The sequence below is a fragment of the Equus caballus genome, chromosome 9 (assembly GCF_041296265.1).
Source record: "Equus caballus isolate H_3958 breed thoroughbred chromosome 9, TB-T2T, whole genome shotgun sequence".
In the NCBI taxonomy this organism is placed as follows: Eukaryota; Metazoa; Chordata; class Mammalia; order Perissodactyla; family Equidae; genus Equus; species Equus caballus.
This window is the reverse complement of record NC_091692.1, coordinates 1479165-1551253: the sequence shown is the minus strand read 5'-3', so window position 1 is coordinate 1551253 and position 72089 is coordinate 1479165. Positions and strand designations below refer to the sequence as shown.

Below are 72089 nucleotides of genomic sequence, written 5' to 3'. Positions count from 1 at the left end.
ACATCCTTTGTCATGTCACACTATATTACCTATCTGGAAATATTTCTCTCTTGGTACTGGTACAACATATCATCTGTCCACTAGAAATTGTTGCTACATGGAAATGCATAAAAACATTTCTTGAGCACTAAATGTGTGTAAACAAACACAAGCCTGATTTTATCATTCTTCTGCTTTGGGTGCTACATCATTTTAAGAATGACAAAAAGCTACAAACTTCTGCACAATTTGACCCTTACCTCTCTTTCCAACATTAACTTTCATCACTATCCACTTCTCTCTGTTCCAAGGCCTTCTGTCAGTTGTCTAATCGTGCCATATTCTCTGCTCCCACAAGGCTTTTGCACATGCTACTCTCTGTTCTTCAAATTCCCCCTTGGCAAAAAAAACACTATTGGTGGCCATTTTTTGTCTTTCTAACATCAAGTTATTTCTTCAAGGAAACCTTTGATGACTGTAATTATATCAAATTTCTTTGCTATACATTCTTTTTAGATATTATGTGTTGCTCTTTCTAGCATTAATTGAAGTTGTAATATTTGTGTGACTATATCATTAATGAGTTTCTCCACCGCTAGCCTTTAAGCTCCATGACAGCATGGACCATCTGTACTTTTACTGACCATTTCATTCCTATCATTTAAGATTATTATACAATCAATATCTGCCAATGAATGAACGAATCAGTTCAAGGATAAACAATAAGTCTGCAAGATAGGAGAATTCTCATTTTACAGATGAGAAAACTACAGCTTAGAGAATTGCATTCTCTTCCCCAAGATCATATAGTTAGGAATGATACTTTTGACTCCAGGTGTACCTGATTCCAAATGTGCACCTTTCCACACAAAAAGACATAAGCAATGACGACAGTCATAGAAGTGAATGCAGGATAGAACATGCATGAACTTAGTCTTCCAGAATCCTTAGAAAAGATGTTGAATTCTTCTTTACACAAAAACACCATTTCTTAGAGGGCTGACACAACTAATCCACAAGTCAACAAAGAGAAAATTACCATCAAGACATTGTCAACTTTGCAATACCAAGAACAGGACAAATACAACAGTAAATTTTGCAAAATGGACTTTTAAACAATAAGTTCAATTCTTCCACATTGTTCCTAATTAAACTTTTAGGGAACTGTGAATTGACTGATCAATGGAAACCAGTTGTTCTCACTTACCAATGTGAATTCTTTGACAGATCACTTTAATTTAATTCTTTAGCAGCATAGTTTTGCTTCGTGCCTGGCAGTATTGGCAAGTCATCTTTTCTCCTGGGGAATTCTTTCAGCTCTCTATTATTATAATTTAAGTTAAACTACTTTTCATGTGCTTCAGTGCCTTCTGCATTTCTGATTCATTCTAATTTGCTATTTTTAAAAGGTTCCCAGAGTCTGTGTGCATAGGACATGAAAAATTATTCAGTCAAATTTGTTACTTGTCACCATTCAGGTAGAAAAAAAATAGAATCACTGAATACATTTTTTTCCACTGAATTTAGTGTGTTTGTGGTAGTGCGACCTGAGGCTCATCCTCTTCTTTGTTCATAGATCGCCCACTTTTATGTCACGCTCTTTCCTCAGTTGAACTTATTCTTCTTGGTGTCTATTCTTCAAAGCCTGAATACGGTGTTCCATATATCTAACAAATCTCTTTTCCCGCTGACACTGTGACTGACATTATTCACAGCCCTGCTAATAAAAATATCACTTCCATTACCAGATCTCCTATCAATTATTGGGTCAAAATATTTTCCACTACAGTACACCACCAATGATCAGATAAAGGATATCGTAGCACTTCTTCAAAATATATCAACGTATCTAGTACAGTATAACTCTTGATTAATCCTAGAAGGTTATTTTCTCAGTAAAACTTGATAAATTAAGGGCAGATTTATACTCTCTGTCTACACTCTGAAGCTACAAAGATCTTTGAAATATCAAACTAAGCAGAATATAATTAGAAAGACAGACTTCTCCTCTCCAAACACCCAAAAGATACTCCCGCTGCCAATATTTTAGGCATCTCTGACTGATTTCTCAACATCTACCTCTGTCGATCTTGATCTTCCCATTCCAGCTAGAGCGATCTTTTTGAAACATAAATCCAAACTTCTGACCCCTGAGCTCTTCCCATATTCCAAACATGTGAATAATTTTAATTGCTCTTAGGCGAAGCCCAATATACTTACTATGTCCCACCCAGCTCCTCTGTGTGCTCTGGGTCTGTCAGTGGGCCTTCCTCAGTTACTGAACACTCTTCACTCCCTGCCACAAGGCCTTTACATATGGTGTGTCCTCTTCCTGGAAAGCTTTCCTTCGCCACCACCACTTATGCAAGATCACCTTCTCTTCCTTCAGATCTAGTTCAACTTTCAGGATTATGTATGAAAATACAGCTAAATAGACTTATTTCCACATTACATGTTTTCACGTGCTCTCAAAGCATGTTGCAGTTCAGCAATTAATATCTGTTTCCCACCATGGGGACCATTGTCCACCATTAATTCTCTAGCCCCAAGAATAGTATATAACTAATAAATAAATTAATTAGGAACAAATGGCTAAATTTGGTTGTAATACCATTTCCATCATAGAATGAACTATTCATCAGTGAGAGTCACAAATAGATAACTGACAACTGATTAAGAAAAAGATAAAGCTAGAACCATAGAACCTCTATAATCTATTTTTATGCATCTCTGATATTTAGCTAACTCTTTTTGGTGACTAAGCTATGTTCTCAATAGCCAGAGCATGGCAAATGGAATCCATTTAATTCTAGCACTTGTGATCATGATTGAGAATATTACTTATATGCTTTAAATTTGTTTTCATCCCTGTGATATATAGAGAGAATTTAGCTTGTAGCCAGTATCTGATAAGGCATGGGAAGAAAAACTGCTTTATGCATAATAGGCTGTATAGTATAATATCAAGAATGTTACAATGAGAGGAGGGGCGATCTAAATTTACCTTTGACTTCTGGGTTGGATATATATGAAGTTCTAGCTGAGTGAGTGCGAAATGAGCCATGTTACCTGAGTTTGTTTCTATAAAATGAGGATAATATCTATCTGACAAATTATTGTAAGAAAATAATGAAGATATTAATTATTGAGACAACTATAGAGTTTCCATTCATTATATTCGCTGCTGTTTCCATCATTGGATGTTATGTTGAGGATGATGTTGATATGCTCTGGCTGCTGCTGCTGTTAGAGCTGGGTGAAACCAGATCATCTTATATACGGAATAAGAATATCGCAAATGTTTCTGTTACCCCAAATAAGCATTTAAGATATTATTACATTTGTAAACAACTGATTTTTTTAAATATATTTTCTACTTGGATTTATTTCTTTATAACTGATATGGTTAAGTATCATTGTAAATGAAGATCTCCTTTCCTTTTTTTCCACCAAATACATTTTCTCTGGATTATGCAGTCATTGCGATCTCTTTGCTTTTGACTATCCAGGAAAAACAAGTGATCAATACTGAGTAGCCTGAAGAGAACCAATCGAGGTCATTTAAATCAATATGCTTAACTTGCAATCATTTCTACTGCATGTTTGCAAAAATACAAAGCGAGGGTTCATTTGGAGTCAGCAAAAATTACATGCAAGAATTCTATAGTTGCGTTTCATTGTAAGTGCGTAAAATGGAAATTTAAATGATTTTTAAAAATATTTTCAATGAATAATCTGTTCTACTTTAAATTGTAAATGTGTTAAAATATTTCTTTGGACATGATTGCAAAATATTCATATATTTAATTAATTCTGAACTTGTGAATATGAGGATAGATGACAGTGTCCTTGAAGGTAATAGACCAATTGTGTATTCTTCATTTTCATTTTGTAACTTGGAAGTGGGTAAATATTATCATTCATATAAGGCTTAAGTGATTTTTTTCCTAAAAATCTGAGAAAACACTGTTTGATGAAAAAACTAGTAGTTACACTGCCAGGACAAATGTAACAATGCAGAAAACAACCAGTAAAAATAATCTTTACAGGTAGTTCAGCGACAATCCTCCTCAAGCAAAAAAAGGAAAACTGGCAACAGATGTTAGCTCAGGGCCAATCTCCCTAACCAAAAAAAAAAAAAAAAAAAAAAAAACCACCAAAAACTTTATAAAATTCATTTCAGGAAAGTATCCTAAATTCAAGGGAAGATTAAGTAACTTTTTGAAAACTTTCCCCAACTTAGCCTTGAGGCAAAAAAAAGAGGTCTATTACCCCTTTTATTACCTGCAAAACTCCCTTAGCTTTTACAATGCTTTAGAGACCCAGATGCATTTACAGACATTATCTAATTGGGTCTCTATAATAACCCTCTGAGGCTGCGAAAGGGCAATATTACCTCAGAGAGGTCAAGTAGGGTTTTCAAATGGGGCAACTGGTAAGTGTCAGAAAGCCTCTTTTCACTGCCAGTCGAGTGCTCTTCCCATCCCACTACAAATCATCTTCTAAAAAATTATTTTAAGCCAATGGGTAAAATAGATAAGCCCAATACTTTCAGGATTTTTATGTGGTGGTGGGGGAACTGTGAAAAATGACTTCAATTTATCATTAAGCAAATACAGTAAAATTCACTAAAAAGTAAGCAAACAGAATTTAAGCAGCTGGCCTCAAAACAAAGTTAAACTTATAATTTAAAATATTTAGCTTGATACTGCTAGTAAGATATTACAAAAGATGTCATTTTAGGAGACCAGCAGCCAATCATAAATATCGTAATTAATAATAGATTCCTTAAGTCGTGCAAGCTCCCCATTGTAGTGACAGTTAAGCAAGTAAAACAGTGTGCTGGACACAGATGGCCCGTCTCAGAGCCAGGACATTGATTTTCCTGCCGCTGCGAATGCGCTTCCTCCTCCCGTGGCCACCTCAGGCTCAGCCTCAGGGCCACCTCCTCAGGTAGGCCCTTTCTGACCAGGCCGACCACAGCACAGCAGGCTCTACGTTAGTGACAGTGGGACATTCGATTATTGTTCCCACTGCGTGTTTGAGTTGACTGGCATCAAGCAATCACCTGAGTTGATCAAATGAGTTCATGTGATACCATTTTGCTTATCTGCCTGTGCCCACTCTGGTCATGAGATAAATATGTGTGGAAACAACTGGACAGCCTCTTTACTTCTTATCTTTAGGAAGATAACAGGCCAGTTTGCTGAAAATGACTGAACGTGTCTTCCGTGGTGAGAACTGCATACATTTTGTGGGATATCAACATAAGGAAAACTATACACAACGCGATATAATTTTCAATGGTTCTAACTTCCAATTCCTTTTCTCTCAGTATTGGGAATAACCATTAACATGTATAATTAATGGAATTATTGCTGTCAATGTTTGCGATTAGGACTTTCTTTTCCTGGGTTGTTGTAGACCAGCGTTACTCTTCATTATGTCCCATTACCTAGGTTTCATGTCACTCTGCAAGGGGATGTCACTGCTTTCTTTCAGTGTCCTTTTTTTTCTTTGTCAATTATAACTTCCAAATGCTCAAAATTTGTCTTAAAAATGACCCCATTAAAAGTTTACTTCCTGAAACTCAGTTCTCAAAATGCTGCCAATCTGCTTTACCAGGTGATCTGGTGATGATTTGTGTGAGTCTACTTGGGCATGTGCATCCGTTTTTCTGTCCCTTAGCACATTACCCACTTATGCTATCTCTACTAGCTGCATCTTTTTTCTTACTTAGTTGTCATAACGGGAAGCTGGTAGAGTACATCCCCTTTATCAAGAAGATTCATTTTCTGACTGGAGTCCAAAAACATACGCCCCAGAGGCTGACCCCATGCCTGAGTGGTTAAGTTCACATGCTCCGCTTCGGCAGTGGCCTGGGGTTTGCTGGTTCAGATCCTGGGCATGGGCCTACACACTGCTCATCAAGCCATGCTGAGGTGGCGTCCCACATAGAAGAAACAGAAAGACCTACAACTAGGATATATAACTGGGTACTTGGGGAGAAAAGAAACAAAAAAAGAGGAAGATTGGCAACAGACGTTAGCTCTGGGCCAATCTTCCTCACATACACACACAAAAAGGCAGAAAGATGAGAGATAATGCTTTAAAAAAAAAGGGCCCCGATGCCCAGCTACATAACAGTGTAGTCTCTAGAAGGCGTATGTCAGTGGAGTTACTGTTTCCCACTTAACATCCGTTTTCACATGGGCTGCTGAGGACCAGTCTTATAGTGTTACTTGTGCTGCTATGCTGAGTCAAGAAGTATATTGTCAAGAGATATAAAATATTATTTTACTCTATTTGAAAGCAAGTAAGTCATCCTGCCACCAGGTTATGGGTGCTTACCAAAGACAGGGGACTCTTGGGCCAGAGACAAAGGATGATGACACATACTATTAGAAGTTGCAAGACTGTCGTTATCTTCTTAAGCCAAGTCCTCAGGCCACAGTTCCTACAAGGTCATGTAGAGGGCAAAGTGACACGTGTTACAAGAAAGGAAGGCTGAGTTTAGGGAAGCCAAGTATTTTATAACGGGCAGTGAACGTCCTGTTCTTTGGTGCAGAAGGAGACTATCTCTATCTTCCAAGGCTGTAAGAAAACCAGTTCTTTGCTCCAGAGGGAAGCACCATCTCTGTCTTCCAAAGCTGCTCCTATACAAACATCTCTGGAAGAACCTTCAGGAACAACAGCTGCCAGTGCCTTTGCTCACAACAGGAGCAGAAATGAGAAGCAATCATGCCTCCCAGCAAAAGCCAGCCCTCGTTTTAAACCATCTTTTATACTATCTTGGCTTCTGGTGAATTTCCCTCCTCCATCAGCCACTCTGATTAATATGACTGATAGATTAATATGATTCATTTGAGACCAATTTGTTCAACTTTTCTCATATAACAGATTTTAATTAAGGATTCTGGAAATAGGACTCCAAGTGACAGACTGAGACTGGCCCATAGTACTGACCCCAAGCGTGGCCCCAGGATGCTGTACTCAGCCAGCTGAACAAATCCCATAAACCATAGGGTCTTAACTCTTCAGGTGGCTTTCCTCTTAAGTTCCTAGACTGACCTTTTCATTTTCCCTAAGGTAATAGCCCAAGCACAGATGTATATACTAGTAATTACACTGGCTGGGCCTCGGCATGCAAGAATGCCCAGGGCAATTTTATCAGCCATAAAAAATCGCAGGACAGTGAGTTGATATGATATAAATGCCTTTCAGTGCCAAGGTGGCATCACTTCAGCTAAAGTCAGAGACAAATTCCTTAGCATCATTTCTAACAGGATGACTCCCATCATGGCTGCCTCTATAAAGATATCAAGTCAGTTATCCCTGAGTAATCAAGGGTAGCCTCACAAGGCAAGACTTCTATAGTCATCCGAAGGTTACCTAATCTACTGGTATTTCTTTAATAATCGAAAATCTCTTGTAATCTCTGCTAAGCTATAAATCACCATGACTAGAGGAAGAAAGCAAGTTCATGACGAGAAGCACAGGCTCAGGGGCGTACATGGCATCATTGGAACAAAGGGGCTTTTACAGTTATCGAGACCCCAAGTGGGACCCACATCAGCAGGGGGCCCAGGTTAATAGTGCTTTCCTTGTGGCCTCCAAGCCAGCTGGGAGATCTTAGAGTTCCCATTTCAGTTCAAATAATTATGACTCAACCTTGTTTTAGATGGAATTTTCTGAGGGTAACCGGTTTACCTTTTCTGTTCATGCCTCCAGGCACGAGGCGTTTGTCTCTCCAGGGAATGGATAAGCAACAGTTATGGAAATGGAGGTTGGGAAGACATCTGAAAGTATTGACAGCTGTTTTTGCATGGAAGGTACAAGAGCTGAGGCCATACTCTGCAGTTTCTGATAGATTTCTAGAAAATATCAGGGAGGGTAGTAATCAAATCATGGTCAGAGTAGTTGGCAGGACACGACAGCAGTCAACTAAATTTAAGGTGCTTGATGCAGCAGTTTGTGGAAGCCACATCAGAATGTTTTCCTTAATGAGGGATGTTCAGGGTGCTTCTGAAAGACAAAGATCATTAATGTTCCCCCATCATTATACTTCCTGCAGTCTGAGGTTTTCCCTCTTCAGGGACCATCATGATTGTTTTCTCCATCTACCCTCCCAAAATTTGTTGTGTCATTCAAGCAGCTATAAATTCATTTTTTTTTCCCAACTGTGTCTTACTTGAACCCAGATCTTTTGTCCAGTAGGGTCAGGTGCAAGAAGGACAAAGTTTATATAAAACTTACAGAGACACATTTTGTCCACTATTTTGGCCCATGTAGGACACTATTGCGAGAATTGGTATCCAGTATACTCAACCAACTGCCGTTATTCTCACAATCTAGGACCATATCAATTTAAAAAGAGAATCCAGATGGCTGAACAAGAATTATTTTGAATTCCTTAGACCCCCTTTGGCTGTACCCAGACTGGTCTGAAATTGTGGTTAGGGAAAAGAAAGAAGGCTTATGCCCAGGAATGGCCTGGACAGAATCTCAAATTTTAAACAATAAGTCTATATAACTCCCCACCCATTTTGTCATGAAAATTAGCCAGAAAGTAAACTAGAAGAGTTAATCCATTTCTGAGGACAGTTGCGTTCAATGAAAAAAATTGCCTTCCTAAAATGTGTAGACACGGAAGAGGTGAGGAAAGTAGATTTAGAAGTCTTTTTTTATCTTATTATTTTAGGGTAGGCTTTTTCAACACTAGGCAAAACCAGACGCCTGTGGATGATAGGAAGTATGGAAGGTTGATCAAATACCTTGACTGGCTTTTGCAAAAGAGGAAGAGGAAGAAGAAGCAGAAGAAGGAGGAGCGGGAGAAGGAGAAGAAAAAGGAAGAGGAGGATGAGGAGGAGGACAGAGAGAAGGAGAAGAAAAACGAAGAGGGGGAGGAGGAGCGCCTGTCTTTACTCTGCCAGTCTTTTGTTTCCTAAGTGGCAGACCAAAGTGCTAGACCACTGGCAAGATTTAAAAGGTCGTTAAAAATGTAACAAGGTTCAGCACGGAGAGCACTGGCCAGAGCCATAAGAACAGTTGAGTTCTACCTATGAATGGAATAATCTTATCCAATTTTGGTTCTGCACAGGTGACGCTAAGGTTGAAAATGTATACCAACCCAGATTACATCTTCAAGTTTTAGCACAGCCAAACCATCAGTGAACCAAACTTAAGCATTAGGGGAATCTCTGTGAATCAAGGGCTCCATTGAGCCAGAGGCTATCCTTCAGGAGGCCGAGTGGAGGACAAATTTTCCTCCAAAGGGATAGCGGTCATTTTTTCAGACGAAGTTAAGATGCCACTGGGGCCAGACCTGCTGTGTTATTAAGTATACACTTTCCATTTGACCAGGGAGCCTTGTTGGACCATTTCCACTTGTTAGTCATTGGTCTAAGTTGAACCCTTCAAAATGGGAATATAACACCAGAGGATCATGAAGCCTCCACGAAGCAGGCATTCAGTTTTGACCAGAGCCCAGTAGCAGGTTAATAGCTCCCTTTCAGAAGGTACCTACTCAATAGCCGTGTCACGGAGGCAACGAGTGTGGAATCCTAAGAGGTTTCTCTAGGTGGAGGCTTCCTTCCTCTGTCAAAGGCTCCAATCTATAAAGTCATCAGTCATAGAAAGCCACAGCTCTGAAGGTTCATTCTGGTTATGGGATCCCAAAGTGAGACATCATGCCAGGGCCTACTGGACATCTTCCAAAGTGGCCTATTTTTTTGAAACTCAGTCAACAGTTGTGGATTAATGAGTTAACCAATATAAAGAACCAAGTAGAATTCTCAAGTGAAGCACATACTATCTCCAGTATCCAACTTAATGAATAAGGTGCTGGCCTTCCTTTTTTGTGGTAGTGGTGTTGAGGAGATATCAGTCTTCCCCTGACTGTCAGAGATACTGAGTATTATGAGTCTGCACCTTGTCCCAGGAAGTGTGCCTGCCTCCCGCTCTAGAAAGAGACACCATCGCCATCTTCCAAGGCTGTGAGCAAACCTGCCCTTTGCTTTAGAAAGACATGCCCTCTGTATCTTCCAAGGTTATTTGCTATATAAACATTCTTGAAAGAGAGTCTGATATAAAGGAAGTCTATGCCTCTGCTGGCAAGACATGCAGAAACATAGGAGATCCGTGGAGAAATATCTCCCAATGGAAGAGCATCAGAGAACCTAAACGGTTGGTATGGTTTTAGTCAAGTTTACTGAAGTAACAGCCTAATACATCTGCCACCAACTAACTGTAGTGCAATTACGTTTCAGGATTTTTCTTTATTGTTTCATTCTTAAATTGCTGATCTGTAGCAAAAATTTGCTTATTGGTTTGCTCGCTCAAACCTGTATATTGTTCATGGATTACCAGTGAATAAAAAACAGAATTAAAACTGCAAGTACAAAATATGCTCTCTTGTCAGATTCTTATTCAACAACTTTAAAATCCTATCAAGCTTTCTCCTTCCTTTTTTTTTTAACTCTGAAAATGTCTAGATAAACATAAAATATAAAACCTGGTTTTAAATATAAAATGTTATACAAATTAAATATTGATGGCAGTCACGTTATTGATGGAGGAAGCTTAACGAATTAGAAAGGACTCAGACTTTCTAACAAAGTTTAAGTCAAATCTCCACAAATTGGAAAATAAGAAGTCTTAGGAATATTAGACAACTTAATTTCCTTACCTAAGAAAATGCTTACCACCTCCTTACCTGATGGCCATTGATAAAGATGTTGAAACAGTGTATGTAACTGATCTAGCAGAGGGCTAGAAGACAGTAAGAACTTAGCAATTTCTTCTCCTTTCTCTGTTCATGTCATGATAACAGAAATACCTCATCCATCTTCATAACACGGTAACATTCTGCTTCTTCTAAGTAATTCCTCTAGCAGCCTGTTTGTGTTCCTGGAGGTTCAATATCTCCTCAGGAGTTATTGGCCTCAAAATATCTCTAGAACAACAGTTAAAACACTAACAAAGTACTAAAGAACACTTATAAACTCTGCTATCATGGAAAGAAAGAGTCTTTCCTGGAGCTGAACCTGAGTTTGACTCCAAGAACCAATAATTACAACGCATTATTATATTTTTTACAAGTCCTTTGTATATATATATATGCTATAAAATATAATATAAATATATTTTATATTACATTTTTACAAGTCCCCACAAATCACTTCTTATGCTCTAGAGCTACAGAAATCCTTGGGGAGTATAATACGAGAAAGACTAGATTTGAAGGAGAAAATTTGTTTAGCTTCCTGAGAGGGGCCATTATTAAGTTTCACTAGATTTATTTTTCCTTGAAAATATATTCAATTTTCAAATTTGTGAAGAGGCAAATAACTAAACAACTCTGCGTGTCTCTGATAGTTTCTGAGTTGATTCATGTCTATTAGCTACAAAGAAATAAAATTCATTCAAACGATAGGAATGAGTACTAACTTTTGAATCATAGTCCTAGTTTTTGAAGTGGGTTTATTTTCTGGATCTATAAACTACATCAGTGTCTAGGTATCTGGACCAAAGAAGAAATAAAACATCCCCTTCTCTCGAGACAGGAGGCTGATTGAAAACTCAGTATTCTCAAATGACACGTCTCTGTAAGACAGCTTTCTGCGAAGGGGCAGGAAAAGACTCTTTTTGTTGGCTAATAGGAAGCAATAAAAAAAAATTGGTCTACAGGGACATGACGTACTTGAGAACTGAATTTAGGGATTAATTCAACATGTGATAGCCAAAGTAGTGTTTATATCTGTTTTAGATATAATTTTGTGTATATTTATTTTGATAATAGCTTCACAGAATACTTGCTCAATTTAGCCAGATTTTGGAATCGCTTTCTTGTTTAAATGGCCCAATGAGTCAATTCAATTTATTCCAACAACTAGTTTGAGGCTGTTTTATTTTCTCCTGAGTTGACTAGTTGATTTGTCTTCACGCAAATCTCAGTCCAAAAATATTCCTGCCGAGTCAGCATCGCCGCTTCCTGCAAGGAGCCATGAAGCTAATTTCAGCAGAGGGTTGAGATTAGGCAGGATAATGAAATGGACTGACAATCTGGCCCAGACTCTAATTGATAGTCTCATTTAAAATTAAGGCTGGCTTTGCCCTTGGCCCTGAGACCAGAGAAACACTGCATGCTAAAGTCATCATTAGGTCAACCAAAAGAATGCAGTTAAATTGCAACTATAATTGTCCTTGGAATTATCCGTTTTCTTTGCTTCTCCTGGTTGCTCCTGCCCAGGCTTATCCGTGGTTTATGGTCTCCCTGTTCATGTGTCCAGTCCACAATGGAGTGCCCCTCTCCGGACGGCTCTGCCCCAACACTGCCCCTGTCCTGGACCTTTCCTTCTCCTCCCACCTTTAAGTAAGATATATTTGTGCAAAGGAAATTGTCTCAAAGCACTTTGTTTAAAAAAAGTTTTTGCTTTTCAACTCACAGAAGTTTTCAAGAATCAGATGCTGAGACAGAATTTGGAGTGCAAGATGTAGGATTAGCATTTAAGAGAAGGCGGAGGGAGCAGGAGTAGGCAGGAAAAGAAGTTGAATTGAAGTGAAGGCTAGACAAAGACTAGGCCAACACAGCAGGAAGCTGTGGAACAAAGGCTCCCGTCAGAGTTGCTCCACTGGGCCTGAATGACCAGAGCCTCAACCCCCAGCTCTCTCAGTCATCATGTGCAGGCTCCCCAGGACCCATGAACTTGCTCATGGAGGCTCCCAGACCTGTCGACTGGAGGCAGTGAGTGGACTGCGTTCTCCACAGCTGGGCAGAAGTCTTCTTTGAAAGGGGGTCTGGAGAGAGCATCTCTACGTCACTCTGACTCATGATCACGTAATTCATACAGAAGTCCTGGGTGCTGATGGCTTAATTCAATGCTTTCTCAGATGCATTCCTTGAAATAGATATTAAGAGGTGTGGTGGAGAAAAAAATGTCTCGTGCTCAATAATTCTATGAAACGCTGTATCACACAAAACTAAAGAGGTTCTTTTGCTGCAAGATTTACCATCCTTATTAATAGTAATGTATTATCTACCATGGAATGAGACACCAATAGGAAAGTCATGGAGTGGATATTTCCCAAATATATTTGTATACAGACCTTTAATTTTCTTCAAATAACGTAATTAATATCTTTCAGAACACTAACGACCCAAACAGTTTAGGAAACTGTCTTATTATAGAACACATATTACAAAAAATATAAAATTTGCATTTTTCAGCAGACTTCTGAAAATGGAAAGTCTTAACACAAGAGATTAGCTCAAGTGCTGTGAATGTAAGTGTCGTGAAGACCAGTGTTAAAAGTGATCCTTGAGCACATAGTCTCTTTGCAGCCTTCAAAAGAAGGATTCTGTCTGCTCTGCTGTGTTTGCAGCAAAAAGAACAAGGAAGGAGTTCATTTCCCTCTTGCTTAAGGGAAATGAAGTAATGTGAACACATCAGGCAAATCTAATCAGTGCCCTTTGTGCTTTAGCGTTTTCCTTTAAGGAGACTGGTCAGTAGCCCGGAAAACTTACAGCAAACACTGTCAACAGAACGTTGGAATATCATGACAGATGTGGGTGTACTAAAACTACTATTTATTTTCATAAAAATTAAACTGCTGATGAATTAAGACTTTTCAGGCAGGATAAAGTTTTAAGAATAGGCAAAGCGTTGATTTCGGAAACCACAAACTTGTAAGCAAATCTGGATTCCTAAGAGAAAAATCTGAAATATCATATTAAAGAGCTGGTTTGTAAATATTTGGCAAACACAGCAATGAAATTTCCCCGCAAATTAATTGCACCAAAATAACCTGATTTTATTTTTAAATTATTTAATTGGAAAATTAATATAAGATCATAAATACTGCTAAATTTTTGTGAATATAAGCTACATGAGGCAATTTATGATATTCTGGTGAGCTATATCATAAAATATTGGCTGATATTAATAGTATTCTATGGGTTCCTCTCTGATTGAATAGTTTCCTAAAAAGTATTGATTAATCTGTTGCTGCTGAGTTGGAGAAAATATCATACTGACATGCCACTGAACTCTATCTTTCATCTTATTTTTATGAAACTTATCCTAACCTGCTTGGCATTTCTAGCAGCAATCTAGATGAAAACATTGATAGCAGGCTTATCAAATTCTCAAGCAAGCAATGCAAAATTAGATCTTAGGCACTGGCATTCAAAATCCAAATTAGAAATAAGTACTATCGCTAAAAGTGTAGCCTCAAACTGAGATCAATTTAACAGGAACACATAATAACCCGTATATTGGTCCAATAAATCCCGTGCTCAAATGTATGTTGGATATAACCAGAATTTGAAAAAGTTTATAGGAAAAAGATTTTGAAGTTGTAGTAGATTACAAACCTACGTTTTAACACTGTAATGAAACTGTTATAAAGGCTCATACGATTATTACATGGAAATAATAGAACTGCTCTGTTCAGAAGGTAAATTCAGACATATTTTACTTTGCCTTGGAGATTCCACATCTGGAATATGTTTAGTCTTGGCTGTGATATTTTAATAAGTGTCACTGACTAATTGACTCAAGGGTGGGTTTGGCAGCATTTCACTGTTGTTCCAAGTTGTTCTTTTTCCTTTTGTTATGTTGAGGAGATGCAATCACCAACCACCCTGAACCAGAGGAGCCTCACCACAAGAACTACACCAGGGTGACTTTTGCCTTATTTTTAGTGCTAAGATCTCTCCAGGAGGAGCTTAGGCCTTATTACCATCACCTGCACTGTGTGTGGGAGCATGTTTTCCAACTGAGCCTGTGCAAGAAAATACCCACCTCTCCCTTTTGAATATTCATTCCCCATCCCAAATAAATGTCTCTGGTTGCCTTTGTCGGGGACGGAGGCCATGACTCTGGAAATGAGCCCTCAGGGTCTCCTATTTGCCGCAAACACACTTTACTTTGTGAGACAACTACTTCTGGCGAAGAGTCTGATTTAACTCGCCAGTCGGAAACCCACTTTGGTTTCAGTAACATAAGGGGTTGACAAATTACAAGTCTTTGAGGTACACAAACCAGGATGCAATTGTGCTACACCAAAAATCTTTGAAGGAACTGTGGATTTTAGCTCAGAGAAAGCCAAACTACAAGATTAAGGTGGGCATGGGATATGCTGCCATTAGTGAAAGGAAATAAGCTTGTCATGTGAGGTTCCACAGTAAAAGGTAAGAAAGTGCTTGTTTGTATGTTTGTGCATTAATCTCTTAGGACTATTATAACAAATTTTTACAAACTTGGCATTTAAAAACAATAGAAGTGTATTCTCTCACAGTTCTGGAGGCTAGAAGTCCCAAACCCAGGTGTCAGTAGGGCTGTGCTCCCTCTGAAGGCTCTAAGGAGAACGCTTCCTTGGCTCTTCCTAGCGTTTGGTGCTCGCCAGCAGTCCTTGGCTTCCCTTGTCTTGCAGCTGTCTCACTCCCACCTCTGTCTCTGTCATCACATGGCATTCTCCTCTCTGTGTCTTCACATGGCCTTTGCAAAAGGGCACCAATCATAGGATGTAGGGCTAACTCTAATCCAGTATGACCTCATCTTAACTTAACTAATTACATCTGCAAAAGCTTTATTTCCAAATAAGGTCACATTCTGAGGTTTCAGGTGGACATAAATTGGGGGAGACACTATTCAATGCAGCATAGTCTGCCCTCTGCCCACCCCCAAATTCACATTTTTTCCATCTGCCAAATATATTCACTCTACTCCAACATCGCCAAAAGTCATAATCCATTTCATTAACTTGATTACCAAAATCTCATCTAAATATCATCAACTTAAAAAGTTCCAAACCTCATAATCTAAATCACCTAAATCAGGTATGGGTGAGACTCAGAGTAGGACCCATCCTGAAGCAAAATTTCTCTCCATCTGTGGAGCTTTGAAACTACAAAACAAGTTATCTGCTCCAAAATGCAATGGTGGGACAGGCATAGAAGAGATATTCCCAGTGGGAAAAGGGAGAATGGAGCTACACCATTCCAGTCTCTGCCTCTGGTTATCACATGGCCATCTGTCCTATGTGTTTTCATCTGACCTTAATTTAAGGATATTAGTCATTGGATTCAGGACCCACCCAAATCCAGTGTGACCTCATCTTAACTGTTATATCTGCAAAGACCTAACTTCCAAATAAGGTCATATTTTGAGCTTCCATGTGGACACAAATTTGGGGGAAATACCATTCAACCCAGTACAATTTGGTTTGTTTGTTCTTCAATAATGAAACAAATGTTTCAGCTCATTTAAAGATAGCTTTTTAAACCACTGTTGCTGTCTACAGTGGTCTTGGAGCACCTGGAGAAATAGTGAGCTTCCAATCGCTGGATGCGTTCAAACAGAAGCTGAAATCCATAAAGGATTCTCAAATGTAGAATTCTCAAATTCTCAAATGTAGAATTGAATTGCTGAACTTGACATTAGGGGAGTGGTGGCATTGAACCAGGTCAATTTTAGATTTCTCTCCACCTTCCATGAGTCTAGTCAAGTAGATTTTACCTTCTAAATGTTCGGCTGAGATTTCTATGATGTGTGAAGACGAAGAGGTCAGGCAAGTGCACAGTATAAACAGTCAAACCTCAGCTTTTTGGCTCTGGATTAGGAAACTGACTGCAGAAAACATGGGAACTTCTTGGGGAAACTGTGACAGAGAGACCCTAAGGTGGTCACTATGTTTCCCACCTGCTGGTGCTCATGCCCTGTATACTGCCCTCCTTGAGTGTGGGTGGGACTGTGACCCATATTTAACCAATAGAATATGGTAAGGATAAAGGGAGTTTGTGCATGTAATTAATATCCCATTTCAGTTAATTTGAAATTAATCCTGGGTGGGCCTGACTAAATCAGATGAATGCCTTAAAGAGGAACTGAGCCCTCAGTGTAGAGATCCTCTTTGCTGGCTTGATGAAGTAAGCACTTATGTTGAGGAAGCCCACAAGGAAAGGGACTTCTGGAGGTCTCTAGGACCTGAAGGCAGCGTCCGGCAGAAATCCAGAAAAAAAGTCAGTGCCCTCAGGAGAGGAAGAGGTGACTGACGTCTGAGGTGAGGATGGCAAAGAGATTGAAGTCATGTGGCCACAAGCCAAGGAAGCCAAAGAATGCTGACAGCCCCCAGAAACTGGAGGAAGCAAGGAAGGGTCCTCCCCTGGAGCCTTTAGAGGGAGCTCGATCTTGAGACACCTTGAATCCAGATCTCTAGCCTCCAGAACTGTGAGGGAATAAATGTGTGTTGCTTTAAGCCAGCCAGGTTGTGGTAACTTGTTACAGCAGCCACAGGAAACCAATACAAAAGCGCATTTTACCAGCAATCTGAAGGAGCTTGGAAGAGGAATCTCCCCAGTTGGGTCTCCAGAAGGGCATGCAGCCTGGCTGACACTGATGACAGCCCGTGAGACCCTGAGCAGAAGACCCAGTTATGCCGCACCCAGACTCTGACCTATGGAAACAGAAAACAAAGGTGTGTTGTTTTAAGCCTCTAAGCTTGTATGCCAGCAACTGAAAGCTAACACAAATGTGAGCGGTGGGTTTGAGACATATCTACGTTGATTTCCTTTGAATTCAGCAGCCAGTTCTCATTACTATGAATGGCACACACCTAAGCAACTAATTTAGGGCTAATAGTCCAATCACAATACACAGAGTGGAGACCTATCTGTGGCTCTGGGTCTAATAGTGCACACTCCACTAAGGTGCAGAATATAACTACATTACTACGGCTTTACTGTGTATTAAACAGAACAATGTGGATTCTTACATTTTGCTGTCATAATAGAAGGAGAAATGCTATAAAGTTGCCATAGGTGACTTTTAAATTTTTGAAATAAATCATAATTGAGCATACTTGTCTGCTACATCTCAGAAAAATTGAGGGATCTCAGAAGTTTCTTGGCAATTACTAAAGACTCATCAGTAAGAGACATTTTTTAGTACAGGATATTTTTTAAAGATAATTATCCAAGTCACTAAACAAAAGAGAAAGAATCATGGTAGAAGAAGAGATAGGAGTAGCTAAGTTTTACAACCATTTTCTCTTCTTCTTTTTTTTTTTTTTAAATTTAATATCGGCAGTTCCAGATTTGTAGATGGTGGCTACCGTCTTATTTTTCAGTATTATTCTACTGAGATATTGGTGAATTTTCCAAAACGAAATGGCAACCTGCTAGACTCTGACTTAGGGCCACTTATCCTTATCCGCATTTTCCTGAAACCATATATTCCTATCAAGATTAGCGGAAGAAGGTTGATGGCAGTGTTCATGCAGTCCCCCTGGGGCAGTCACTGTTCACTGAGGGACCAGTGAGAAGGCTGAGCTGTCATTATCATAATTTTACCACAGAGCCTTGGTGAAAAATTGATAATTCCAAAAATAAAGAGACGAAAAAATTAAATTTCCACAATACCTTTTTATAAATATTTTTAAATGCTGTGACTTCAGATCTTTCTTAAGAATCCTTGGTCAAATACGTTTCTGTATTTTCTGGCCATAAATGCACTTTGTAGTTCTCATTCCAAGGTGACTTTTACTCTGTGTGGGATGAGTATGTGCATGTCTGACATCTGAATTCTGCCCTTCGGAAGGGCATGGGTTGAGCTTGAGATGAGCAGTGATTTCAGAAGAGACTGAGGTCACTGACAGAAAAGTGTTCCCAACTCAATGAATGTTAAGGCTCTATTCCTCCAAGATTGTCTCCCTTTCATCAAGTGTCGAGACTACTCAATGTGTAGAAATGATGGTGCAAACTTGGACAGAGTGTATCGCTCTTGTTGGTTGATTATCCCCCCTTGGTTGTGTACGTACATGCAAATTTATTGGAAGGAGTCACCTGAGACTTAGAACAGACTTTTACCTAAAACAGTTGGATAGTTCTGGGGAAAATGCTTATGGGAAGAAGGATAAGAGGAGTAGGGACAAGCTATGAAAAACCTGCACTCAAGATTTATTTTTATAAAAACAAAAATTAAATAGACATGCCCTAGCTAGGGAGTGCTATGCAATCTAATAACCCACCAAATTTATCAGTCCTTAAAAGTTAGCGTATTTATATAAGAAAGCACCCAAAACCCAAACAGCTCATCTTGTTTATGGGTTATCTGCAATAAGCATATTCATATTCTATTGTACTTCGACATTAAGATATATCTCTTTTGTACCACTCTGAGGAATATTTAGCTTCCAGAAGAGTGTAAATGGTAAGGCTTTAAAACACATCCCACAAATATCGCTTTAACTAACAGAGACTGCTTTATTTAGAGAGAGGAAGACTAAAGATGCCCATAAAACCTATCACTTAACATCTGAATGATGCATAGAATGACAAGAACCTGAACATACTCGTTATGGCCTGAGTAGAAAGTGGAAGCTCCACTGGTTCCGGAATCTTTGCTTTTTTCTCTGATGTATCCTTAGTACCTAAATGGTGACAGACATATGAGAAACACTCAATAAATGTTTGTTTAATAAGTGAATAAAGTCATAAGGCAACAGTGAACTTAAATATGAAGATTTGTTTTAATAAGCATGTTTAAAGTTAGAAGTAAGCTGCCTGTTACTGGAAGATTTAAGTATCAGGATGGTCAGGCCTTTTGCTAATGAATATTTAAGTATTAGACCAGTAGTTCAACCAAATACACTTGAAGTAATTTCAAGCAACTGTGAAAATCTGTAATTAATTTCTAAATGCTATTCCCCAGAGTTGACTTAGATTATGTGACAGGTGTATTTTTGTGGTATAGGTAGAGATCATGACTAGCTGCTGACTTCTCTGGGTGGGAAACAGGTAAGGGAGAGAAATAGATAGTGACCTCTGAGAAAGACAGCACTGAGTCTAAAACTTCAGGTAGAAAGAATCAACAAGAAAGGAAGCGGGGGGGGGGGGGGGGGGGGGGAGGAAGGAAGGGAGGAAGAGGGGGAGGGAGGGAGAGAGGAAGGGAACATGATATAGGGAAAGTGTGTAGTTTTAATCCATACAGGTCTGAGTTAATTCTGACATTTCCGAGGTTTTCTGTAGCCCAGAGGGAGCTACAATTCTCCCGGTTTCCTTACGCATATTCTGGGTATAATAATTGTAACTAACTCAGCAAGTGACTGGATACATTAAACGAGATAATCTATGGAAAGAATTTAGCAGAATCCCAGTTATAGAAGTGTTCTGTAAATATTAGTGCTCAACATCAGCATTATAACGCGTTTCATTTTAGGAAAGTAATTGAATATGCACATTGTTTTCAGCTCTCGTCCCAAAACAGCAGAAGGCTGATGGCCTGAACGACAATCTTTGAAGACTCCTGTGCCGCTGGCTTTGGAAAATCCTTGTCTTCCTGGATAGATGGAATCAACATCTCTTAAATTTTACATGTTACTGATTTTAATACATTGGCCATAATTGCTGCTCAATGTTTCAATAACTTGCTTTGTTGAGTTGAAATAATGATGGGATTATAGAAAGTATAAATGACACAGGTTGGAGCTTTTGATCAGAGTCAGACTTTAGGTAGATAATTTCACGTTCTTTTTCCTCACTCCACCCATGTAATGGTTTCTTTCTCCTTGTGCTACAATGCACATTGAGAGACACGCAAACCTTTTTATGTTTTCTGTCATCCAAGCAAATCAGATTGTTTTCCCCCAAACATGTGGTCTTCTACAAAATACATATTGATGCTTCATAAGTACTTTTCTTTTAATTAAAAACCCAAGTGTATGCTATAGGAAATTTATTTCACGTGTGAATGATTTATTTGCGCTCAAATTGTCATTTGGTAAAGCTGTTTGATATTTAAAAATTTTCTATAGTTTTACAGTGACTTTAAAAAAAATAAGTTGTATTTTTTCCAGTCAGAAATTAATCTGAAGCCTCAAGGCTCAATTTCAGATTTGAATGTCAAGTCTCAAGGTCTGAGGTCAGCCTTGCAAACTTCCTTCCCAAAGTCTATCCACTTAAAACATTTCTACTACATGATAGCACAGCAGCTGCCATACAAAGCAAGAGTATGGTTCTCAAATTATCAAAAAATGTACTTTCAACACAGGCTGCCTAAGATTCTGGCATATTGTCTCATAACAGAAGCCATGGTATTCCTTTTTTTTTCTTTTTTTTACCATGACCCTCAGTCATAGACACATTTCACATTATGTCATACTCTCTCTCTCTCTCTCTCTCTCACACACACATACACACACTTACAAATAACCAAAACAAAATTAAAAGGAAAAAATACCTAAACTTACATAGGCAGGTGTGCCCTGATATTTTCTTTTCTGTTTGATTCTGTTCTATTTTATTCTACTCCATTCTATTCTATTTAAAATAAAATGTGTATTGATACCAAATTAGATTTACGCACTCCTCCAGGTACAGACAGGGAACAATTCTGGTTTACGCCTGCTGTCCCATAGTCCCATCCAGTTCAGTCTTTGTTCATGTTTTTTTTTAAGAAAGTGTCATAATTAATAGTTGCAATCGTATATTCTGAGATGGTGTGATAACATAAAGGATTGTATTTTCCAATAGGACTTACATAAATCCAACATTTTATTTAGCATAAAGATTTACCCACAATTCTGAGGATATAAGCAACTGCAAGGCACTGGCACAACAAGAAGGGTCTAGGTTCTCCATTGCAGCTCCCTGGTCCTTTCTTGCTGCAGCAGGATGCACTCTGGCACCAAGTATACAGTATCTTCCACGGAAGAAGCCATTTTGTTCAGGAAACATCTCCATTCCTCCTCATATAATTGCATATCTTCTGTGACATTTCTCAGGGAGCCGTACCCCATAAATCTGTAGATTCCAGGTTTGTTTACCATAAGCAATCCCAGATAGATGAGGTGCATTCAGTTAAAAGCATTCCAAAGATAAAGACTTTCCAGCAAAAACCATTATTTTGTTTGCCAGTAGGACTACATTACCATGTTTACAAGGCGATTTGACAGGGCCAACTTCTTTCTCTCTTGTGGATGTTTCCCCTACTTGAGAGAAAATACAGATTGCAGACCAGCATGTTAACCTTCTACTTTCCGGATATCCTTGAGGAGCCGCCATTTTGTGTATCCAGGCTCCCCCAAGATCTTGTCTAATAGCAGGTGAAATGTCTTTGCAGTAACAGTCCTCAGTTTACACAGCTAAATGGGAAAGCCTGGAAGAGGTAACGGGCTTTACTTTTCTTGATCTTATCTAGATTTAGCATCATAACTAACTCCTCCCTTTCAAGAATGGCTGATAAAATGCCCTTCAACATAACCAGTTAGGAAAAGCTAATATGGTGGGGCCTGCAGTGGAGGCTGGAAAAGTGCTCAGTGCCACTGTTTGCTATGCCAGCCAGTTGTGCTGTGGTCCACCGCCACCTGTGAGATGCACACCCCTTGTCTGTGGGGTCAGTGGGAAGTGTGTCGTGTGCATGAGCAATAAACGCTGAGCAGTCCCATCCTAGGTCTTGTAAACTATAGATGACATGTCTTGTGACAGAGGTTTTGTCATTTATTCCATGGCTAAAATCTAAAATTTATTCTATTTTGCATTAATGTTTTTATTTTGTAATAAACTTTTTATACAACTATGAGCCTAAAAAGTGCACACTGAATTTAAAAAATACAGAAATTGTATTTCCAAGTAAAGTTGGTAATGAACACGTAATTTGCCTAAACTCTTATGATTTAACACATTTAAAACACACGAAGAAGGGAGGGGAGAAGCATAGTGGCATTACAGAGCACCGGAAGACAAAATTTACTGAGGAACCATTAGCATCTTATTGTAAAGTTACTAAATATTTTAAGAAGATTATTTCTAAAGGTGAGAATTTAAGCACAGCTGTGGAATTCATATTTAATGATACTCTGTGAAATAGGATTTTCATTTAGATTAAATGACTGTTTTTTAAGTTAATTTTGCCCATTTACTTATGCATGTACAAAATTATGAAGCAGTTGCTATTAATATGATGGCTTCATTAGCAGAAAAGGAACATAAACATTTAGATGATGCAAATTTTATATCAGTGTTATTAGATGCTTCAAATAGAAAATCAATTTATTTAATACCAAAAATTGTTAGTTTTTTCCATCAAATTAATTAAATCAAAGACGTCTTTCGGAATTTCATTCTATTTAAGATAAATGTCTAATATTATTATAAATATGTGTCTGTAACAATTAGAAAGCTTTACAGTGGAGATAAAATTGTTCTCATTGATAATATAAACAAAAAATTCGGCGAATCCAGCTTCATAGTCTAAAGAATATTCTTAATAAATTGAATGTACATAAAACTCCTGATCATATGCCAAAAATCTGTAATAGTGTAACAATTGAAATAGAAACCACTACATGAAAAATTACACATATTTCACACGTTCTTACAGTATAAACTATAGAACCAAACTGCAAAATGAAGTTGATGCCCAAAACAAAAAACTCCAGAAAGAATGTTCTGCTATGATTTGTCTCTCTTTTCTCCTTTTCATCATTGAGAACATAGACATGCATGAACCTTCGAGAAGTTATTTTGTAAGTCAAAAATGTTCTATGAGGTATTAAATTTTTATGCCTTCTAAATTTTACTTGCATTTGTTCAAAATGAATTGAAAATTTGTACAGTAACCCACAAAGAGAGTGACAAAAATAAACAACTTCAGTTTTTGAAGCTTTTAGCAAATTCAATAAAGAAAAGATATTTGAAAATAGTAAAACATTCAGAAGCAGAGAACTGAACAGATTAAATGATGAGCTCTGAATCAGAATGCACATTTCATTTTGAAATTCTACGGTTGTGCTTCAGAATATACTGATTTTTGAGAAGAAAATCTGATGGAACGCCTATTTTTAAGTGTAAAAATTGATCATCATATTACTTTTGGCAGAGTTTGCTCTGAGTTTACAAGGCACCTATAAAGAAATTGTTTTCTTACTTAGAAATATTATCATTCATAGAAAAGAACCAAAGATTCAACAATTTCGAATATATTAATCATAAAATGTAATTATGAAATTTTTTTGAAATTTCATGAAAAATCTAAAAATAATGAAACCATATTAAAAATACATTTATGAAAAAGCCAATGATATTCAAGAAAAATACAGCTAAGAAACTGATCAAATATGACAATGTATGAAGAATAGTTGCTCCACTTTTTTTGTGTGTGTGTGAGGAAGATTGGCCCTGAGCTAACATCTCTTTCCAATCTTCCTCTTTTTGCTCGAGGAAGATTGTTGCTAAGCTAACGTCTGTGCAGGTCTTCCTCTATCTTATGTGGGACACCATCTCAGCATGGCCTGATGAGCAGCGTGTAGGTCTGTGCCCAGGATCCAAAACCGTAAACCCTAGGCCACTGAAGCGGAATATGTGAACTTAACTGCTGTAAACCACAGCCACTTTGTTATGCCACTGGGCTGGCCTCTGTTCCACTTGCTTTTAAAAGTTCAAATAATCAGTAAAAATGAGAGGTTATTTTTGCTACAATGTGCATGAATATGCATTCTTGTCATATTTTATTAATGGTATTATTTTTAAAAATCATTATGGAATAGAATAATTTTATAGGTCTACCAATAAAAACAAATTTGTGGGTTAACCAATTAATATTTCAAAATAATATTATTTAACTATCGTAATGCCCACATTCATTCTTACAATATCCCACTTGGAACATACATATAAAGAAGGCTCTTAAAGTGTGTTCCTGCAGGATATTCTGTGAAAACTGTATTTCATAGTCAAAAAATTGGAAAACAACATTGTATATACAACACTTTCCCATGAAGATTCACAGAGTAATGCAATCATTGTTCTGACCTTTTCAGCAATTTGCTAACCTTAATTTAATCAAGACGTCCTCAAATACATTTGACCACAATTATATCTATCTAATACATATGTCTAATTTCTCAAATCAATGTTCTAGAAAATACCTTTTGGATACTAGATGAGAATGATCTTTATCTACTTTGGCTGGTTCTTCCATTAATATGAATTAGCTGCATCTTTATGTATTAGCTGAGAAATTCACCCAATAATTACATTCATGTCTTAAAAACTATTCTCAATATCAAAACAGTTCCCAGAGAATGAAGAGCCATGCTTGATGAATTATGATGTGGAAGGATATATCTATTTGTGAATAGCAATATAGACTCAAAGAGGTTGAGTAAGATGCCTAAGTCTAAAGAAGACCTAATCTTTTAAGCCAGAGAAATAAATACGAATTTCTTAAATTCTAGCAAGGTATATCATACCTGGCTATTTTGTTGTAGTTTAAGAGTTGATTTAGAAAAAAATGAACACAACATTGACATTTCTATCCTAGGATTTCCATTACAAAGAGGATCTGTTGTACTGTTATTAAAACATTCTTTTACATATTTTTCTCTACTCTTATTTCTTCCTGTCTATTTCAGCTATGTTCTCTCAGGGTAAAAACTGAATCATTACAAAGAAAGACCAAAAATCTAAGAAAGAACTAAATCGTCTAGAAAATTCACAAAAGGTAGTTACACATGCAGTCAGTTAATATAATACCATAAATTATTAGGAATAATGTGTGCTCTTATGCATTATTGAGATAGAGTATTTAATTTTTTTAAAAAAAATTGACACCTGAGCTAACAATTTTTGCCAATCTTCTTCTTCTTTCTTTTCGTCTCCCAAAAGCCCCACAGTACACAGTTGTATATCCTAGTTGTGAGTGCCTCTGGTTGTGCTATATGGGTACTGCCCCAGAATGGCCTGACAGGCGGTGCCATGTCAGTACCCAGGATCCGAACCAGTGAAAGCCCTGGCCCCTGAAGCAGAGTGCGCAAACCTAACCACTCTGCCATGGGGCTGGCCCCTATTTTTCTTCTTTAAATGTACTTTATTGAGATATGATTAACATGCAAAAAGCTGTACATATTTAATGTATAAAATTTAATGAATTTGGAGATTAGTACACACCAGTAAAACCATCACCATTATCCATGCCATAAACGTATCCATCACCTCCAAAATTTTCCTCCCACCTCTTCATTAATTATTTTTTATTTAATGCCAATAAACTATTAGCTTTCTCTTAATATCAGAAAAAAATAAGGTAGCAAAACTCAATTTCTGAATTTTGCTAACTTGTAAAAATCATGTAATGTTTCCTATAAATATATCTAATGCCAGCCAGCCAGTTCAACTTTAAAAACTATAAGTTCCCTATTAATAACAGTTCCACTACTTCCCACGCAGAATGGATTATCCTCGTCTTGGTTTCTCTTTTAAAATGTAAATGTTTCAAAAGTCATACAATATTAATCTATACTTATTCATTTATTCATTTAGTAGATAAAAAAGAGCAGATACAAAGGAACAATGAAATCCCAGATAACTATTTGATGAGAAAGCGACACTGTCACACAGATATTCAATATTACCTGTTGTATTTGAGACAGGTAACAAGTGCCTGGGGACCACAGTAGAAGGAACATTTTCTTGCTTTATAAGCGAGGCTTAATTAAATTTGTGGGTTTCAGTGAAGGATCACAGTCCAAAGGAGAAAGCAAAATCGTGAAAATGGTTGGCTGTTGTACCTGGAAAACTTTGCCTACACCAAGTCCACCAGTGAGACACATGTGGGACAAGTGATAGATTACTGGTTCTCAACCTTTTTCTTCTCAGGACCTCTTTACACTTTAAAAAATAGTTGACCCTAAAGAGCTTTTGTTTATTTGGGTGATATCCAGCGATGCATTGAGGTCAGCTCACACTGGATCACAAGAGCTGACTGTGTGCAACTCTCATCTTTGTGTTCAGTGACATCACTTTGGTAGCTTGAAGTTGACCATCATGGGGTATCCACATCACAGAAAATCAGTGAACACTACGAATCAGGGTTTGGTTTTTTTGGCCCAAATATTCTGTTTTTAAACAGTCAACAGCACAGCACTAGTTGTACCTATTAATATTCAATGTATTAGAGATTAAAATTGAGAAATATTCAAAACACAAGAATACAAAGCCATCAAAGAAATGGTATCATTATGTGTTATATAGCCTCTGGAAATCATCACTATAAACTCAAAGAAAAAGGTAGTGTAAAAGGCCAATAACATCTTTGTATTATAATGGAAATAGTTTTGACATTGCAGACCCTAAATGGTCTCTGAAACGCCATGCATTATCAGACCACACTTTGAGAACCACTTCTCTAGAACAAAGAGAGGACAAATCTTAACTTTATTGAGGCCTTTCATCACATCCCATCTTTGTCCTTCGCTCTGTTATCCTTTATTGCTCCCCAGGAAGCAAAGAATCATGAATGATGAATGTCATAAAATGTGTTACTTTGGAAATGATATATTCCGATTGTACTCAAATGATTGCAAACTGTCATTATAAATAGTTATCATTGATTCTTTCTATTTGTGAAGTGATAGTTGAGGCAAGATGCCATTTTCCAATCCTAAAACCACAGAATCATTAATATTGGACAAATACAAGTAAGATCACGAGAGAGAATATGTGGTTGGAAGGACTCATCTACTATAAAACTTGAAATGATTAATGATGTCAGGTGTGTGTGTGTGAGCGTGTGTGTGTGTGTGTGTCAGGGGTGTGGAATCCTCAATAGAGTATTACCAGTGTATTTTGGATATGATCAAGAGATAGCATATGAAAGCACCAAATCTTCAAAGATAAAATAATTTGAAATAAAGAGGATAATTTGTGAATTAGGCATGTTATTCTGCAAAAGCAGAATTTTTGTCTTGGAAACTGTTAAACTAATAAGTGATCTATAACTCCAGGATTTTTTTACATAGGGAAATGTTTCAATAATAATTATGGTGAGCAGACTCTGAGGTGTTCCCAGATGGTCCCCACCTCCTGGTATTCACGACCCTGTGTCATGCCCTCCCGGTGAGTGTGAGAGGCATATCATCATATACTTTAAATGATGTGTTGGCCATGCCACTGCTCTTTGATATTTCAAAGACTAACCTACCTCGTTCTTCTTACAAACTACCTTGCAAAAACTAAAACCTGAGTGGTAATTTATTAAACACTATCTACCAAGCATAACTTTATTTTCCCCAGATTCATCAGTCTGTGGATATCTAAAAAAAATTTATCTGAACAGACATAAATGAAATTCCTCTGGCAAATTTTCTCCAAGCACATTACTGCAGAGCGTTACCCTAGAATTTAGAGAGAATTCTTGTGGACGTCTCACATGCAGTCCTGACCCATCTTCCATTCCTTCTTCAGAGCCCTTTGTGAAGGTCCACTCCCTGTGAATTCACGTTTCCTGACGGGGCTGGGCCTTGTTGGGAACTCTGATTCTCTGCCCAGGGGGCTGTACTTGTTCTCACTTTTAAATGCATTTTGACTATGCGAGAGTCATGCTGTGCACTTCACAGAATGGGGCAAATGTCCTTCTTCTAGAAGTGTAGGTCTTTGTTACCCATATCCGAAAATTTCACTATATGTGACCTGAGGTTCTGTGGGGTCTCTTGCATCAACAGCTCCTTCTGTTTCCATGCCGGTGCCCACTGCGGTCTCCAGGGTTTGTTGCAATATCATAGGCCTGGCTGGGGCATCATTTAGTCTCATTCTCATCGATGGTCCTGGATCTCTACACTTCAGTCTCCTCCCTGAAGTCATCTTGTCCCATACACGTCAACCAAGGAAAATAAAATTTGTGGGTACTGATCTGCATGTCGTCAGATGGATACAGACATTTCTGAATACATTTCATGATAATTAGTATTCATAGCAAATTTCTTATATCTCCTTCACAATCAAATTAATTATGAAAATTAAATGAGATAATATATGTGAAAAAGCCTCCTATAATTCCTGAAACAGAACAGGCATCCAGCAAATTAGTTCCTTCAGTGATCAAACCCTTTTTGACTAAGTACCATTTCCCAAGATCAAATCTAGGACTTGGAGTGACACAAATAAAGTAGATAGAATTCTTGCCTTCAAGTAAATAGAAAGGGAAGACAGATGTTTAACTAAATAATGCAGGAAATTGTTGCAGGTTTTTTCAGTTGGGTTTTTCTGGTTACTTGCATTCAGAAGCATCCAAATTCAAACTGCTTTAACAATAACTTAGTATGGGTTCACATAACTAAAAGTCTAGAGGCACAGCGGTATTGGGGAACAGTTCAGTTGAACTTCTGTCGTATGTCTCGGTTTTTCTCTTAGTTCTGCCCTCTGTCATGTGGCCCCTTTGTCCTCCGATTGTTGCCGGCAACTTACTTCCTCTTTCACATTCAGTGAAATAGCAAACCCAGATCTCCATGTCTCTCTCTCAAAAGTAAGAAAATTTATTTCCTAGAAGCTCCCAGGAAAACCTCTTCTGAATTTCAAAGTACCCGAATCTCTTAGGCCAGTCTTTCCCTGAAACAATCAGGGGCAAAAAGAAAAAGGCTCTCATTGTTGACTTAGACCCATCAGGACCCTCCCATCAGTCAGACTCAACCCCCCAGTCACATCACTGCTACCTAGAGAAGGAGCGACAGGTCCACTGGTTGGTACCATGGCTGAAGATTCAGCTGAGTATAGGAGGAGCACAAAAAGGGAATGCTAATGACAAAGCATTCTTTGCCAATGAAAAGAACCAATCGGGACCGACGTACTTCGAGGAAGACAAGTCCAAAGCAGATTTGGAGGGAGGAAAGATGGTAAGTGAGCGTTTGCCAGCAGACAAGGCAGGAAAAAGGACTTCAAGGATATGACAAGGAATAAAAGCATAAAATACCATCCTGCATGTGTTCACTTGCAGGTTGCCTGGTATACAGTGCATGGTGGCATGTTAGCAGCACCAAAGCAATTGAGGAGCCAGGAGAGTGTGGCTGGATTACATCATGAAGAGGCAGAGTTTGACTTTATTCTGTAGAATCACTGAGGATTTTCAGAGGAATGATAAGCACATTCATATTTTTGACTCATCTATGGCTGCTATATGTAGAATGCGTTAGAGGTTGTCTTCATAACACAGGGATCCAGATAGGTACCAAGTGAAATAGAACAGGTAAGAGATGATAGCGTCCTGAACCAAGGCAGCAACAGTGGGCGTAAAGATGTTTTTGATTTAGAACTTCAGGCCTTGGTGGCCTATATGAGGTGGCAAATAAGAGAAGAAAAGATCAAGTGAAACCCCAAATGAAGGGTGACATCATTCAATAGTTCAGTCATGTGCTGTATAACGAAGTTTCGGTCGATGATGGACAGTATATATGATATTGGTCCCATAAGATTAGTACCAGATAGCCTAGGTGTGTAGCAGGCTATGCCACCTAGGTTTGTGTAAGCACACTCTATGATGTTCTGACAATGATGAAATCGCCTAACGACGCATTTCTCAGAACACCTCCCCATTGTTAAGAGACACATGACTGCATATCAGATCTGGAGATAAAAGAGGTTTTAGAGAATGTTGATTCAGTTAAGACAGTTTGAGTTTGGAGTGACTGCTGCTCATCTGGTGGAGCTAATTAGAAAACTGGATCGAAGCATCTGAAAGTAAGAGGAGAGGTGTAGACTGGTGCTATATGCCTAAGCCATTGATCTACAGATACTAGTTGAAAGTATTAAGAACAGATGCCTTCAAAATGCTGACATGGGAGGGGTAGGGAAAGGAAGAGGAATCCACACAGAAATCTGGGAAGAATTTCCAAAGATAATAGTGCAATTAATAAAAGGAACAATGGCCACATTCATTCAGTGCTTAATTTAGCTGGGTACTCTACCAACCAATGACGTTTATTATCCTACTTAATCCATAAAAAACACGTGGACTTTCCATCATTATTTTCTTTGTTGTACAGATCAGAGAACGCAGGCCCAGAGGATGGTTTGACGAGTTCTCCCAATGTTAAAGAAGTAGTTAGTTTAGAGCAAAGTATTTTTTAATATAATTTAAATGTGTTAAATCTGTCTTAGCAAACTGTGTGAATCAAGGCGACTAGGTATTTTTAGTGTATCCTACACTAGTTTTTGTTTCACTTACCTCAGTTCTTTCAGTTTGCAGGATAAGAAATGGATAAAACACCAGCAGAAGCTCAGAAAACTTAGATATTATAGTTCTTGTGATGTTGCCAGAAAGCACCCTTTGAACTTACCTGTTCAAGAATAATACTTTCTTCCTGAGGAGGAAAATTGGATTTTCCTTTCTAATTCTGTCATTGTTCTACCTTCAAGGAGAAGGTTTTCCACTATGGGGCCGTGTTGGGAAAGGAATTTTAGTGGAAATAAAAAAGGGAGTATAAATGGTATCAGTCTTTGGTGATTTTCTTCTCCAAAGTGGTATGTTCTCTTTGTTCTTCTTGAACCTTTCTTTGTTATTGGTTCTCTTTCTGCCATTGTGACTGGGTCTAGTTAGATCAGGTTACACCACAAGTGGAACTAGTTATGCAGGAGAAGTGCGGCTGGCCGTGAAAGACTTGACTTCAGCTACATTTCTTTAAGCTATCTTATGTTATCTTTGTTTTATTTTATTTCCTTTCCTCTGCTTATACTTTGAAGTATTAACTAATGTATTTCACACAGTGCCCTTGCCTTTCGGCAAGATAACTGAAGCATTCAATGCTTACCCTTCAAGGAACGCGTGATGCAAAGGAAAAATGAATCAATTACCATGTTGACTTTCAAAAGGCTATATACTTCGGATGATCAGGCTGAATTCTGGGATGAAGAGCAGGAAGCCTCCTGTTTCTGCTGAAGGATCCTTGGCAAGGAGCCCTGTGCTTTGCCCCCTTCAAGGGATGAAATGTGGGGACAGGGACGGAAGCAGGAATAAAACCCTAATAAGTTTAGGAAGAGCAAAGAAAACTTCTGCACATACCCTTCGCCCGCTTAGAGCTTGAGATAAAGGATCCTAGAGAAGAAGTGACCTCACTGTTAACGTCTGTGCAGATAAGCATAGACATGCAGCCATCTCCCCCATAGTCCTCCACTCCATGTGCTTCATATAACAGGAACAATAGACGGATTTCTGCTCTTGGTTGTAGGATGGAAGAGGGGAGAGACTTTGGGCATCAGCACCTAATCTCCTTTGGGCTAGTGTTGCACTAACCAGCAAGAGTATCCTCCAGGAACACCAAAGTTGCATAAAATGGCACTGACAAGCTGTGAATCTAAAGATTCTGTGCGGTCAGCAAGGACCTGAGAGTCAGCCAGAGACTAGGCTCAGCCAGAAAGGGTACATTATGATCATAGGGATCAAATCACCTCGTCTCGTGACTTGGCACTACGTAAGTCCCCTGGAACTTTAGATGCCACCTGAGTGACATTAAATTGGTGGAAAGATTGAGTTTCCAACATCCGTGAAAATAGGACCTCAAAATCAAATTTAAGTGTAAGTTTGGTAGAATAAAGTTACAGTTCCTCCCCAACTGAGTTTATAGACTGAGTTTCATACCAGCTATCCTTGCTTTTGCCTCTCACATTTAGAGGATTAAAATTCAGAAAGCGACACTAAAATGGAAGACAAGAAGCACTAGATCTGTTTCTCCCTCTGATTTACACCTTACACAGAAAAGACAAAAGATGCCTTCACTGCACACACACAGTCCAGTCTATATCAGCAGACAGGTCCCTGGTGGGGACTTGCTGCCAGCAGCCTGGCTTAACAAGCAGTGTGCAATCTGCCTGGAGGGTCGTTAGTGTGTCGTCTTCCTCGGGAGCCCAGCTGGGGATAGATAGCTGATGGAAGATTAGGAATTCCTGATGTCAAACACCACTCATCACCTCAGAGAGGGCTGACGTTACACACTCAAATAGAACACAATCTGTATGGCCCAACATCCATTTTTATCCTACAAAGAGTAGACAAACATTCCTTTTAAAATGCAAAGCAAAATATCATCTTAGGTGTCAGTGTCAGCAATATTTGTGCTTATTTATAACATCAAAACATCTGTAGAAAGTAGAATTGGATTTTCAAGATTTATTTACATGTGGACATTGCCATCAACTTCTTATTAGATAAGTTTTATGGGATAAGTTTAGTGTGTGTGTGTGTGTGTGAATATGCCAATATGTATGAATGTACATGTTTCTTAATATAGAAAAATATGAGACAATGCAAATGTCAAGAGTACAGAATTGCATTCCAGTATATACGATGATTGACAATTTAAAATCATGTTTCAAAAAGGTGAAGGACATCAAGTTGAAATCTACTAATTATAATTTAATTTACTGAGAATGCAGTGCTCCAGAGATTATTTCTGATTATAGTAATTTTAGTGACAGGAGCTGGCATCAAGACTGGTTTTTTACATATACTTTTACCATAGACAAAGAATAATTATCCCATAATATTCCTCTTGAAACATCAAACTGTCTCTCACCACAGTCACCTGAGGATTTGGAATTTTCATCATGAATTGAGTTTTTCTGTGTCTGCTTGTCTCCTCTAAATATAATCCATAATGAAGAACAGTAAAAAAGAAAATAGCAAGCAATGAAAACCTAAGAAAACAGTTATAAGAGCGTATTTCGAGAAGATTAAACTTGAGGAAAAGGCAGTTAGGTTTGCAGGTTGCTTTCCATGGCCCTTCCTCTTTGCCTAGTTTTTGAAAAATCCTATTTGGGTCAATTCCCTGGCAGACTTACATAGATTATGCTTGAGGCAATTTGCTGCTGGTAGACATTCCAACACCATATGGGATGCCTCAGAACTGATGCCCATTCTTGAACGGTACTAAAGGGTGAAGAGATATCTACCTGTGTCTAGTATGGAGCTGTTATTATGTCAAATAATGACACCTAGGTTGCACCCAGATTTATAAATCAACAGTACTCTGGACAAGCACCCGTAGATTACGGAGGCAAGAAATCACTGGCCTAAGGGAGGTTTAGCATGGGTTCTGCTTAGCTCTCAACGAGTTCAAGTGCAACTGGTGGTCCCCACAGTCTTCCTCCATCACAGCCACCAGCGCACTTGCTGTTCAGGCCCCGACTTTTTTCTATTTGCAGAAGACATTATCCACATGGAGTGAGAAAGACAGGGACTGAGGAAAGTCTCAGGTTATTCAAGGGGCAAGGTGTTCATTTGTGACCAGATGGAAGAATGACACTGTCCACTTCTATCCCTCCAGGGCCCGCTAATCTCTATGCTGCTCTCATCACCTTTTCCCTCCATCTCTCCTCCTCATTCCGTCCTAGGGAAGCTTTATAGTCAGTGGGGGGAGGGGAGGATGGGGTCCCTCATTTCTGCTCTTTCCTGTTATTCGTCTTCATCAGCGGATACAGAATGGCCTGGTTGCTTGAATAAAGGAGTGTATATGGGGAGAGGTAGAGGAAAAGCAGAGAAGAGCGAGGAAAACATGCACTACCTAGACAAAAATGCACACACTATCTGATACCTTTAAAATATTACCCTGGGCTTATGAAAGAAAGAAAGGATGGTCCAGACAGACAAAACAGCGTGTTATAAAAGGCACTCTAGAATGGAATATATGTTCTATTCAGAGTTCTACAAATTTCAGATCATTTTGAATATTTTAGGTTGTGGCAAGACACTCAGATTTTATCCTGAGAATGTTGGGATATTAGTGATGTGTCTCAAGCAGAAAAAATATTTATATTCTAGAAAGATCACTGTGGCTGCAGAGTTGAGGATGGACTCTAGAGGGGCAGAATTGAGACAGGATCTCAATGAGGAGGCTATTGCAGGAGTTGATGCGACAGATAATGCTATTTGTCTTAGCACTGTAGCAGTGGATAGGAAAAGATATGTTCAGATTTGGGCTATGTATCTATGGCAGGAATCTACAAGCACTTACCTGATGAACTGGACATGAGATGTGAGGAAGAGGCAGGAGTGAATAACAATTCCTACCTAGATACCTTTCCTGAGGAACTGGAAGAACATGGAAATGAGGACTCTTGGAGAGAGCAGATTTGAGTGTTGAAAACTAAATGCTCCATTGTGGAAATGTGATAGGTGAGATGCAATGGAACATTCAAATGAAGACTTTGAGAAAAATGTTTGATACTCATGCAGAAGATACAAATATGAGGGACAGCAGCATATAGATGTTATGGAAAGTGATAAAACTGAGTGAGCTCACTAAGGCAAGAACATAAATACAGAAAAGAGAAGAACCAAGAAAAAGCCCTGATAGAAAAGTAGCTAGTGAAAAACCCAGCAAAATAGGAAGAAAACAAGGCGAGTCTAGAAACAAACATACATATTTCAAAAGGAACGGAATAGTCAAACTACCAATGTTGCAAAGATATGTAAGAAAAGGACAGGAACTTTTCAAGAATTTTCAGAGGCGAGGGAGGGAAGGGTAGCCTTTTTCAACAGGGTGAGAAGAAAATAGGATGGGAAGAAGTGTGTAAAGGCAGTTCCTTTAAGGAGTCTCTTTGAAGGGGAGCAAAGAAATGGAGAATAACTGCAAAGAAATTAAAAAAAGAAATGCAAGGTCAAGGGAAATTTCATTGTTTGTAAATTTTAAAGATGGATAATGTTAAGGCAGAATATTATGGTGATGAGAATGTTCTGGTACACGGAGAAATTGCTGAGAGAAAGAGCAAATTGGGCTACTCTTTTCTGCTTCTGGATAGTAGAGTTGTGAAACTGAAGCTAATTCAGACATTTTAAAAAATAAAAAGACCAGAGAATAAAACTTTTCGATGTCCTTTAGTGATTTTTTTGTGGTGTTTAACAATGGTCTTCATTACATGCTGACTAAGTCTTCACTCATATGATGTTTTGTAACATTTTACAACTGAAGAGAGATGATGGAGCGAGACGAGAAGACTTAGACACTTGTCACTCTACATATTGCTTGGACTTTTTTTAAAAAATCAAATCTTGTAAAGAGCCTCTAAGCTAATAAAAGGTTACAACCACTTCTGAAACATGAGGTGAATTGAATGTCTCTTGCCGTAACAGAAAAGTAGCTGATGAAAGCATTCAAAAATTCCAGAAAATGAATGTCATAAAATTGGGTAGTAAAATATAAAAATCTTGCTATAAACTAAAGAAAGATCAAGCCTTGGGAAGTCAGAAAACGTTTTCCTAGTTGGTGGATTGTTACTGTGTGGACAAGGCTACTACAGGAAGCAATAAAACCTCTATGAGCACAGTGACAATGACCTAAGTGTTTGACTGTACAGTTTGCAGCCTGTACACATCAGCCGTGTAAGTGAGGGTTCATTGACACCATATCGGCTCTTTCTTTGAAAACGCGTCATTTCAGCAGAGTGAAGAGTGGAAAGGAATCAGGACTTTTTTTTTTTATTATTATTAAGGTTATGATAGTTGACAACCTTGTGAAATTACAGTTGTATATCATTATTAGTCATGTTGTAGGTACACCACTTCACCCCTAATGCCCTCCCCCCACTCCCTTTTCCCCTGGTAACCACCCATCAGTTCTCTTTGTCCATATGTTAACTACCACCTATGAGTGGAGTCATACAGAGTTCATCTTTCTCTGTCTGGCTTATTTCACTCAGTATAATACCCTCAAGGTCTATCCATGTTGTTGTGAATGGGATGACTTTGTCCTTTTTTATGGCTGAGTAGTATTCCATTGTATATAATATCTTCTTTATCCAATCATCAGTTGCTGGGCACTTAGGTTGGTTACATGATTTGGCTATTGTGAATAATGCTATGATGAACATAGGGGTGCATGGGACTTTTGGAATTGCTGATTTCAGGTTCTTAGGATAGATACCCAGTAGTGGGATGGCTGGGTCATAATGTATTTCTATTCTTAACTTTTTGAGGAATCTCCATACTGTTTTCCATAGTGACTGCACCAGTTTGCATTCCCACCAACAGTGTATGAGGGTTCCTTTTTCTCCACAGCCTCTCCAACATTTGTCACTCTTGGTTTTGATATTTTTGCCATTCTAACAGGTGTAAGGTGATATCTTAGTGTCGTTTTGATTTGCATTTCCCTGATGATTAGTGATGATGAGCATCTTTTCTTGTGTCTATTGGCCATCCGTATATCTTCTTTGGAGAAATATCTGTTCATGTCCCCTGCCCATTTTGTAATTGGGTTGTTTGATTTTTTATTGTTGAGTTGTGTGAGTTCTTTGTATATTATGGAGATTAACCCTTTGTCAGATAAATAACTTGGAAATATTTTTTTCCCAATTAGTGGGCTGTTTTTTTGTTTCAATCCTGTTTTCCCTTGCCTTGAAGAAGCTCTTTAGCCTGATGAAGTCCCATTTGTTTGTTCTTTCTATTGTTTCCCTCATGTGAGGGGTTATGGTGTCCGAAAAGATTCTTTTGAAGCTGACGTCAAAGAGTGTACTGCCGATATTCTCCTCTAGAACACTTATTGTTTCAGGCCTAATCTTTAGGTCTTTGATCCATTTTGAGTTTATTTTAGTAAATGGTGAAAAAGAATGGTTGATTTTCACTCTTTTACATGTGGCTGTCCAGTTTTCCCAGCACCATTTGTTGAAGAGACTTTCTTTCCTCCATTGTAGGCCCTCAGCTCCTTTGTCAAAGATTAGCTGTCCATAGATGTGTGGCTTTATTTCTGGGCTTTCAATTCTGTTCCATCAATCTGTGCATCTGCTTTTGTACCAGTATCATGCTGTTTTGATTACTGTAACTTTGTAGTATGTTTTGAATTCAGGGATTGTGATGCCTCCAGCTTTGTTCTTCTTTCTCAGGATTGCTTTAGCTATTCGGGGTCTTTTGTTGCCCCATATAAATTTTAGGATTCTTTGTTCAATTTCTGTAAAAAATGACATTGGAATTCTGATTGGGACAGCGTTGAATCTGTAGATTGCTTTAGGTAGTATAGACATTTTAACTATGTTTATTCTTCCAATCCATGTGCATGGAATGTCTTTCCATCTCTTTATGTCGTTGTCAATTTCTTTCAAGAAGGTCTTGTAGTTTTCATCATATAGATCTTTCACTTCCTTGGTTAAATTTATCCCAAGGTATTTTATTCTTTTTGTTGCGATCGTGAATAGGATTGAGTTCTTGAGTTCTTTTTCTGTTAGTTCATTGTTAGCATATAGAAATGCTACTAATTTATGTATGTTGATTTTATACCCTGCAACTTTGCTGTAGTTGTTGATTGTTTCTAATAGTTTTTCTATGGATTCTTTGGGATTTTCTACATATAAGATCATGTCGTCTACAAACAGCGAGAGTTTTACTTCTTCATTGTCTATTTGGATTCCTTTTATTTCTTTATCCTGCCTAATTGTTCTGGCCAAAACCTCCAGTACTATGTTGAAGAAGAGTGGTGAAAGTGGGCACTCTTGTCTTGTTCCTGTTCTGAGAGGGATGGGTTTCAGTTTTTGTCCATTGAGTATGATATTGGCTGTGGGTTTGTCATATATGGCCTTTATTATGTTGAGGTACTTTCCTTCTATACCTATTTTATTGAGGGTTTTTATCATAAATGGATGTTGGATCCTGTCGAATGCTTTCTCTGCGTCTATTGAGATGATCATGTGGTTTTTGTTTCTCACTTTGTTAATGTAGTGAATCACGTTGATTGACTTGCAGATGTTGAACCATGTCAGGAATCAGGATTTTTACTTTAAACCACAAATTGTTTTCCCTTTTCAAAGATAAAGTATTAAATGAGTAAAATCTATTGTTGTAAGAATCAAGATAATAGTTGAAACGAGTCAGCCTGAAGAACGTTCCTAGTATCCTGGATTAGTGAAACATGAGTCTATGCTTATCCAAGGCGAAGGAAGAAAAGAATAAGCAGAACTCTTCAGATCACTGAGCATGATGGAGCTGGAGCAACTTACGATGATGACATAGACTGGCGGCACTGACTGTATTTGGCCATCTGATCATGATGCGGTTTTTATTTTTGTTTTTCTTTTTTTTGGACACTTCAAAGCATGACAACGCAGAATACTGACAATACCTTCTTACACTCTTGCAAATTGAAGGAGACCATGAAGGAAAATATTCAATACTCCAAGGCCCCAAACACTCCACTAACTCCCAAATATTCAGCTCTTTGAGCTAAATTGTGCTTTATTTACCTCCTAGAATCATTTGGTTGATAATTATCATGTTGCTTAATATTACTGAAAATTGCTCACCCACAACCCACTACCAACTCCCTGTTCCTTTGCCTATAAAAGTTCCCGCCACAGAATTAGGCACAGGGCAATCGGTACGTGAGAACAAAACATGCTGTCTTCATCTACTGATAATACTGGTTCCAAAATCAGGAGGCTTTCCTAACAAATTAAATGCTAAAGTCAGAAGATTGTGTAATTTTGATGTCTCTGAATGCTTGTTAATACTCTGATTTTTATGCTAAAAAACTAAAAATACTGATTTCTTTATGAGGCAGAAAAGGAAAGAAATCTCCCATTACTTTCCTTTATATTAAATAGAGTTATTAGCATTAAGAAAGGGCTTACATGGGGCTGGCCAGTGGTGTAGGAGTTAAGTTTGCATGTTCCACTTTGGCAGTCTGGGGTTCCTGGGTTTGGATCCTGGGCACGGAGCTACACACTGTTTATCAAGCCATGCCGTGACAGGCATCCCACATATAAAGTAAAGGAAGATGGGTACGATGTTAGCTCAGGGCCAATCTTCCTTAGCAAAAAGAGGAGGATCAGCAGTGGATGTTAGCTCAGGGCTAATGTTCCTAAAAGAAAAGAAAGGGCTTACAACCTCACTTCTAAAGAGTTCATCTGATTTAAACACGTACCACAATCTCTCTCACAAAAATCAAACTATCCAAAAAGGGCAGGGACATGAAGCAGGCAGGATCAGATTGCTGGGAAGTTCATAAGATTCACCAAGATGTACAGAAGCAGAGCGAAGAGGGTCAGTGTAACCGAAGTGTCTAGGCAGGAGAGCAATGCAAAAATAGACCTCCTGGCACAGGAGTTTTTGATACACCAATCAGCTCACACACATAAAAAATCTGGGAGCGATGTCAAAGTGAGGTGGACATTGGCTTGGTTTGCATGTGTTTTCTTTCCACTTAGGATTTTGTCCTACAGCAGCTGAACAGAAAGCATTCCAATCGAGCTGAACCAAACAAGCCATGAAGGTGCAGAACGTCCAGGACGCCGGTCACTCCATCTTCTGGGCTCAGGTCAGTCACGGGCTCCGTCCAGGAAGATGTTATTGTGTGGTGCTCTCCAATCCCTGCACACTTTTTCCTTTGTTTCCACAGCTCAACAAACTCAACTTTCCCTTATACTCCTTTCCAATGAGCTACTATCAATTTTTGTTTTTTTAAAGACAAATTCCTATATTTTTTGTTTTTTTAAAGATGATTTCCTATATTTATTGTTGTATTTATTTATTTTTTAGAAATTTCACGTTTTTGTAACTGTGCCAGTATTTTTATTGAGGTATTGTGTCAGTTGGGGCTCTGGTTAGAACATGACACAGGTTCTGAATGGTCTGTCCTTAGCTTTATTTTCCCATAACTCCCATCATTTACTATAATATTCCCTTCTATCTCAGTCTTGATTGCAGGACAATGAGCAGGAAGGCCAGGGTTTCCAGAGGTTTGTGTGTGTGTGTGTGTGTGTGTGTGTGATAGAGAGAGAGAAGGAGAGAGAGAACAGAGGGAGGGAGGGAGAGCTGCTCCAGAAAGCCAAGGACTAAAATACATGACCACATTAGCTCTTGCTGCTTTAACTTGTTCATAGTGTTCAATCAACATTCAAGGGTTATAGCTATTCACAAAGGAGCCAAGGTTTGAAGATTGGGAAAGAAGGCCACATTTAGACATTAAAATCTGGTCTCATATTCAACCCATTTTTTCCAGAAACATAGGTGAGATTTATTTTTATGAAGATGCTCATATATAGTTTTCAACAAATGTCAACATACAATTCAGTTAAACAAGAACCAAGAAGGTTGCCTTGTCTCATAGGGTTGCAAAAACTGAGCGTTCTCCCTGTTCTTTATGTCGAACTCTGTGACTGCCATAAACATATCATGTAGTAGATTTCCTCTTAGTGTCTGCCTCTCCCAGAGGACTCAGAGCTGTTATAGACAAGGCAACAAGCATTATATATCATCTTACCCCTAACACAAGGCTTAGAACTCAAATGTTTGTTGAGTGAACAAATAAACAAGAAAATATTTATTGATGCAAATATTGATCTCCATCTCACAATTTGTCAACTGCTAATCTGAGGTGTCAGGATCTAATATACTATCCTCAAAGGACACCCACACTGCATGGTGTCATGGTTGATACGTTGCCCGTCCTTCTACATCTGTCCATTATTGCTACTCGATGGGGAACTTTGGAAGGTGCTCTCATGTACCTTCCAGAGATTATCATAATTTTTACACCTAATAGATGTTCAATAAATATTCTATGAATACCTTATTTAAGGTTATCAGAGACAATTATTTATAAAAGAAGTCAGAAGCGAAAATTTCACTAGTTTTGGAATACGGAAATCATATTCCAATATTTGAAATGATCTCTAGATAAATGACTGTTTTAGTGAGGGATTACAATATGCAAAATGAAAATAAACTTTAAAGAGTTAAGAAAATCCTTAAATCATAAATTGTTCATTCATTTGTATTATTGGTCATCATTTATAAAACTAATGCTTCATTTCTACCTTTTGATGATGAAAAAAGGCAAGGGAAATTTTTCTTAAGAGAGTTTGCCATCTACAAGACCAAGAAATAAGATTGCAGACATGCCATTTTTTGCAGTGCCTAAATTCTCAGAGGTTGGAATCGTTAAATCACACTTAAGCATGAAAAATATCTAATGGAAATAGAGAGATGAGGAGCGATTTCTCCGCGGAAAAGCAAAGTTTATTCTGGGTGCTGTGAAGGGCTGTGACTCAATATGATGCATTGTTTGTGTTGGTTTTCCCTTTGTGTTTCTCTCTGCTCCTTCTCTCTCCATTCTTGCAATTACATGCTTCAGTGATTTATGATGGCAGCAACAAATCACAGGTTCTGAAGCAATAAAAGGACTACATTAAAAAGTTCTACTCATCTGCAACATCTTCTGGTGATGGAGAAGTGACATTGTTGAAAAAACATAAAGCTTTTCAATAGCACTCACAAAGCAAATGACTAAGCAATTGGCATGTCCTATACTATGGAATCGAACAGATCCTGACATTAAAATCAAGTTTTGCAGCATACTGACAAGTTTGAAGCCAGTCATCCTCCTTTGCTGTGAGATTCATCAGCTGAAATGCTTCTACTCTATCTTGAAGCGAACCACACAGAGCGTTCCGCAAAGAAGATTGCTGTACTCCAGGCTTTAAGATTTTTGTTGGTGGCATTGGCCAATCTACCCATTTTTTTCTCAGCTTTATTGAGATATAATTGACATGTAACACTGTGTAAGTTTAAGATGTACTGTGTGTTGATTTGATACACATATATATTTCAAAATGATTATTACAGTAAAGTTAGTTAATACCCCCATCACCACATTTGGTTATCTTCTATTTTTTGTGTGTGATGATAACTTTTAAGATTTACTATCTTAGCAACTTTCAAATATATGATACACTATTATTAACTATAGTCACCATACTGTACATTAGATCCCCAGAACTTATTTATCTTATACCCGGAAGTTTAGACTCTTTGACCAACATTTCCTTGTCTTCCCCACCCTTAAGGCCCTGGCAACCACCATTCTACTCTCTGTGTCTATGAGTCCAGCTTTTCTAGATTCCAGGTATGTATAAGTGAGATCATACAATATGTGTCTTTCTCCCCTGACTTATTTCGCTTAGCATAATGCTCTCAAAGTCCATCCATGTTGTCACAAAAGGCTGGATTTCCTTCTTTATATGGCTGAATAATATCCCATTTATATATTTATGTATGTATCACATTTTATATATACCACATATAATATATATATTATACCATATATATTCCACATTTTCCTTACCCATTCATCTGTGGATAGCCAATCTATTTAGAGATACAAGCATACCAGATAGAATCACCATTCAGGTGAGCGTTTCATCTTCCATGGAAGAGACAATGTGGTGTGAAAAGTTCATAATACAGAGGTCTCCATCACCACTATGCATTAGAATCAGTTGGGGAAGTCTTTTAGAAAATATAGATTCCAAGCCATGTCCTGTGATTCCATTTGAGTTGGGTGAGGCTGAGGTGCAGGCATAACTACTTTCTAGAAGCTCCTCCAGTGGTTTTAAAGTACAGCCAGGACTGAGAACCAGTTCAACAGTGTAACCCAAAGGAACATGGACAAAGCCCTGACTCAGCAGACCTGAGGTCAACAGCCATTACAAGTCTCATTAGTTATGACTTTGAAATAACTCCTACAGTTAATATCTTTATAGAAAAGTGGTTTTACTATAGGACTTCTAAGGTGGCTAACAACTGTAAAGACCCTATTGCTCTGCTAAAGCATTAAACAAGCTACCTCAAACAGCAAAGACGCTCGTGAGTCACTAAAATTTGCCATTGTTACTGACCTATCAATATATTTTCAATCTCAAAAGGAAATGCTATCCATAGTTCTAACAGTGGCAACTCCTCTTAAAAATATTTAGGAAAACAGGGGCCAGCCCAGTGGCTGAGTGGTTACGTTCACGTGCTCTGCATTGGTGGCCCAGGGTTTCGCCGATTCAGATCCTGGGCGTGGACATGGCACCGTTGATCAGGCCATGCTGAGGCAGCATCCCACATAGCACAACCAGAAGGACCTGCAACTAAAATATACAACTATGTACTGGGGGCTCTTTATGGAGAAGAAGAAGAAAAAAAAAAAGATTAGAAACAGATGTTAGCTCAGGTGCCAATCTTCAAAAAAAAATTTCAGAAAACACCAAAAAGACCTATGCCACAATATCTGTGTTTCATCTCAGAAGGAGAAAGATGTTGAGGAAATCCTTGTCTGCTGGCCTCCACAAGTTTTTTAGTGTTTGCCTCATACAGTAGTGCTCCCTACCCATGGGGGATATGTTCCAAGACCCCCAGAAGATGCGTGAAACTGTGGGTAGTACCAGACCCTATATACTAAGTTCTTTTCACTCAAAGGAGGCACTTCACTTCTTCTCTTTGGCATATCAGAATTGCCAGTGTCAGTACTCTTGAGCAATGGAGACGTTAAGTAAAATAGGGGTTAGTGGAATAGAAGCACTGTGATGCCATGACAGTCAATCTGATAACCGAGACAGTGACTGATGGGCAGGTAGTGGATACAGTGGATACACTGGACAAAGGGATGACTCATGTCCTGGGCAGGTGGAGTGGGACTGTGCAAGATTTCATCATGCTACTCAGAACAGCACATGACTTAAAATTTATGAATTATTTCTGGAATTTTCCATTTAATATCTTTGACTGCAGTTGACCACAGGCAACTGAAACCTCTGATAAGGGGGGACTGCTGTATTGTTACTGTAAATGTGTATTGTTAAAAACTCGATGACACTTTTCTGTAACAACTAATTATGAATAAATTTACTCAATACTACATATAACTGAATGTTTATAAGAAAAAAGTAAATTTCCGGACCCAAATGCTAAATAACGTTAAAGAGCAGCTTGAGAATGCAGTAAAATACTGCCTCTTGAATGTATTACAGATACTCCTGTAGTTATAATAATTATGGTCCACCAGGAACCTAGAATCTGGTAAATCAGGGATTGTGGAAAAAAATAAAAGACCCTCCAGCAGCAAGCATTATCCAGAGCCAAGGTCAGCTGGGAACTGAGGGAGGAAAGTCACATTAAAACTTGATTTTGGACGAGGACGCCAACATATGGCCGTCAATGATGCTCCTCATTAGTCAGCCACCTATTGAGGGCACATTGTTAGTCATAACATAGCAATGTGTCAACACTCTTAGTTCGTCATGCTTTTTGCAAATGGAATTTTCCATTGCATTGATACACTATCTTAAAGTGCTATTATCAAATGAAAATGGATGTTCAAACAGCCTTCAGGAAAGTTCTCTGCAGTTTCCATATATCAAGAATATGTTTTTAAAAAAGGAAATATAAAAAGCGAAACTTTTAATTTTAATGGTTTTGCATCAGTTCCACAGGGATTCAATTCTATAGGTGTGTTACGGCATGCACCGATTCTAAGCACTGAAGCTGAGCTTCGAGCTCACCTAAGGCTCCCCAGTTTGTACTAGTTGCTTTTTCAACAACAAAAAGGCCATCATGACAAAGTGATTTTGTCACCTACTAGATAAAAGTGTTCCATAAATTTGGATTTGCCAGCGTGAGACTGTAATGGGGAAAGCCAAGCAGTTATTTATGTGCTTCCAATTCTGTGCCGATGCGTTACAATGAACACAAGCCACTCTTACCTACTTCAAATACTTCACTTCAAGTTAGTGGAGCTGTTTAAAACTAGAATGCTGAAAGACATTCAAAAACCAGTTATTTTTTTACTAGAGAAAGAAAAATCTAGCCACAAATAGGCTAAAAACAGAATAGGATAGAAGAGAATAAAATGTTATTAAAGAAGAAACCAAGAAGTTCTGGAGCTGCCACGCGTTGCTGGTGCTTTCAAGGATTATACTTATTTCTGGTCTTTTTCCCTTTAAGGCCATACTTTCCAACTTTGATTACACATCAGATTTGCCGAGGGATTTTTTTTTTTAAGTAGTAATTTACAAGCGTCATCCTCAGGGGTTCAGACTTAATTGGTCTTGGGTGGGCATCAGTATATCTTAAAAGCACTCCGGGAGATTCTAACGTGTAGTTAGGGTACAGACCATTGCCTCCTAGCATATCATTGATGGTATTTTCCACAAATCCAAAACGGCAAAATTAACCCAATAACCCATGCGACCTGCAACAATGATATTAAATAGGCCACCAAATGCTATAAGTTTGCATGGTAGAAAACCTCCTTGATCCATCTTTTTCAGACTTGTTACATGCTACAATTATCCATATGACTAGGTGGTTCCTGATTTACTGCCAGGGCATCTGTAGTCCCCACAAGGCCTCATGTCATCGGAGACTTTTAAGGGGCACATATGTGGGGGAAGGGGAACAAATTTAACAGTTCTTAGAGGATGCCTTACGTCTTACACATGATGCGTAAGGGCTGTGCTTTAGAAAAGGAGTCTGAGGAACTCAAATCCCGCCCATCTCATCTGGGAGGAAAGGACCAAAGGGTTTGGACAATTTTAAATTAAAGTGTTGCAAAAATCTCACAGATTTGTATTATTTCCTCTTGCTGGCTGTAAGATTATGTCTCATCAGATAACAAAGAAGTCTTTTAGAGTACATTGGAAGTGCTATTGTTCAAAACCAGTGGGAATTTTTGAGTTCTGTATCTTCATTTCTGCTCCTTATCTTTATCTTTCTTGAAGGCACGTGCTGTAGTGATGAAGGAGGAAGGGAAGTGGAAAGGAAGACGGAAAAGATAAGGGAGAGGACCACACTGTCAGTCCAGAGGCGTTTCATAGCAATTACAAAGCTGAAAGATTTATCTCTTGTTTTCGTTTCTGTTCATTTGTTTGTTTATAGCTAAAACCACAACAAGGACAACGTGTGGAAGTTAGTTTCCTGCCCCGTGAGTTTTGTCAACATGAAATCCTAAAGTATTTTCACAGTGTAAATAAGGAAGCTTACTTTCACGGTACTTGAGAGGCATGGACCACATCTGCCAATCGTGGGCCAAACCCATCTTTTATTTCGTCGTGTGGAGAGTCACATCAGTTTGACATTTCCCCTCTCCTTTCCTTGTCTCTCCTCAACCGGAGTTCCGTGCTTGCACCAGAGCAGAAAGTGTCTAGAGCTGTTTGACTGTGTAGTTAGCAGTCCCCTCTCCCCGCTCCACAGGCACACATCTTCATAAACAGGGACTCAATCACAATATCAACATGGCATTGAATCCTGGTTATTTCTTGAGAGCCTCTGCTTGGCATAGACTGCATCCTGTCCTAGGGTCCACATTGACTTATGTTCTAAAAGGAAAACTTGCATTTCTAGTCTGTGTAACCAAAAAAACTATTTTCAAGCCTTAAGTGTGTTACTGTCATTATATGGAAGAATGGTTTAAACATTTTGACCCAAATGTAGGGTTAAATTTTGACCTCTTTTAACCTTAGACCTGAGTTAATAGCACTTTTATACTAACTTGAAATAATCTAGGCTGGTCAAACTTGCATATTAAATATGTCTGTATTATTCTTAAATATTGTTTGAAATGTAAACGAATGTGGTTTCAGGAAGTTGGAAATATTCCAGCCTATCAAACCCACCAAAGCAATTTCCAGGCTAATTGTTCCTGGCTTTAGTTTCCCAGAATTATACGTATAATTTTCCAGAGTTTAGCTCTTCTAAAGACAGTGATTGTGTTTTGTTTAGTCCCCGTACAAACTTGGTGGGTCGAGTAAGAAGAAATTTACATTCACATGAAGTTCAGTCAGGGGATTTGGAATGATGTCTTTGGATGCTAGTAAACTAGCACTTGGTTTGAAAACTGGTAAATAAAGGGAGAGAATCATGAAGATATCTTGCTTTTCTATCTAAGCTAAACTGGACTAAGTATGAAAAGGGGCAGTTTCTCTTTATGGAAATAGTTAATAGATGAAGAAGGATTCATGAAAAGTCACCATTTTGCTCGCCTAGGGAACTGATGGATTTGGACATTAGACTATTGCTGAAAGAGAGGCCGCCAGACAATATGTGCCTCTGACCGGAAGATTATACCATCCATCATGCAGTCTTAGCAAAATATCAAACCTAAACTGGATGAAGTCTGCATGTTCAAGCACCAATTTACAGGAAACACAGCAAAACAAGAATATGCTAAATGACTTTATGGGATAAAACAAGCAATCCCAGACTGTAGGAAAATGTAAAGGATAAATAATAGGGTTTCCTCAACAAATATATTGGAGAGAGAGAGAGAGAAGAGAGAGAATATGTAGGTTAAAAGAGACAAAAAGACAGCTCCTATTTGCAGTGTGTAGACCTCATTTAGACCCTGATTCAAACTACAAAAAAAGTGAAATAAAAATGAAACGTGTTTGGAATTTCAACAATGACTGACAGGTGAGGATATTGAGGAAATAACGTTAATTTTAAAAGATGTAATCATTTCAAGTGGTTATTTTTACAAGAAAAAGAGACCTCATTTTTAAGAGAGAGAAATTGATGTACATAGACGAAACAATTTAGTTGCTGAGATTTGCTTCAAAATCGTATGTGGAGTAGGAAGTGGGTAGGAGTGCAAATAAAATACGATCAGCCTTGAGTTTTTTGGGGTAGAACTGGCTGATAGCTACACAGATTTTTAACATCATATTTTTTTTTCTACCTGTTTAAATGTTCCATTAAAAATATTTGATTAAAAACATGTTGAGCCAAGGGTTCTGGGAGAAATGATGTAGCCATTTATATAATAAAAGAAACCATTCTATCTGATATTGCTTCCACATTCTATAGCTTAAAGTAACTCCCTAGCATTAAAAAGTTATTGTTAATCTCCTCATTGCATATGTGGCCATGATCCTTCTCCTAAATAACTTGCCCACAACAGCAAAGTTCAAAGCCAGTTTTTCTTTTTACTTTACTCAGTAGCATGTTTTGCATTTGCTTCCCTGAGACCATATTTGCAAAGTTTTTATTAATTTGCTTATTCATAAAACATTTACTGTGTTCCTTTTGTATACTACAGACTGTGTTAGGTGTTAGGTTTTCAATGATAAGTAAGAATTAAATCTCCACTTGAGGGAGAGATAGGCAATAGAGAAACCAAACATTGCAAAGGAATTAGTAGGCGCTGTGATAAAGGCTAGCAGAGGGTGGTATGGCAACCTGGAAGGAGCTACAGAGTGTAGATTTAGAGGGATCTTTTTATCAGTGTGACGCCTCTTCTGATCACAAATGACTTAGTGTGTGCTTGTTTGTGTAAGTACAAACAAGACATTCCAAGCAAAGAAAGCAGCATGTATAGAGACTGTGGCTGGGTCAGAAAAGAGTTGTTTTTCTAGGCATGTTCAAGGAAGCAGTTCGACAAGAGCAGGGCAAATAAAAGGCAGTGGTGACAAACTGGAGATGGAAAGTCATAGAGCAGGTCATGAAAGGCATCCATTTTCTCAGATGAAGAAAACAGAAAGAGGAACAGGTTCGACCGGAGGCTGATCAGCTCATTGTAGGATATGTTGAGTCTGAGGTGCTTAGGGAGATCCATGGGAGATGTTAGATGGATTTTACAGGGTGAAAGACTGGAAGAAAGATCTAATCTGAAGATACATTAAGAGAATTGGTAGCATATATAAATGGAAGTGTGGTTTTAGAGTTAATAACATACAGAGAGTTGAGATAAGATTTGGATGCCTAGGAACAGAGGAGTGTGATTAATAAGGGGAATGGATGCGGGAAGAAGAATGAACTGAAGGCGTATTTTGCTGCATCTATATTTGAATTCAGCTGACCCTGGCATGAGCATTGTGCTCTCTGTTTACAGTGGGCTTTTGCAAATGTGTACACTCTGAAAAAACTCTGCTCGGGAGGGTACAAGGGAAATTGTAATGTTGAGGCCAAAGTGTCTGGAAATAAACCATTGCTACCCTGGATTAGCTCTGTCTGCTCATGCGTAAGACATTACTGCTTGGTTCTGGGGGTATGGCTTGATTTGGCTCATCTGAGTCTGGAGTAATTGGCACTTGATTAATACATAATAATAAATACAATGAATACATTGCATAATATAATGCTGACTATAGATATAGTTTGGCAAACTGATTTTCAATTATATTGCTTCTCAGTGAATTTTAGGAAGAATTATTAGGGGATAGTATTAAGTATTGTGGAAGACATTTGAGTATATTCAGGTCTCTAAGTTTGTCAAATTCCATTTTATATTTTATTTTAACGGCTCATTTGACAACAGTTCCTAAATTCAAAATTAATCATATTGAAAAAAAAAAAGGTTGTTTTTGAAAGTAAAAGGCAGTATTTACAAAATGGAGATGTCTTACATGCTCAGCCATTTTCTGTTCTCTCCTCCTCAGCCATTATGGGAGAGGGTTCTTTTAGCTTAATAACATATGCTAAGAGGGATGATCAATAATTAGCAAAAGGAAATTTGCTTCCCTCTGAAGGGTCTGAGCCAAATTCTAAGGAATTTGAATTCTATGTAAGCCAAATTCTAAGGAAGACTATAGAAGTTAATGGACTGGAAGGATTGATCCTTGCCTTAACAGAATGATACAAACCAGCCAAGCTCTTCCAGAATTTTTAGGAAAAAGGATGAAATTGCGGATACAAACTCAGTCATTTCAGTACATCACAGAGATTACAAAGTTGAGATGAGTGGGGGAAATAGCAGCTCATTGACTCACTGACTCTCATATTACCTAATAAGTGCTTTTCTCAACATGAGAATACAAAAATGAAAGTTCTGCCTCTTATGAAAATAAAAAGACGGCTATAATAATAAACAATTACAAAATGTTCATATTTTGATACACAGATTTATGGTCTGTCAATCAGTTATCACAGGCTTCAAATATTCTTTTTTGAAATGGTGATGTCATTAACCAATCAAAAATGCCTAAGCTGAGGAGATCTAGTTTTCCCAGCACCTTTTGTTCAAGAGACTGTGCTTTACACGTTGCATCACCTTGGCGCCATTGTGAAAGATCATTCTACCATGTACGCGTGGGTTTACTCCTGAGCACTCTATTCTGTTCCGTTGGTCCATATGTCCATCTTTGTGCCAGTACCATACTGTTCTGATTACTGTAGCTTTGTAATATGCATTGGGGTCAAAATCTGTGAGGTCTGTTTGTTCTTTCTCGAGATTGTTTTGGCTATTTGGAGTCCTTTGTGGTTCCACATGAATTTTAAGGGTTTTTTTCCTAATTTTGCAAAAAATGCAATTAGCATTTTGATACAGATTGTATTGAACTGTAGATCCTTTTAGATAGTATGAACATTTTAACAATTTTGTGTCTTCCAATAAATGAACATGAGATATCTTTCCAGTTTTTTGTGTCTTCATTAATTTCTTTCAGCAATATTTTGTAGTTTTCAATGTACAAGTCTTTTCCTCCTTGGTTCAGTTTATTCTTGAATATTTTATTCTTTTTGACACGATTGTAAATGGAATTGTTTTCTTAATTTCCTTTAGAGATTATTTGTTGTTAGTGTGTAGAAATGCAACTGATTTTTGTATATATGCAAAAGAATGAAGTTAGGTCCTTATCTTACACCATATACAAAAATCAACTCAAAATGAATTAATAACTTCAACATAAGACCTGAAACTATAAAAGTCCTAGCAGGAAACATAGGGCAAAAGCTTTATAACACTTGTCTTGGCAAAGATTTCTTGGCTATGAGACCAAAAGCACAGGCAACAAAAGCAAAAATAAAAAAGTGAGCCTACATCAAAAGAAAAAGGAAAGGAAACAATCAACAAAATGAAAAGGTGATCTATGAATGGGATAAAATATTTGCAAAGTATATATGATAAGGGATTAACATCCAAAATATATTAAAAAAACTCCTGCAACTCAACAGCAAAAAACAAATTAAAAAAACTCCTCAAATACACTGTTAAAAAACTGAGAAAAAAAGTTGAACAGACGTTTCTCCAAAGAAGACATACAAATAGCCAACAGGTACATGAAAAGATATTCAACATCACTAAGCATCAGGGAAATGTAAATCAAAACCACAATGAGATAGTCCCTCATACATGTCAGCATGGCCATTATAAACAAACAAACAAATAAATAAACAGAAAATAACAAGTGTAAGGAGTTTGGCTAAAAACTTTCTTATTTTAATATCTCTGCTATAATATGAGTCTGTAATAAGTAATGACTCTAAAATTAAAATATATTCATGTAGAAGGAAACAAATTCTATCTTCCCAAGAAGAATCGGGGAGAGGAAACCATGGCAAAAAAAGCCTAGAGGAGATCAATAGAACCTCTGGAAAACAGAATTAGAAAGAAGTAAGTCCTGACCATTGAGATGTAAGCTACACAAAAATATTAAAAATTATTCTCAAAGAAGAAGTTACATACATATGTAAACATAAGCAAATGCATAAAAAGATAGCCTATTGCAGAGATGTGTTAGGGCCGCCGTCGTAAAATACCACAGACTGGGAGGTTTAAACAATAAGAAATTTATCGTCTCACAGTCTGGAGGCTGGAAGCCCGAGACCCAGGTGTCTGCAGGCGTGGTTTCTCCTAAGGTCTCTCTCCTTGGCTGCCTCCTCACTGCGTCCCCGTGTGGCCTTTCTTGGGGTGAGCTCATCCCCCCGTGTCTCCCTCTTGTTATAAGGACTCCAGTCGTATGGGATTGGGCCCACCCTGATGGGCTCATTTTAACCTAATCACTTCCTTGAAAGACCCCATCTCCAAGTACAGATGCATTGTGAGGTATTGGGGTTAGGACCTCAACATAGTTGTTTTGAAGCACATGATTCAGCCTGTCATACCTATAACTATACAAATGTTTGGAGAACAAACGTAAATGGTTCAAACTATTCTTTAAAGAAATGATACATTTTGGGAGGTTCAAAGCAATACCTAAATGTTTGTTGCTTAGAGAGACGCAATTAAAACAAATAATATATTCAATTTTTGTTTGCGTTTTTTTAAATTTGGTTTGAAGTAAACATCATGAAAGTTTATAGCACTGAAAGATCCTATTAACATCAGTAAAAAAAAAAGAGTAGAATGCAAAAATTATGCTAAATTGAACCAAGAATCTTTGGATAATTTTATTAGCCAGAATCCCACAGGAAAAGACAGCAAACTCAATAGAGCACAACTGAAGAAAGTTAATGACGAAATTACTTACAAAAGGAAGGGTGGGCAGGGATCAGGACGAAACAACAAAGCTGGTAAAGCCCTGCACACAAGCACAAAGGGAAATTGCCATCATCTCTAGTCCTAGAGGAGAGCAAATGGTCTCACCAAACCCTTTAGAAGCCACAAATAAAGTCAGCTGTTGCCGGAGCCTGGGCTGGGCAGGGAGAGAGCAGGAGGAGTGAATACTGGTCTGCACTCTCCTTCTGCCTCCCATCTCTTGCAGCTGCCTTCCACTGGCTGAAACAAGCACAAGCCAGAGGCAAGGGAGTGGAGAAGACAGTGTACAGGCTCTCCTTTCTGGAACCCAGAAGAAGGCAGAAAAGGGAGAAGGAATCGAGACAGGGGAAAGGGAATTGGGAGGTAGCGAAGAATCAGTAATGACCACTTCTTTATGCCGATTGGCATCCATTCCTGCCCTTTGTGTGTGTGTGTGTGTGTGTGTGTGTGTGTGTGAACTCCTGTCTCAACTTAGGGAAAATGCAGGTGCCATCAGGTAATGTATTATTGCATGGTGATTTCTGTCTTCAACTTAGGGAAAACACAAAGTGCCATCAAATGTTTTGTGGCAGTGTGATTTCAATTCTGCCACAGACCTGCCTAGAATAGAAACTGTAATGGTAGCTACCGCAGTACATTCCAATTACGTACATGATTAAACAGCTTGAAACATAGCTGCTCAGTCCCCAATCCATAGACGATCATGAAGCCTAAACTGATACCTCAGTAGCTTCCTTCTGTCATGTATTCATGTTCTCGCTATCCTCTTCCAGCACCTCAGCTGCTTGGTTTTGACTTTTTTTAATTTGGTGGAGTGCACAAAATCTTCATTTCCATAATTCTTTTGACTCAAAATCAGGTTTACATACTTTTGTAAAAACTGATGGAATAAATAATAGTTAACATTTACTGAGCTCTTCATATGAGCCATCACAGTGACAAGAGCTTAATCTCTTTCTAAATCTTTCAGATAATCCCAACATCTCTCATTTTACAAATGAAGAAACAGGTTCAGCAAACTTTAATAATGTGCCCAAAGGTCCTCATCAAGTAAGTAGCAAATAATCTAGCTCCAAGGCTTGTCGTGTTTCTCACAACTCACGTGGCTTTTGGACTGTCTTGTACCAAAAAATTGTTTCTTCCATTATTTTAACAAAGAAAAGAAAGCACAAACAACACACAAACTACAAGATAATGTTAATACTACATAAATGCTTAAACTTTGAAAATAAAAATTGAATATTTGTTTCTTTCTGTATATTCTCTTGCGAGTTTTGCTCACTAATAAAGATATTTGGCCATACATCTATCTGTCTACAAATGTCTTATCTCAAAAACAAATTCTGACAAATAAGGATTTCTCTTTAAGACTGGAATTTGTTGATATTTAATAGCAGACATAGACAGGAATTCATGAGTGAGTATTGGTTTAAAATCCTTCACTTTAAGATCCTCTGATGAATCATCATTGGGTTTGTTAAAACAACTGGTGTTAAGATAAGATGATAATGCTGTCAGAGTTATGATATCTGTGACTCATATTACATTTTAGCACGAGATAAAAACAAACAAATCCTTCTTAGATGCAGTCCTCTTATTCTTGGAAAATATTTGGATAAGCATATAAAATTGACTGCATTAGTGTCTTAGATTGGGTTTCTCAGGAATCCAGCTCTGAGCTGAAAACTAGCCTGCATGAAGTGTACTAGTCCTCTCAGGATAAAAACCTTAGAGAGAAAAGGAAGGAAGGAAGAAACTGGCCTCTGCTGACCACATGGGGAGCTCTGAAACTGGGATGGCTCTTCAGAATTGTCCCGGTCTGATGTGAGGGGGCTGGGTTTTTATACCCCAGGGACCACCAGTAGTTGAGACTAGTCTAGAAGGGGGTATGTCCCTGGATAAGGAAGCTTTTTTCAGCTGAGACAATTCTCAAGCAGGACTGAATACTAAGAGCTGGGAGCACAAATCCTTCAATCCTGAAGGAGGGATCTGAGCGGCATGGCACAGTGGTCACCAGAGTCCACTTAGATTCACCTGCTTCATATTATATCTGGGAGCAGCATCATACAATGGTCATAGATTTGGGGTGTATACTACATCCTGGAGGATGGTGCCCCCCTGCTTCAACATATCTCTAAGATGGAGCCTCAGCTGGTCCTTCAGCAGACCATCCCACTCTTCTATCAGGCTGTCAGCATCTATGAAGAGCAGTGGGGGATAAGGGGTTTCATGGTATTTTGCCCACCACTGGATTTCTTTGCTGTTAAGTAGGTCTTTTGCTTCAAGGTCATTTTTTACATAGGATGCCATGTCAGTGAATCAAAAACTCTGCAAGGTCTTGGATAGTGGTGCTATTAGCAACCCTGTGACCAGAGGGCAAACCTGTGCTGAGAAGTATCAGTTCCCAACAAAATGAACCACTGGCCATCTAGGAGGAAAGGTGTCCGAGATAGTCAACTGGCCACCAAGAGGCTTGTTGGTCTCCTGGAGGGATAAGATCATATTGGGGATTCTGCATTGGTCTTTGATGTCGACAAGTAGGATATTAAGCAGCAGTAGGAGCTAGCTTAGTCTGTGTTGCTGGTCCCATGCCTACTGTCCATTCCTATCACTGTGACTATGCCATTTATGAGTATATTGTGCCAATACTGGGGTGACTTGTGAGAAAGACTGGGTGATGTCAACTGGTTTGTTCACTCCAACCTTGACACTCACTAAAAACAATTATGGTTACCTGGCTTATAATGTTTGAGACCCACCAGCTGGCCTGTAGTTTGGGGACCCTATCATCCCTATTGCTATTAGTAAGCCCTTGTCTGTAACAGAATCACCTAGAACAAGTCCTGGCCGAAAGGAAGCCAATGCCTAGTTTCTTCAGTAATGTCAGTGCCCCTTTCACTTTATCGCTTCCATAAAAGCAATGTGTTCTGAGTTCTTTCATGAAACACAGTCATCTGGTGGGTTTTCTAGTCTTCCCTAATATAAATACTCTAGCATGCTCACTTCTCTAAGCGTTTTGTTCTTCTTTCCTTGTCTTTCCCAGCAGTTCTGGTGTTTTTACTTCACATTGCATGGGCAACCACTTTTTGCAAGTTTCTAAGAACCATTCTAGCTATGTTTTAGCACCATCTCCCAGGTTTCTATAGGGTGTTAAATCCTGCATACCAAGAGAGCATTCCCCTACTAATAAACTCTCTCTTAACTCTCCACCACTCTTGATACATGTTCTCACCATATCCCAAATAATGAAGGAAGATTCAAATGGGACTCAGAATACAGTAGGATTAGGGGAATATAAAAATCAAAATATGTAAATAAATCATAAACTTTTAATCATAAACTATCAGTCTAATTTGGGCACAGGGAAATCATTTCTAACCATGACCCCAAAAGTCTAAACCAAAACAAAAGAGATCGAAAGATTTTGATTAATATTCTTTCAAACTACCATGCTGTCATAAACTAAATAAAAATACAACAAATAAACTGGGGGGAAAAAACTATGAACTATATAACAGACAAAGTGTCAATATTTTTAGGTATTAAGAGCTATTTTAAGTCAATAATATAAAGCCAAATATTCCAATGAAAATATAGAAGAAAGAAATAAACAGATATTGAAAGAAAAAAAACAAAAGACTTAGTAACAAAGAAACAGTTCCAATCATGATATCAACTCTAACCATTTGTGTTAGCTTAGACAAAATATATTAACTTTCTATGCCTCAATTTACTAATCTATGAAATTAGGATTACAATTAATAGCTAACATGCAAAGTTTTTCTCAAGATTATATGAGATAAACATGTAAAGTACTTATCACAAAAAGTGTTCAATTAGTGTTGAGTATAATTTATCATAATTTTGCAGCTTTTACCCTGAAAATAAACACATTTTAAAAATACTGATTGCTTATAAAGATGTATGGAAATGTGCACTTATGTTTTGCTTGTGGTTATATAAACTGAAATTAATATCCAAACATTAAATTTGAAATTACACATCAGATAATACTTCTTCAGAAGAAAACATCAGAACAGTAGTTCAGGTACTACTGTCCATAAGACTAAGTTGAAACAACTAAGTCCAAGGAGGGTATTGACTATTAAGTTGAAACAACTAAGTCCAAGGAGGGTATTGGCTAAAAAAAAATCATGGTTAATTCATTCAATAAGATACTTTTCAGCTATTAAAATGCTATTGTAGACTATTATATAAAATTTTAACATACTCACGTTCCTATTTGACAATGCAGATCAAAAATAGTGTATAGAGATATATATTAGCACATATATCATATAGAGAAAATCTGAAAGATGTATATTTAAATTTTGACAGTGTTTTTCTCAAGGTGATGGTATTACGGGCTAATTTTATTTATTTTCTTTGAAATATATGTTGAAAATACATTTCCAAGCAGTAATTTTTAATGATCGGCAAAGCAGGATAAGCATTTAGGAATCAGGGCAATTCAGGTCAGCCTGAGCCTGCTTCTGCATTTTCCAGCAGCATCATAAAGTTGTAGGAATGATTGTCTAACAGGGCTGCGTATGGCAAGACATTGAGAATGTCAAACGTTACAGGTAGTAAAAATAAATATGCATATTTTAGCCCATTAAAATTTATTGGCCATTTTGGAAGAGCAGTTTCCATGTCATAGTAGAAGATTCCAGATTGCAGAGAATAAACAACAGGATCCAAGAAGAAGAAGGAGAAAAATTACACGTAACATACTCATTCAACAAACTGGACTATGAAGAAAAGAAAAAATGGGATAACTCCTAAGAGAAATTGGAATAAAGGGAGAGTTGTTTTCATTTTTTTGCTTTTTGCTTTTTCGCTTTCAGTATATAAAGAAGTTGAACGCATCTGGAGAAGGAATCAGTGGAGAGAAAAGTTGAAGAAATCGGTGGGTGTAGAGGGAGTGGTGATGCATGACCCAGAGGAGAAGGAAATGGGTGAGATCTGGACCAAAGCTTCTGAGCCCCATCCTATATGGGAACTCCTTGGGAATCTTGTTAAAATGTATCCAGTAAGTCTTGCCTGAGGTTCTGTATTTCTAACAAGCTCCCAAGTGATGCTGATGATGCTGTTCTACAGACCATGGATTAGCGACAATCTAGACGACTGGTTCTCAAATCTGTGGGACATGGGAATCACCTGGGGAACTTTAAAAATTATCTAGTTTCCTCCCACAGAGACTCTGATTTCATTACTTTGGCTTTTTACTTTGGCAATTGGCTTTTTTAAATTGGCCCAAGTGATCATAATGTAAAGAAGACTTTGAGAACCATTGATCGACGCCACGAATAATGAGAAAGGAAACATAGCTTCCTCTGCAAGAAGAAAAAGATAATGCCTAGTCCAGAGACAAATATCAGTGAGTAGATGGTGAGGGCGCATGTATTTTTATTAAAGTAATGAGCATATACAATTTTTTTAAAAGTCCCATGCCCTCCATAATAAGACACAGCAGCGCAGGTCCTGACACACAACCCTCACCACCAATTCTCTCTCCTCATGGGCATATATTTTCAAGTCTTTTAGATTTTTCTTCTGATCACTATCATTATATGTCTAAGTTTCCACCTTACTATTTATTGATTTTTTTCACTTTTCTATATTTTCCATATTATTTGCTTGGTAGTTTTTCTCAAGTATCTGGTGATCACTGGCTATTCATTCATATTCATGCAGAAGCATTACAACACTGATTAGAAGCTTGTCATGTGCAAATATGAGTGGTAAAATGGTGGACTTCACCAGCAGGGCAACAGGGCAAAAACTCAATCTTTTTCTTGGGAGAGAGACTCTTAATACTTAATATTTATATTTAATACTCTTAAATATAGAGAGACATCTATAAATACTGTATCTTGGATGTTAATTTTCCCAGAAAGCTGTTTAAGCCTGGTTGTCAGCATTCTGGGAACCAGCTGGGTGGAGAAGGCAAGAGGTGGACAAGAGGGAGTGGTGGGTGTGTGAGAGGAAGAGAATTCTTCCCATTTCATCATGGCCATCACGTTCCAGTGAGCCTGATGATCCAGGGTCCAGTCTCCTGATTCTACCTTGCCAGAATGTACATGTCCACTTCTGCCAGAGTAAAGGGGGTGAGGAGTGGATCCTGATTCTGCAGAGGAAGCAGAAGAAGCATCTCTAAGGACCTCTCTGCTCCTTACAGGCTGTCATGTATACTTCTATTCTCAGCCACACTCAAATCTCTTCCAGTTGATTCTACTCTGGATCCTTCCAGGTTTCTGCTGTGTGAATGGCCTTGCTTCTGTGCTTCTGGTTCCTCCTCTTTCTGCCATAAGTAGTCACTTAGCTTTCGACAATCTGCTAAGTCAGTTAACAGATCTGACACCTACTTTCTGCCTTACGATTCTTTGATGCCATATTTCATCCATTGTCGCCTCTTCTATTTCTTTTATTTTCGTGGTGTTTATGTCTTTTTTATACCTCTATTCAAATATTAGAAAGGTGACTGGAGGAAGCAGAGGTAAATGCTTTATTTTAATCAGAAGTCTTCTGGACATTTGAAGTGAAGAAATAAACTAACATTTATTGGATGAGGGACAGAAAAAAGGTGGAGGATTAACATAGCTGCTCTAAAGAATTTCAGAAGAATTACGTCAGCAATCTACAAAGGATAAAAAAAAAAAAAAAAAACCACTGGATGATAAGTTAAGGCTCCCATATACGACTATGCAATTTTCCTTGGACTCTCTCAAGAGTAGTAAGTTTGTAGGAGGAAGCACTCTCTTTAGTGGAAGGAGCAGAAGTTTCGGAATGAAACATTCCTGGTTTTGGATTTCTGACTCATTTGCAGTTTTGGGGCAAAAAGAAAATTATTTAAAAATTATTTAATCTCACCCCTAGAATTAAATAAAGAAAATATAGTCTATGCCTTACAGAGTAATAGTGCAGATTAGAAAAAAATCCTTTCTACAGTGTCTGGCACATAATGAATTTTCAATAAATATGTTGATAAAGAGGAAATTGTATAATTTAATAGTATTTTGGACTGTCCATCATTAGGAGAGTTCTAATCGGGGGGGTGCAAAGGGCGCAAAAGTGTTGTAGGCATTAAAAACATAGAACCGCTGAAGCATCATGAACTTCTGTGTCTGGAGAATGGAATGAAGTCACACATGAGTAGAAGAAAGGAAAGTAGAGAGCCAAGCTCTAGTTGAGATTGAGAATTGATGTGGTGTGAATATGGGAATGAGACAATCAGAGAGATGGGCGCTGTGGTCAGGGTTTAGTGTCTTGGAGTCCAAAATTGTATAGTTTCGGTTCTGAGATCTATCAAGAACCAGTATATGATGTTTGGAGAAGTTTACAAAAATGTGATGATGGTGACTTGGAAGTACCACAGAAAAGTAATTTGAGGGTCAATGCACTTGATAGCTAGCATCTGTGTAGACACTGAGATCTTCCATCTTGGTGACTGGACTTAGGGATGGAGCAAATCTCAAGTATGTATACAGAAAGAAGAGCATTTATGGTCCCGATGAACCCTCTGTAGCTTGTAACTTAATTGGTTGCATTGACCTATATTGTGCTTGGGGTGCTTTTACGTTTCTCAGAGACTGTCTAAATTCAGTGTCCACAGAAGTAACCAGGGAACCAAGCTCTTAATCGATTTCGATTATCTGCCTCAGTTCCAGAGATTCGGTATGTTTAATACAAATGACAATAACTGCGTAACTGACCAGGTACTACATGTGCCAGAAGTCGAGGAACACTTTCTTTGGGTGTGACCCAGGTGAAGATCTAGCCATGGATTCTCACTTCTGTAATAAAAGGAAACACAATTCATACACCTCAGATGGGTCTGGATGTGATCAATCTCAGGCTCAACTAGTATGTGGCTGAAAGGAATGTCGCACCTCTGGAGATAACAGATCTGGTAATATTTATGAATTTGGATTCTATCATCTTCTATGTTTACAGCTATAAGGATTGAATACAAGTATTATTTTTTTCCAAAACACTCTAGTTTTAATTCTACCATAAATTTTACATGATACGACCTATGGAGAAAAATGGAATATATTAAGGCATTTATTTATTTATTTATTTATTTTTAAAGATTGGCACCTGAGCTAACAACTGTTGCCAATCTTTTTTTTTTTTTTCTGCTTTATCTCCCCAACCACCTCCCCACCCCCATACACAGTTGCATATCTTAGTTGCAGGTCCTTCTAGTTGTGGGATGTGAGACCCTGCCTCAACATGGCCTGACGAGCAGTGACATGTCCGTGCCCGGGATCTGAACCCTGGGCCGCCGCAGCGAAGTGCGTGAACTTAACCACTCGGCCAAGGAGCTGGCCCCAAGCATTTAAAGAACAAATATTTCTCAATTAGGAAAGACAAGTGACTATGTCACATTTCATACAACAGCCTACTTATGCTTCATTATAATCCTCTTATTTCCTTCCTCAGAGGAGGAATTTTTAAATGATTAAGTGATTTACCTTTGATTATTCTGGTTTTATATGTGCATATATAACAGAGCCCTGGGTGCAAATGCTGGCCCGTCTGACTCTAAATAAAGACCATGCCTTTTAACAGCCTGCTCCATATAAAAATGGACTCTCCTGAATTATTTAGCTTTGGAAGCCGAACTTCTTTTATTTTGTTTTGGGTTGTGGTCCAGAATTAGTGTAACTGCAATCATTTCAATCCTCCACTATCACATTTGTATGTTGTATGTTTTGCAGAACTCATACATAAAACCTGTCTACATTACAGAAGGATTTGATATCATTGGACTGTTTGGTGGTTTAATTATTTTAGGCGTTAATATAAATCCCATAGTTGTGAGTTAAAGACTTTGCCTTCAGTAACTGAATTGCTCTAATATGAAGCTGACGTATTATTTGCACAGTTTTCACACTCACCTTCAGTTCATACAGTCAGCACAATTGAGAACTATAGGAACCCTCAGTGATGTATAACGTGCTATGAATTGCGTTTGCTGCCTAGGCAGGAATCTGCATGCTCCATCAAAGGTTCAGAAGTGAATTATTGGTCCAGCATAAGTCTATGCTAGTAATCAGGGTTTTATTTGCAGGTAAACTGCTGGCTATTTATTAGCATGACATATTCTGAAAAGAAAAATAGCCAGAGTTATTTCAGGAGATTAAGTAATAGTAATTCTCTGACTACTTGGAAATCCAATAAAAAGTTTCTGATGGGTTTCCAGATAAGGTGCAACAGCTTTAAGTTCAGAAACAAAATAATCAATTCTTTAGAATGTTCTGTAAAGAAAGAAAAGTGATCAGTATTATTTTTCCTTTGGAAAGGATAAAGTGAGTTTTAGAGAGCTGAACTGGGAATTTTGTGAGCTTCATTTTGTGGAAGAGAGATATTTATGTGATAAAAGAAGAAAGAGATGAGGCAATTTCTAGCTAATTCTAATTGGTGGTTTTGAAATTCTGTTGGCAGTTTTTCTCTGAATATCTGCCTGTAGTTTGTATTCATTTCCTGATTCTACCAATATGACATCAAGTGTGAAACAAACGTTCAGCTAAAAAGGGAAAAGTTCTGACAAACGCGTATATTTAGCTTTATGTACACAATATATCTAAGTATTTAACAAAATTTTTTTTTACATAACTCACCTAGGGAATATATAACTTCCAAATATCGTAACATATAGTTGTATTTGGAGACAGATGTGAAAATAAAGGAGTTTTTTGTTTGTTTTAAGATGGGAGATAGTGCAATATGCAATGATGGAAATGCTTCTGTAGGGAAGCTCACTAAAATTTCAACTTCAATTTTAAAAGTATCATTAACAAGTAAATTCTTTTAAAATAATGAGATACCACTACACACCTATTAGAATGGCCAAAATCGAGAATAGTGAAACATCAAATGCTGGCAAGGATGTGGAGCAACAGGAACTCTCATACATTGCTGGTGAAAATGCAAAAATGGACTCTCCACTTTGCAAGACAGTTGGACAGGTTCTCCCAAAACTAAGCAGACTCTTACCATATGATCCAGCAATTGTGCTCCTTGGTATTTACCCAAAGGAGGTGAAAACCTATGTCCACACAAAATCTGCATACAGGTGTTTATAAAAGCTTTATTCATAACGGCGAAAACTTGGAAGCAAACAAGATGTCCTTCGGTAGTTAAATGGATAAAGAAACTGTAGTACACCCAGACAATGGAATATTATTGAATGCTAAAAAGTGATAAGCTATCAAACCATGAAAAGACGTGGAGGAAACTTAAATGCATATTACTAAATGAAAGAAGCCAATCTGAAAGGCTGCATGCTGTTATGATTCCAACTATAAGACATTCTAGGAAAGATAAAACCAAGGAGACAGTAAAGAATGAGCGGCTGCCAGGTGCCAAAGCAGGAGAGCTGAACAGGTGGAGCACAGAGGATTTTTAGGGCAGTGAAACTACTCTGTATGATATAATGATGTGAACATGTGACTATACATTTGTCTGAACCCTTAGAATGTACAACACCAAGATGAACCCTAAGGTAAACTGTGGACTTCAGGTGATTTTAATGTGCTAATATTGGTTCATCCTTGGTAAAACATACCATTCTGATGAGTGATGCTGATAATGGGGGAGGCTATGCATGTGTAGGGGCAGGGAGTATACAGGAAATCTCTTTACCTCCCTCTCAATTTTGTTGTAAACCTAAAACTGCTGGAAAAAACTAAAGTCTAAATAAATAAATAAATTTTCAAAAAGTAAGTTCTTTTAATCCCTACATTGCAACTTATCAGAATATATTATTGAATCTACTAAAATATGAGAGGAATTTCAACAGAATTAATCGACAACACAGAAAATGGTGTTGACCATAATTATTTCAATCTTTGCTCATTTTTCCAATACTTTAAGATAGATGTTTTTGGTTATAAAAATAGTCTTTGCAAGTGAGTTCTTCCATATTTCATGTCACATTAATAATATGGATGCTAAATATATGCACTAGGAATGTGAGATCCAATGAGGTATTTGTGGCAGATAGTCAGGCAGAAACAGAGTCGATATACTGAGAATATCTACAAACCTGTCTCAGACATGTGGCTCAAACGCACTAAACCTCTTGCCCCAGGCAGTCCATGAAGCCGATTTCTACTGAGAATGACTAAAATTTCTCACTAAGTAGATGCCAGAGAAATAATTTCATAAAATCTTTTCAGCATATCCATATTCAAAACACCTGCAGGGCATTTCATTAATGAAAACTAGAGACTTTGAGGTATTACTCAAACAAATCACAACATTCCCAATTGGCCTTTGGTTGATCTCATTGGCTTGGGGAAAATTGCTTAAACCATCCCTGTTTTACAGGGAATTCATCTGTTGATTATCCGAATGAAGGAATCATCCTTATTATTTTCAAGGATATTACACTGCACATTTATCTCTTGCAAGATGATATATTATATGTGTGCATATCCCAACATGAATTTAAATGATTAGCTTATTAGAAAAACATTCTGCAGATGGAGATGAGGAGACTTTCAATCTCCTTTCAAAATGTAAAGAAATTTGATCCTGTAATCTCTATTATGTTTCATCTGAGTAAATACAGTTCAGAACAACAAGCTCTGAGAATCAGATAAAGCTAGATAGAATGTGTAAGGTGCACATTAGCAAATTTAATGACCTAGAAGAAGTCAACCCAGTGAAGTTTCACTCTCCTATTCTCGGTTCAATAATTAATTAGGTCCCATAGCATAAACTTAATACCTTCCACAGCATACATTATATATTTCCTTTTCTAGAGAAAATATATTTTTTTACAAAAGAAAACACCAGAACCCTTTGAATTAAAGATGATAAATACATCTTTAATTATATGCATATCAAAAAAAGTTCAAAAATTTCATTAAAGTAACAAGAAAAGGAAAAAGTCCATTTTTCTTAATGATCATAGGAATGAAAGGACCACAGTTGTAACCTCATCTTCTGATGGAAAGTTGTGTATTACATGACACATTGACATATGAAATGCAGACGGTCCACATAACAAAGTATTAGGAGACATTCAATTATTTTTCAATAAATTTCGAATTTGTAAATTCAGACCATTATTTCTTCTCCATCTGTAGACTTTTATGACTACAGCTGAATCAGAGAATGTTTCAGCTGAATGGTGGCCAAAGTAAGGCTTTTAAGAAACACATTTTACACTGGGAAATTTCTTGGAATTATTATAGGACATATGTACTAGTTTGGTGTTTATATTCATAAGTGTTATTGCTCCTTTTATTCACAGACATTCTTGACTCCTCACACTCCTGGGTCAAGTCTGCATACTTGATGGAATGTGTAGATGGACGTCTGGGTATGTGGTAAGAAGGGACGAGGTGGGTTTATAAGGGGTCCTCCCCTCCCCCTAAGCTGGATGATGGTTTTACTTCCAATGAAAGAGCTGTCTAGGAAGTGGGCAAGTTTTCATGCATGTTCTCCACCAAGGGGGACTCACTCACACACTCCTCTTCCCTCTATCTTTCTGGTTAGCACCCCATAGGAGAAGAAAGTCATTATGCCTGCAGCTCCCAGGGATTCTGAACTGTTAACACCAGTCCATACTTCACTTTTAAGAATTTGTTACAATTTCATTTTTTTTCTTACCTACTTTTATAGATGCTCTTCAGAGGTGCTACTGCTCTTCAGAACTCAGTTCAGGTGAGATCTAATCTCTCTAATAGGTTCAAAAAATTATGTCTTTATAGATTATCTGGCCTTTTTCACTGTTAGGGTGTACTGCTGTTCTCGTGAAGTTTTCTATAACCTAAGCAGACACCACACTGGCACAACTTTAATAATTTTTGTTTGTAAACCAGATGTTGTCATGATATACTCTAAGGATTCTGGTTTCCTCTTGGATATTCTGGCAGACAGTTAACCTACTTCATGATCGCCTTGGGCTTATGATGAGCTATCAAACCATGAAAAGACGTGGAGGAAACTTAAATGCATATTACTAAATGAAAGAAACCAATCTGAAAGGCTGCACTGGGTTGAAACTTCACTGGGTTACGATTTCTTGAATATTGGGTGAAGCCCGCGGTATTTCCAAGCCCTCCTGACTTGGCAGGGCTTCCAGCTACAAACGCTGTCGCTGATGTGGGAGCAGCAAACTCAAAACTGATCTCAGTTCTACCCTTCAAGTTCCTGGTTTCTGCTGGGCTTCGTGGAGCGTTCACGTGTTTTTCAAGAGTCAGGCGAGGATTTACAGGGAGCTCATAGGAAGATTATGGGGCTTGTTCCACAGTTCCCTTTTTGTACTATTTCTTCCTCAATTTCTATGTGCTCTGGCAGCCCCGAGCTCTATCCTCTGACACTTCAAGCCAATGAGAATACAACTCTCTACCTGAGTTGAAGCCGCCTCAACTGTGTGCCCTGCAGAGGGTTCTCAGGGCAAAATCCTGATGAACAGGACTCTCACACAGTGAGATTTAAATCCTGTCCTTTAGGAGTAAATTCCCTCTGGTTCTTGCCTGGGTAGGAATTAGTTAGAATCTCTCCGGTAGCTGTTCTTATACTTTGTCCAGAGTTTATAATTGTTATCTACAGAAGGGGTAATGACGTAAGCAATTCTACTGTTAGTGTACTGAAGCCTCATCTTAGTGTCTTCATTTTTAAAGTGAACATTATAGAAATAATATCTAATTCATAAAGATACTATATAGATAATCAGACCATACAGGTGTATATAGGTCTTTAGAACAATATCTAGCACATAGTAAAAGCTCAGTACAGGTTAGTTGTTTTATTATAATAATTTCTAGTGTGAGCTCCTTCACTAAGATATGTTTTCAAAGGACCCAACTTTGAGGGACTGCTTTGTTTCTTGATTGCCCTCAACTCTTCCCACAACATGGAAAGATGCTCTTACAGAAATTTTTAGGTCATTCAAAAGGGAAAACATGTTTTACTTCAATTATCTGGACATTCATTGATGATTTAGCAAAAAATAATTGAAACCCTACTATGTGCTATAACTACGCTTGATTCTGACAAGACAGAGATAATCCAGAATATCTATACAATGTTCACCAATCTGGTATTTTGTTTACATCAAACAGGAGCTAGATAATAACTTGATCATAAGTAAATGCAGTAAAATTATCAAACAAGGTATCTAGAATTTTTATTGAATCATGTTGCTGGAATCGATACAGAGAGTTATCAGTCACTATAAAATGAAAGTTGTAGCCATGCTCATCTAATCTAGTGATACCACCTTATTTTGTATACGTTAGCAAGGCACTGTAGTGATCATCTATACTACAGGTCCAATGACTCCCTCAATAATGCCATCTCATATAGCAAGATTTACTTTTTTGTACATATAGGAAGATATACCTTTTTACAATATTTATAACAGAGTATGACAAATCAAGGTCATAAAGCAAGAAAAAACACTCTCAAAAATTAGTCACTCAAAACCACTCACATAAAATATTACTATTTGCCTTTTAAACTTTGAAAAATATTTTTACACGTATAGTAACATGGCATCAGAAAGATGTTCATTCTCTGTATTATGATTATCCAAAATCTGCACTGGGATTTCCTGAGAGAAATCAGCCTTTCATGAGAGAAATGGTTTAGAGTTGGCTAGTACACTATCAAATAAATATACAATACCAATATTTTCTCATTGTCCACATGTTTTTCAGGGGGACATGCTGAGCTGTAAACTTATTACCATTAACAAGTAGCCCCAAAATGTGTTCACTGCAGAGGTAGAAATATATAAATTGCTTCTCTTATATTGGCCTACATATTCTCCAAAAAAATTAATTTTGTAAGTGAAAAAAATCAATGAGGGTTTTGGAATATTCTTTGAATGTTAATAAGAAGAAGTCTTTATCCTAGTGGGCACCTAGGGGAAAAACAACTATTGCCAGTTTGTTTTCAAATATCAATAAAACAATGCCACAATTCATGGCTTAGAACCTTGAAAACTGTTTGTAAGTTATTTCCATTCCCACTGCCATAACATTTTTATTCACAGAATCAGCCTAAACATAATTTGATTTCAGTTTCTAATCAACAGTTCATTAAACTTTGATTACATGATCCATTTTTTTAAGAGACGCATGACATGGTTGTAAACTGTAATATGACCTTTGTATGAGGAGACACATCACAGTAACATACCAAAGATAATCATGCTTGGAAGCAAAACAGCACATGGAACACGGTAACCTGATTGTTTGTTATTGTTTTCATTGGAGGTAGAGATATGACATGAAAACTGCGTGTGTCCTTTCATTTGATGATCACTTCTAATTTCAAAACCTGGGAGTTAAAGTGTAATTATCTTTTCTTCCTCTGAAAACACGCTTACCTCAATTTTCCCACAGGGGGTCAAAGCAACCATTAAGTGAAGCTAACAATGCCTCTGATTTAACTGAAAGGAGCTGAACTCGAGAATCAAGCTGTGGACACTCTTCCCAGGATGTAAATAATATGTCCCATTTCATGACCCAGGCAAGCTCAGTATCCTAGATTTAGACCTTGGGGCAAGCAATTTTTTTGTACCTTTTTTTTGTCTTGAAACATTGAAGAATTTGAAATTAAAATCATAAATCATACAATGTAGCTTAGAGGTAACATATGACTTGACTTTTAAATGTTTTCTTGGAATCAGAGCCGAGTGATACTAATTCCCTGAAGTTGCACTGAAGCGCTGAAAGCATCTTGTCTGAACAATTAAGACTTGTTCCCTAACTCACAGAAGCCTCACTCATCTTCAATAAGGACATGAAAGATGGCCCCACTAAAGAAGGGTGACTCCTTCTCAAGCGGCAGAACTAGAACAGTTCCTGAAATACACACTCAGAAACAGGAAACTGTCTGTTTGACCCATTTCATGGTTTCACTATTACAGATACCATCATGACTCCTCTCTTTGTGTAGATTTTGAATTTATGTGCTAGCTTTACCCATTTGAAGATCTATAATAGAACAGAAATACACTATTAGTAATTTGGGCTTTTCACATTTAGCTCAGTTTCAACAAGTCACAAATTTCTATACACCAAAGAATAGTCTTGAAGATAAAGAGAGAGAGATCTAAAAATACAGGGCAAGTTCTTTTGTCTGCCTCATAAATACTTTGTTTCAATTTTTTTCTTTTCCTTCTTTTTTTTTTTATTCTTTCTGGTTTCTTTTCATTTCTTTCTATTTCTTTCTTTCTTTTTTTTTTTTTTTTTGATTGATGTTTTCTTCTAGTCTAGACAAATCTTAATTTCTTCTGGCTTGATTCATGGTAAAATGATGCTCAAAATCTACAACTTCTCCAAATATCTTCCCAAACCAGCACCTACTTCCATTTTGGCTTGGGTGCTCTTCTCCTGCTAACACTTTCTGCTTTCCTCTCACATAGAATTCCTAATATTTTATCGTAATTCAGTTCTGTGATCCTTAAAACTGAAAAGATAATACGATGTATCTCCGTAGCTCCTACTTTACATTCCTTACACTTGCAATATTTTTTTATCCACCATAGTTTGTCTAAAGTCTGCGTTTCCCATCGCACTTAAACTCTAGGATAGCAGGGACCACTAGCCAATTAACAGCGATTATTGGTTGGCTAGCTTTCTAAATTTCTACTTTCCTGCTGAATTATTGAAGGTGAACATAGTGGGTCTGTGTCTCTGGGCCTGGGGTACAGTAAATATTCAGTAAATTTGTTGAATGTTCACCAACCATCCATTTTCCCAGGATGTCTAATTGGGATACCACATCACAGATTAACTTATAAAATATAAAGTCCGCTTCTGGCTTTCCGAATGGCCCATCACCTGCTGTGGCATTATGGGTCCAGAGGCAACATCGGAGCTAAATATTGAAATTGGAGGACTCAATTGTAAAACAATTGCAACAAAAATATTGCTAAGTAATCTTTTCTTTAAAAAACAGAGGAAGAATGATAATTTATTGAATACTTAGTATGTGCCAGGACCATTCACTCTTCAACCCAACGCAATTTGGTTCCCAATCTGAGTAATCCCCTCAGCTTTCTAATAATTTCTATTTTCAATTCAATGGAGAGCTTGTAATCTTACTTAAATCTCAGCATTCAATATGGATAAGCAGCTCCTCCTTTGTGACAGACTCTCTTCCTTTGAATTCTTTGCCCCCATGATCTCCTGATTTCTCTTCTAACTCTCTGATACATTTTTATACCGCTATATTTTCAGCAGGCTCATCTTTTTCTAGAAAAACCTAATTATTTCAGATTCACTCACCTGAGTGATAGGCTTTCTTCTCCTCTTATACATTTTTGCTCGCCTATTCCTGCTGAGGTTTCAGTTACTATCCACGTGTACGTGATTCAGAATATAACACTTCAACTGCAGACACTTCCCTGAGCTCTAAACACATATGTAAAGTTGCCTCTTTGATATCTACTTTTCTACCTCAAACTCATCATATACATATCTAAAAACAACCACAGATAATTTTACACCTACTACCACACAAAGTAGTCTCTTTCTAATCCTAATAGATCGATCACCCATCTCATCTCCTATTGATCATCTCAATAGATGCAAAAAAAGCATTTGACAACATTCAACATCCATTCATGATAAAAACTGTCAACCAATTGAGTATAGAGGTATGATAAAGGTCATATATGACAAGTCCACAACTAATCATATGCAACAGTGAGAAGCTGAAAGATTTTCCTATAAGATATGAAATACGACGAGGATGTCCACACTCACCAGTTTTATTCAACAAGTCCTGGCCAGAGCAGATAGGCAAGAAAAAGAAACAAAAGTCCTCCAAATTGGAAAGGAAGAAGTAAAGCTTCCTCTATTTGCAGATGACATTATATTATATATAGATTACCCTAAAGACTCCACAATAAAATCTATTGGAATCAAAAAATGAATTCAGTAAGGTTGAATGGAACAAAATCAATATAGAAAAATCAGCTGTGTTTTTATTTTATGCACCAACAAAGAATTATGAGAAAGAGATATTAAGAAAACAAACCCATTTATAATAACATCAAAAAGAATAAATACTTACGCATGAATTTAAACAAGGAGGTGAAATATATGTACACTGAAAACCAATAAGATATTGATGAAAGAAATTGAAGATACAAACAAATGAAAAGATATTCCACGTTCACGGATTGGAAGAATTAATATTATTAAAATGTTCATATCACCAAAGTGATCTACAGATTCAATGCAGTCCCTATCAAAATTCCAATGTGATTTTCACAGAAAGAGAAAAAACAATCATAAAATTTGTATGGAGACACAAAAGACCCAGAATAGTCAAAGGAATCTTGAGAAAGAAGAACAAAGCTGGAGGCATTACACTTCCTGGTTTCAAACTATACTACAAAGCTATAGTAATCAAAACAGTATTGGCATAAAAACAGACACAAAGGTCAATAAAACAGAATAGAGAGCCCAGAAATAAACCCACATATGTATGGTCAATCAATTCGAACAAAATAAGCCAAGAATATACAATGGGGAAAGCACAGTCTCTTCAATAAATAGTGTTTGGAAAACTGAACAGTCACATGCAAAAGAATGAAACTGAACCCCTATTTTACACAACACACAAAAATCAACTCAAAATGATTAAAGACTTGAAGCTAAGACCTGAAAACATAAAAATCCCAGAGAAAACATAGAAGGTAAGCTCTTTGACATCAGTCTTGGTAATGATGTTTTAGATTTGACACCAAAAGCAACGGCAACAAAATCAAAAATAAATGGGACTAAAAAGTTTCTGTGCAAAAAGTAAACTGTCAATAAATGAAAAGGCAACCTATAGAATGAGATATTTGCAAACCACATATCTGATAAGGGGTTACTATCCAACATATATAAGGAATGCTTATAGCCCAATAGTAAAAAAACAAATATCCCAAATAAAAAATGAGCAAAAGATCTGAATAGATATTTTCCCAATATACCAATGGCCAATAGGTACATGAAAATGTGCTCAACATCACTAATTATCAGTGAAATGCAAATCAAAACTACAATGAGCTATCACCTCACACCTGTCAGGATGTCTATCATCAAAAAGACAAAGGAAAATGCTGGCGAGAATATAGAGAGAAGGAAACCTCATAAATTGTTGGTGGGAATGCAAACTGCTTCAGCCACCGTGAAAACAGTATGAAGGTTCCTCAAGGAATTACAAATAACACTGCCATGTTATCCAGGATTTCCACTTCTGAATATATATATCCAAAGTAAAGGAAATCATTATCTCAAAGAGATATCTGTACTGCCATGGTAATTGCAGCATTATTTACAGTAGCCAATATGTGGAAACAATATAAATGTCCATCGATG

General features: G+C 37.7%; 1 long non-coding RNA gene across 1 annotated transcript; it reads left to right on the top strand.

The window, feature by feature from the left end:
* The first annotated feature begins 39878 nt into the window (after positions 1-39878).
* LOC138915355 (uncharacterized) lies at positions 39879-50890 on the top strand. The gene is made up of 3 exons (XR_011421178.1): positions 39879-40041; positions 42572-42630; positions 46268-50890. It is a non-coding gene; the product is annotated as an uncharacterized lncRNA (long non-coding RNA).
* The last annotated feature ends 21199 nt before the right edge of the window (positions 50891-72089 follow it).